We start from the raw sequence: 71,892 nt of genomic DNA, 5'->3' as shown, positions 1-71,892 counted from the left end.
CTCTAAACTGGTTCAAAGCTATTAGCACTCTAAGGATGATTCTTGAACGTGGCTACATGTACATTTTGATATGTTGCCGATATGTACATATTATAAGAACATATCGAGCTAGGTTTTCTCTTCCACTTGTTAAAAAAGCCTTTCTTACTTTTAAATTGTAAAAAAAAAAAAGGAAAATTTTAATGATTATTACGCATGGAACAGTTCCATCTAGTTAGATAAAAAATAAAATGAAAAACATCCACATGTCTTGAGAGTAGGGGTGCATTCTCAGACTGGAAAATCAAATGAATCTTCCATAGGATGTTTTCTTGGCTATAAATATTCAGAACAGTCAAACTAACAACAGATTAAATGTAGGGACTTGTTAAATATAATTTGAAGAGGTGTGACAGGAGGTTATTTCTCTTGCTAAATCATGCCATATTTCCCATAATGCCATTTTCTATATCACCTTTATAATATAAGAATATTAAAAATATAGAATATTAGAATAAGGATATTAATATAATATAAAGAAATATAAATATAATATAATATAAGGATATTAGAAAGCTTCATATCTTTGAACACCTGGGCATGCCATGCCACCCGGGCAGCGGGGAACCTACACACATTTAAGACAAAGGTAAGTGGAGGAGAGAGCAGGGAAACACCAACCTGAGGTGCTGCGTGGGGCATGGGAAGCTCTCCTAGGACCTCACGGTATAGTCTGCTTATGCAAGAACAGACTCACATGCCCATGTGGGGATGCAGGGAAGGCAGAAAGAAACCTGTTAACATTTCCAGCCTCTAACAGGTAGAAGGCTGGGAACCGAGGAAAGGCTGGGAATGGAGTTTTAGGTTAAGCAACCTTAATTTATTTATTTGTCGCTTTTTTCTTGTAAAATGTTAAAGATATTCTTAGGTGAGACACTTTTAAAAAAGATTTTATTTGTATGGAATTTTAATTGTGTGTGCCTCTATGCATCTGTCTGTGTGTGTATCTGTGTGTGTGTGTGTGTGTGTGTGTGTGTGTGTGTGAGTCTGTGTGCCTGTGTGTTGGGGGAGTGTCCGTGTCTGTGCATGAGTATGTGTGCGTGAGTGCGTGTGCGCACGCACGCACATGTGAGTCTGTGTGCCTGTGTGTTAGGGGGTGTCTGTGACTGTGTGTGAGTCTCTGTGTTTGTGTGTGTGTGTGTGTGTGTGTGTGTTTCTCTGTGTGTGTGTATGTTGGGGTGGGGGTGGGGGGTGTGTATGGTTCTCTGTGTGTGTCTGGGCAGGTGACTACACGTGACTTCAGAGACCAGAAGATGCCAGATGACCTGAAGCTGCAGTTACAGAGGGTTGTGAATCACTAAATGTGGGTTCTGGGAATCAAACTTGGGTCCTCTGAAAGCACAATCACTCTTAATGTCTGAATCATCTCTTCATTCTCAGTTATCAGGCATAATTGAGTTTGTGCCTGATAAACAAGGACACGGGAAATATGCTAGGTCTATATATCAATCTTGTAACCTAGGAAGTATATAATTGCTTAATTTTCACACTATCACAGGAAAAGAGAAAACTGTTATTTTACGCTTTAAACTCATGCTGTTTCTATTTAGATCTTGATATATATATATATATATATATATATATATATATATATATATATATATATATAATTTAATTTTAGCTCATTTAAAAGAAAGAACTTGAGGGCTGGGGATGTAAGAGGCACAAAACAGGCTACAAAATCATCTACCCAAATGTAGTCCTTCAAGGAGTTTGGTTTAGAGCTCAGTATACTTGACAATAAACTTTTAATTTGGAAATTAGATTCTCTCTGTAATCTTCCTTTCCTTTAAACAGCCAATTATTCACATGTACTTATGTGGGCACACACACACACAGACACACACACACACACACAAGCTGAGTCAGAATGAGCAGAGGAGAAAGAAGCCATTATTTAAACCTTGGCCTGAGTAAAAGAAGGTCATGTATGAATATCTAAATGCCAAGAAATTACTATTTTCCTGGGGAATGCAAATCTATTTTAAGTTATTACACCTGAAAATTTGGTTTATGCAGCAATATTTCAGGAAAGGGCAGCCAGATTTGTGATGACCTAAAATTCATTTAATTTACAAACAAATCCAGTTTCCTCTGTGTTACTCACTGGACCTATCTCATCCAACCAGGCAAAGTAAGTCTAGCTGACAACTCCCCCTCAGCAAATGCTTGCATCAGCCGACAGAGTCTCCCAGCTGTGGATCTGTAATTACTTTCTGAATTGTGAGGAACAGATTAAATGGCTACATAGGAATCTGAATATGACCATCTACAAATCTTTCGGCTAACTGATTACCATGAGTTATTAAATGAGTTTCCCATGCTCTAAGAGCATTTCCTGTGCTGGCGTATCCTTTGTGGCAATACATATTTTGCCTCTGACAAAGGATTCAAAAAGTAAAATATGAGCTTCAAACAAAATGGAGCCAAGGATGTAGTAGAAAGGATTTCAGGAAAGGTTTAGATGTATCCTGTAGATGAACATTAAAATATATTTTCAAAGGCAGAAAGGGCAGCTTTTTAACATTTACTTATAAATATTAGACTTCATTTACCAAAAGAAACAAAACTTCATAAAGTATGTTTATGGGGTTTGAGCTTTAATAACTTAGATTTCAACTGTGAGAAAGATAATCTACAAAGAACATGTACAGGGAATGTATTTTGCTGAGATGGACTTCTAATCTGTCATCCCCATGGCAACCATCTTTGTCATTTCTTACAGCATCTGGAGAAGGAGCATGGCACACACAAGCAGGATAGTGCAGTTGCTCTAAACGTTAATGAGTGTCCTCTTACCGATTTTTTACAGAATGCCATCAAGTCTACAGTCTTACTCATTAAGGTTACATACAATGAGTCCTCATAAAGTCCTACAGATATCCAGCTTTCTCAATGCCCTTTGGCAGGCTCCCACAGTACAATGTGTTGTGCTTGGGAAGTACATTGTAATCTCTTCTGTTCATCTTCTCAATACCCATGATGAATGGTGTCACCTCTGAACAGGGTAGTGATGGTTAATATGGAAGGCAGGGAAAGCTGCTGGCCTTTCACAGAGGCTCTACCACAGTCCAAGGCTGAGAGAACAAGTTGTCCTGTTGCAAATGTCAGGCAGACAGACTTGAGAAACTCCTAGTAGGACCCAAGGAAAGAGTTAGACCTGAGTACTAACAGTAGCGCGTTGGTGAGGATGGGGTCTGGGCACTGGGGTAGCAGTTTATATACTTTACAACAGTCAAGTGGAGCAAATATAATTACCTTCACTAAATAAGTAGAACTTAAATCTAAAAATGACAGTAAATTCCTATCCTTCACTGAATATTGTCAGAGTGGGAAGTAACAGAAGGTATCTGACTCTTGCTGGTATAATACAGGGACATAAGCAGCCATGGGGTTTGGTACTGTGGAGAGCGAATCCCTGTGGAAACAAGGTATGACTGTGTTTTAAAATAAAGAACGGTAACTGACAAATTTATGTATTAAGGATATATTAGCTTAATTCCTCCTTTACTAATACAAGTCCACTTTGGGATGAAATCTCTATTACTTAAGCCATCTTTGCAGGCAGGTCACCGCTGAAATGCCTGACAAAAGAGTGTTTGTGGGACTGCAAACTAGCTCAGTGAACAAAGTGCTTGCTGTGCAAGCATTGAAGACCTCACTTTGATTCCCAGGATCCATGTAAAAAGTCAGGTGTGCAGTACACACCTGTAAGCCCAGTGTGGCAGAGAGAGGCAGAGGGATCTCAGGGCTTACTGAGAGATCCTGTCCCAAAAACTAAAGTAGGCCATGAAGCCGATCTTTGGGTAAAAGTGTTTGCCACACAAATCTAACAACCTGAGCTTGATTCCCAGAGTCACATAACTAGCAGGATGTAAAGCTGATGTTGGTGCCCCTAGCACTCCAATGGTGACATGGGAGATGTAGTCCAGAGAATCATCTGGAAACTCAATGCAAGCTAGCCTTCGGTATACCGTGCAGCAGCAGAAACAGGAAATTTTACTTCAAAACAAATAGAATGAGGGAACCAACTAACACCCAAACTGGTCCCCATCCTCTATACCTGCACTGGGCCTGTACAAGCAGACATACCAACTCATATGATTAAATTGATTAATTGAAAAATAAGGTAGACAGGGAGTGAGGAGACCGCTGATGTCATGCCTCCATAGGCATGGGGACACAAATGCTCACACTCTTATAAATCTATTCACCATAAATATTATATATATCATACACACACAGGGAGGGAGAGAGGGAGGAGGACAGATTATTATGAAACTGTTTCATTTCTAGAATATTTTTCTAATGGAAAATCAAGTTATAAGTAAGTCACTCATAAAAATTTATTTTAAATCTTAATGCAGCTAGAATAGGAATTTATACAAATCATCTTGAAGAGAGCCATTATAAATCTTCAACAAACTGAGCTGAGCACCTACAATACAACAGATGTGGCATGTGTGCTGAGAAATTATAAATGATGTGGGGCTTATTCTTCTTGTAGAGTTCTGTAGCATATTAATTACTTTTCTCATTGCTACAACAACATGCCTAACAAAAGCAACTTAAAGAAGGAATTTATTTTAGTTACAGTTCAAAGACATAGCCCATCATGGTATCAGGAGAATGAAGCAGTTTGTTGAGTTACATATGTACTTAGAATGCAGAAAAGGAGCCGGGCAGTGGTGGTGCATGCCTTTAATCCCACCACTTGGGAGGCTGGAGCAGGCATATTTCTGAGTTTGAGGCCAGATTTCTGAGTTCGAGGCCAGCCTGGTCTACAGTGAGTTCTAGGACAGCCAGGACTACGCAGAGAAAAACCCTATCTCAGGAAAAAAAAAAAAAAAAAAAGAATGCACAAAATGATAGATGGTGGTGTTTAGGTTGCTTTTTCCTTAAAATTTTCTTTTTAAGTATTAAAAAGTTGTTTTTCATGTTTGTGTGGCCTGCCAGCTTTCTCCTTTGTTTTTAGTTTGGGACTTTGTTTATGAAATGATGCCATGCACAGTTAAGGTGGGTCCCTCAACATTAATTAATACAATCTAGAAAATCTCCCAGATATTCCCTCAGACTTGGGGACAACCCTAGGTGATTTTAGATTCCATCAAACAGACAATTGTCTTAGTCAATGTTCTATTGCTGTGAAGAGATACCATGATCATGGCAACTTCTATAAATGAAAGCATTTAACTGAAGCTTATAGTTTACAGTTTACCACATTGTCATCACAGCAGGGAGCATGGGGACATGCAGACATGTTACTAGAGAACAAGAGGAAGAGAGAGACATGGAAATTGGCTTGGGCTTTTGAAATCTTAAACCCAGACCCAGTGACACACTTCCTCCAACAAGGCCACACCTCCTAACCCTTTCAAATAGTGCCATTCCCTGGTAATCAAACATTCAAATCTAAGCTATGGGAGACATTCTTATCCAAACCACTACATTCCACTCCCTGGCCTTCATAGACTTGTAACTTTTTCCAAGTTGGAAGCTTTGGTGGGTAGTCTTTCCCTGAGGTCATCACTACCTTCATTCCACTTAGCACCAGCTTTTTCTAAAACTTTATATTTCCTTGAGCATAGATAGGACTTAGCTCCATTACATTTCCTGGTGCTTCTTTTCTCCTCAAACCGTACATTTTTCCTTATTCAGCTTGCTCCTTTTCATTGTAGCTCTGCATAGCTACACCAGTGTACACCAATAACCACATGACAAAGTCAATACTAAGCTGTCTTGAAATATCCTTTGCCAACACCATTAGTGCAGTACTCTTCAATTTAGCCTCATGCAGATTTTTTGCACAAAGTAAAAAAATCAGCTACACTCTTTGCTGAAAATAGCACAAGATTGGTCTCTAGGTTAGTCTCTAATTTTCTCCCCCTCTGAAATGTCTTGACTAGGCTGTCCTAATTCACACTGCTCTCAACACTACTGACTATGTTCCTACTAGTATGGCCCATTAGACCCTGCTTTCCTAGTCCAAAGTCCAACACACTCTGGCAATAAGCAGCAAGGGCAGGCCTGCCACAGCATACTCCATTCTTGTTACCAGCTTCTGTCTTAGTCACTGTTCTACTGCTGTAAAGAGACACCGTAACCACAGCAAGTCTTATAAAAGAGATCATTTATTTGAAGCCTCCTTACAGTTTCAGATGTTCAGTTCTTTGTCATCACAGCAGGCAGTCATAGTGCTGGAGAAGTAGCTGAGTTCTACATCTGGTTCCACAGAGTGCAGGGAGAGAGAGACACTGGGATTGGCTGGGGCTTTTGAAAGCACAAAGCCCAGCCTGTAGTGACACACTTCCTCCAACAAGGCTTCCCCATCCTTTCACGTAGTGCCACTCCCTGGTATTCAAGCATTCAAATCTATGAGCCTATGGGGGACATTCTTTTTTTTCATGAGATATTTGCTTTATTTACATTTCAAATGTTATCCCTTTTCCTGGTTTCCCCTCTGAAAACTCCCATCCCATCCCCCTCCCCCTGCTTACCAAACCCCTCCCACTTTCCTGACCTGGCATTCCCTTACACTGGGGCATTGATCCTTTATAGGACCAATGGACTCTCCTCTCATTGATTTCTGAAAAGGTCATCTTCTGCTCATATGTAGCTGGAGCCATGGGTCTCTCCATGTGTATTCTTTGGTTGGTGGATTAGTTCCTAGGTGCTCTGGGGGGTACTGGATGGTCCATGTTATTGTTCCCCCAATGGCCCTATAAGCCTCTTCATCTCCTTGGGTCCTTTCTCTAGCTCCTCTATTTTGATCCCCCTTCTAAGAAGGACCAAAGTATCCACACTTTGGTCTTCCTTCTTGAGCTTCATGTGGTCTGTGAATTGTATCTAGGGTATTCCAAACTTTTGGGCTAATATCCACTTAATAGCGAGTGCATGCCATGTGTGTTCTTTTGTGACTGGGTTACTTCACTCAGGATAATATTTTCCAGTTCCATCCATTTATCTAAGAATTTCATGAATTCATTGTTTTTAATAGTTGAGTAGTACTCCATTGTGGAAATGTACCACATTTTCTGTATCCATTCCTTTGTTGAGGGACATCTGGGTTCTTTCCAGCTTCTGGCTATTATAAATATGGCTGCTATGAACATAGTGGAGCATGTGTCCTTATTACATGTTGGAGCATTTCTGGGTATATGCCCAGGAGTGGAATAGCTGGGTCCTCAGGTAGTACTGTGTCTAATTTTCTGAGGAACCGCCAAACTGATTTCCAGAGTGGTTTTACCAGCTTGCAATCCATGGGAGACATTCTTAATTAAGCCACCATTAAAATATTATCTATTGCATCAGACAATATTTTCTTAAAAATACTTCTCAGGAAGGCAATATATGCTTCAAAGTTAACAAGGGTTGGGGATATACTTCAGTGGTAAAATGCTTGCCTGTGAACATGTACAGAGCCCTGGACTAGATGTATGGCATGAACAAAAGAAACAAAAAATGCTTATAAATTAGAATCCTTTCAAATGTAATTAAAGAATTATGAAACTATGTGCTTGGTTACAGCAACAAAAATTGACTTTTTCAAACTTCAGAAGAAAGGGAACTTGTTGGGAAGGTATACAGTAATCCACACACTGAATAGGAGGCTGGAAATTGAATTAGTGCAAAGTTGCACTGCAGAAATGATGTTTGGAATGTCTTCATGTGCATGACTGTCCATACTTAGACACTGCTAGAAGCTCTCCTGTGAACTGTTTGAAAACTTGCCCTCTACAAAAGCATCACTAAACTCAAATTCAAAACATCCAACTGCTTTTGTTCAGTGGAAGTCTTTAAGCTCCACCATTTCTAAGAATCACAGAGCATGGATTCCATCAAAATAGATTCTGGGTAGCCAAGAAAATACAAATGTTTATGCACATTGCTTGTGACACTTTAGCAAAGTTTTACTGTAATAAAAACAGATAATTCCAATGTAAGATTTTCTAACTATTTGCAAAGGTAACAGAAGGTCTGCTCAAGAACTACATTCATTGGAAGAAGGGATTGTGTGGTTCCTTGTCCCAGCTACATCTATAACACCTGCTGTACCTGAGGCTCAGGGATAATTGAGAAAGAGGGAGTGGAATGATTGGAAGATCCAGAGGAACAGGAAGTTTGTATGAGATTGAGTCTCCTAGAAACCCATGAATTTTCATATCAGTATGGGTGCCTAAGCAACACCTGGACAAAACCAACAGACATCCAAATATGGAAAAAGAAAATCTCAAGGCCACAACCTCAGAGCTATAGGCAACTAAGGACTGCTCAGAGTGGGAGAAAGTCTTCCCCTAGGAAGAGCACACCAATTTCTCATCCAATACCAAATGTTCAGGCCTGAAAATATACATACAACTAACATTACAGACTTAGCAGGATGTGCGCGTGCACACGTGCGTGCGTGCGTGTGTGTGTGTGTGTGTGTGTACAACTAAAGGAAAAAAGGCCAGGAATTTGAGGGAGGGCAAAATAAGATAGGTACATGGTAAGATAGGTACATGGTAAGATAGGTACATGGTAAGATAGGTACATGGTAAGATAGGTACATGGTAAGATAGGTACATGGTAAGATAGGCACATGGGAAGATAGGTACATGGTAAGATAGGCACATGGTAAGATAGGCACATGGGAAGAGCTGGAGGGAGGGAGGGACAGAAGGGAAACCAGAACCTGATGCTTTAATTAAGAACAGTTCCTCCATTGGCCAACTTATACACTATCCTAGGTACCTAGACACTGATTTGTTTCTTTTATCTTGAAGCAAGCAACTTCATCAAGATTTCGACTTACTGAGAAAGTTTCATTTTTAAATCAGAAATCTCCATGTATATAAAGGTATAGATACATTTTACATATGATGTGACAGTCTCAGAGAGGGTAACTAGAAGCAACTTAGTTATTATGGATTATAAACATATTTGGAACATTAATTTCTTCTGTCTTATTTACTCTATTTAATCAAAACTTAAGTAAAATAATTCAAAGATGCAATCTCCTGTAGGAGATGTTTGATGTTTATTTTTATGAGGAACAGCAATTTGAAAGACACAGATGGCTGATGAGAAAATTTACTACAAATGAAGCTGAATTCATTCATTATAATCCAGATTGTGTAACGCTATTCAAAGCTTTACATTTCACTTGGAAAGAAAACTAATTATTAAGACTGCTTTTTTTTACAAATTAGTCTTCTGGTCCATTTTTTTTTTTTAAATAGAATTGAGACTAGTGCCAAACCCAAACCTATTTGTTCTGACTTAGTTATGTCTGAGATTAAAACTTTTGTATCTGGGTTTCCATCCGTACTTTTAAACCCAAATGAATGTTTAAGATTATAAATTTTGAGAATAATAATTTCAGAGGAACACGATTGCTATCATGCCAAGCTCAGTATTTCAGTGTATACTCCTTGGCAATTTTAATTATTAAGGGAATTATCACATTATTTTCATTTCTCCACCACTTTCATTTTTATTTCTGCAAAGGATAAAGGTAAAATTTCCTTTCAGGTAATTATGAAGTCTGCAAGCTGTGTCCTTATTGGGCACACAGAGTGCTGGGAAAGGGGCCTTTGGTTACTGAGAATGATTACAGCGTGGTCCAGTGGTTTCACAAGCTTGGTCAAACTTCCAAGGCTCATCAGTAGAAAGGGAGATGGCACAAGAAAGGGTTTCTGTGTGGTTGTTCAGTTTAGCAGCTAGATGAGGCAAGCACAGTCCATGACGCAAGAGACCTGCCCTTGGCTAACTGCCATGATGAAGCAGCTTTGGAAAAGAGGAGCTCAAGTGGAGCTGAATGGAGAAAGGATGGAAACAGAGGTCTACTCCTAGGGTGGGGGTGCTGGATCTCAAACCTTTATATCTTTCTCATCGGTTAGGAAGAGCAGAGACCAGAAGGAACCTAGGAAAGTATTTACAGGTGCATATCCAGAGACCTAGGTAACGAGCTAGAAAAACAGGTCATCCAAAGGTACTAAGGCCAGCACTTCACATGACCTTTCACCAACTTAGCATTGACCAGCGCCAGCCAAGCCATCCCAGGCACCTTCACATTTTTCTTCATCACTATGTTGCTATTTATTTTGGTGATTAGCTAAAGTGTACTGGGCTCGCCTGCCCATATACAGCTTGTTCTAGGTCATGCTAATCAGTGGCCAGGACCAGATGTCTCAGCTGGTAACTCTGCTTTAAGGGCCCAACTCCAAATATAAGCAGTTTAACCCCTCAGGATTGGAAATGGGTCACCACAGCTGGAAAGTAAAACCAAGTCAGGCTAAGGTAACTGTTTTGAATCATGCAGAGCTGAACTAGAGACCAGGAGTCAGTATCTAGAGGGCAAAGGTAGGGTATGCAGGACTCAGCTCAGTCAGTAGTGTCTGCTTCAGCTGTACTGAAATCCTATCCCTGGGGTTCTGCCACTCCTTCCCATAGATTTCTAAAACTCCCTCAAGGCAAACAGTCACTGTAACAGAATGATCCCCAATATATGTCTCGAACCATGTATTAACTAGAAATGGCTTTTATCTTTATGTTGTAATAGACATTCACTCTCCCTTCTTCCCTCCATCTCCCTCCCCATTTCTCTCTGTCATGACCCCAAGTGAGCTGATATTTGAAGTACTTTCCACCACATTTCCCAAGCTTCTCTGATCCTCCTGCACTCACCTTTCTCGTCCTGGAATTGCAGGCAGGTACCACCACACTTAGTTTTGTGGTGAGGGTCAAACTTAGGGCCTCATGCACGCAGGTGAGAATTTTACCAGCTGAGCCACATCTCCAGCCCATCTAGGCTTACTCTGAAAGCTGGCCCTAAAATGGACTTTCTCCGTTGGTGGTGGGGTGTATTATGGGATAAAGACCCAAAGACCTCTCCCTCCCTCCTTCTGTTTTTCTGACTAGGCTTCTCTGCTCTTCTGCAAAGCGTGAGGCTGTGATTATAGACACTGAACTTGGTTCACTGTCTTTTGACCACCTCTACCTATGCTTTCTACCCTCAGCTCTAAGTCTCCTGCACGTTGAGCTTTCTGATCCATTAATCTCTACTATCTAGCAAATCATTTATATATAACCTAACTCCCTTCTCTCTTTGGAGAAAGAGTATTAATCCAAACTTTATATATTGACCTGGAACAGGAAGTTTCTAATAACTTGGCATTGATGGAAGACATTTCCTTCCTTCTTTTTTAATGAACAATTTTTAGATGAACACACTGGAGAGGTCTTCAGTTTACTTTGAAAACATCCTTCCTCCACTTTTAAGCATCCCTGCAAGGCCAGAATCAGCAGGCATTTGATAAACACTGTTCTTCTGGAGGATGGGGGATAGAGGGAGGATTGTAGGAAAGGGTGACCAGAAAGGGGCAGTGACTGGGATGTAAAGTGAATAAATAAAAACAATTTTGGGGGAGTGGGGAACCAGAAAAGGGGAAATCATTTGAAATGTAAATAAAAAATATATCGAATAAAATTAAAAAAATAAAAATAAATAAAAAAAACAATTAAATTTTAAAAAAGAACATGAAGTAATATCAAGAGAAGACCAACAGAGTCAACCAACCTGGACCCTTGTGGCCTCCCAGAGGCTGGATCACCAACTAAAGAGCCCACATGGGCTGGACCTAGGCCCTCCTCAGATGTGTAGCACATGTACAGCTTGGTCTTCATACAGCTCTCCCAACAACTGGAGCAGGGGGCTGTCCTTGATTCCACTGCCTGCCTGTCAAATCCTGTTCCCCTAACTGGGATGCCTGGTCTGGCCTCAGAAGGAGAGGATGTGCCAGGGTGGATTGGTATAGGGGTGGGGAGTCCCCCTTCTCTGAGGAGGGGAGGACTGTGTGAGGGGGCTGCAATCGAAATGTAAGTGAATAAATGAATAGAAAAAACAAGCAAACAAAACAAAAAAACAAAACAACCCACTGCTTGTCTCTGGAGGGCTCGCTTCTTCCTCAGCAGGTAGGCCTTTCTTTTGTGCTGCTGTATTATCTTATAAAGATATAATGCTCTGCAATTACTTATTTTCTTTGAGGCTGACCCCATCAGATTATGTAGATTGAATAGAAGACTATAGGAACTATAATAACAACTTGCTTTGGGGACTCTTAGGAGAATTCGAGGTAAATTAATTTCAAGTAAGTGCATGTAAGACACACTGTTTAGAAACCAGCAGGTCAACAGATATTACTGTTACAATTATTAATAATGCCTTGTACAGGATTTTTTCTTGAGAATCTCTGTAGGTGGTAGATATGCTATTCAAACACAGAATGCAAGAGATGACCTTGAGGCTTGAAGCAAAAGAACAAGTTCATTTCCAGACACTGGCCTGAGTGCTCATGAAGAAAACCAAGCATAAAGCTGGTAGTGCCCTTGACTTAAAAATTATACACAGACACAGGCACACGAACGGGGGTGGGGGACACAAGGTCACATACACATGTGTGAGCACATGCTTGCTAGGATTCAACACAGGTTGATGAAATCAGAAAATACTCATTCAATAAACAAGTTATCTATCTACTCACAATACCTAAATACTGGCAAAGACAGATTCATCATGCTTCAAAGTCCCTGCCATCAAAGACATTAGTACTTTAACTCTGAATTAACTACTCAAAAGGCCCAAGATGCTCTCCAAAGACATCCTGATTACCTTATTGTTTACACCCATGACAGATCATGACCCAATCTGTTTCCATTAAAGAGAAGGGTCACACTGGTCACACGGCAAGACTATCCACAGGCAACTCTATGTCTTCTCTACTTCTGCTCTTCTATCTCTTAAGCAATTTCTCATTACTACCATCCTTACTCCTTTCAAGTTCTACTCTGACAATGTAACTTGGGAAAACCTATCTGTACATTTTCTTACAAGAGATCGTGAACACCAAAAGTGGCATTTCAAAAATGGTCAGAATCATGTTATGCCCAGATTACTCTAGGCTTGAATTACAGGAAATTGCTCGTGTCTCTGACTACTCAGGCTCTGTGATGTGCAGAAATATCACTATGGAAACCAGGCTGTAGTAGGAGGTAGGGCCAGTGACTCAGCAGGTGGCACTTCTCCACATGGCAGTAGTATTAAATGCTGACAAGACACCAGGCAAACATACCAAGGTTTCATTCGTTACGCTGCAACAAATAAACCAACAGGTGATTTTGCTATTGTACAACCAGCTTTTAGATCAGCCAACGTATAAGTAAGAAAAGCTGAGAGAGCTGAGGCAGGCAGTGCAAAGGAAAGAAAAACTCACAACTGCAGTGTTTACTATTAAAACAGAGCCAGGACTTTTATTTACAGAGTTCCCAAATCAAAAGTAGCAAATAATTATATATCAAGCTTGGTAGGAAGACAAAACATTATTTCACAACCGCCACTACGTGTTTCTTCCTCTCTGACACAATTGGCACAGATCCAGGCTTGCTATGTTTACGACGATTCATTTCCCTAGAAATAAATAAAATATATAAAATATGAGCAAGTATATAATAAATTACCTCGGCCAAAAGAAATTAAATCATAAAGCGTTTTCTTTCACTAGAAGAACTATGTAAAAAAGAATTTCCTAATGAGAATAAGGAAAACATTACATTCAACTTTTGTTATTGGTTTCATATTAATGAACACTGTCTAAGGCCATGAGGCACCTGATCTTGTCTGATCTCAGAAGCTAAGCAGGGTTTAGGCTGGCTGGTACTTGGATGGGAGACCACCTGGGAATACACCTTAGTGCTGTATGCTTTTGAGCCAGATGTGGTGATACAGGCCTTTAATCCCAGCACTCAGGAGTCAGAGACAGGATGATCTCTGAGTAAGACCACCACACTGGAGACTGTCTCAAGAAAAAACAAAAACAAAAAAACAAACAACCAAGCCCCCCAAACCTAACATCCTTTACTAAGTTTAAAAATACCACAGACAGTTATTAAGAGACATAAATATGATTAAGTCCCAACAGTAACCCATAACAAAAGCCAAAAGCTCTAAACACTTCCACACTGCACTCATCAGGCTCCAGAGAGTGTATTCTATAGGAGAAAGGGTGAGGCCAGGGGAAGTTCTGCTTTGGATTCAAATTGTTAGTTCTTCAGCTACTCAGGCGTTGAGTGAGGAAGAAGGATCACTTGAGCCCAGAAGTTCAAAACTAGCTTAAAAATCAGAGTGATTCCCTTACCTCAAGAAACAAAACAAAACATTAGATTTCAAATAAACACATTAGAATTCTTTAAAGAAATGATGGTTAAATATGAGTTTTTAAAATTATTCTTTGCAGTCCAGACTGGCTCTGAACTCATGGTCCAGAGTACTGGGATTATAGGTTTATGCTACAATGCTCAGCTTCTTTGAATTCATTTAGAAAATACTCAGTATTTCATAATAACAGCTATATTACAACTGTTTTGTTTGGTTTTTGTTTTTTAAGACAGGGTTTCTCTGTGCATCTCTGGCTGTCCCGGCACGGCTCTGCTCACCAGGCTGGTCTTGAACTCACAGAGATCTGCTTGTCTCTTCCTCCCAAGTGCTGGAATTAAAGGCATATGCCACCACTGCCTGGCTACAACTGATTTTTTCGCATTATGTGTCAGTAAATTTAGCACTGGAGATATGGAGACAGGAGGTTCTCCCAAGTTCAATGGCCAACTAACTAGTCTAGCAAGTAGGTGATTTCCAGGACCAGTGAGAGATGTTCCCAAACGGTAAGGTGGAAGGGCATACAGCAGGGTACCTGACCTTGGCCTCTGGCCTGCACAGGTGCTCACATACATATGCACATTCACTTATGAGAGAGAGAGAGAGAGAGAGAGAGAGAGAGAGAGAGAGAGAGAGAGAGAGAGAGGGAGAGAGAGGGAGGGGGGGAGGAGGGGGAGGGAGGGGAGTCATGTTTGAAAGTGGAACATTTCATGAATTTGTTTCCCAGGGGCTATGCCTGCACTGTTCCAAAGTTACTATATCTGCTGCCCAAACAAGCACAACAAATACATTTTAAAATCATGTACATGTTTTAAAATATGAGTATTTCCCTCACCCATGCTGTCGACTGAGCCCAGGGGCTTGTGCCCCAGGTACTTCCTCTACAATGGATCTGTTTCTCCAACTGAGAAGTGGGTTTGGGGATTTTTTTTTTTTTTTTTTGATTATTCATTCATTTCATTTGTACTTTAAACAACCGTTCTCAAAAATAAATAATGAAACTTTCATAATCTTATGAGATTATGTCTCCCTCTTTTTGGGGAAAGTAAGGAAAGCCCAGAAAAGACGTTCATGCGTGTGTGCAGTACATCAGCTTATAGGCCACTCCTTTCCGAGAAAGTTTCGGCTTGATGATGGTGCAGCCAGATTTGAGAGATGGCAGACAGCTCAGAGTACTGAGGTAAGAAGAGTCAACTGTCTCAACACATACCTTCGGCGACGAGCTTCCTTCATCACGCGCTGCTCCTGAATCTGGCTGTAGATAGATTTCGGTAGATGTCGGTGGCGAGCAATCCGTTTTATATGCGGGTGGTATTGAAATTTTTCCTTTAACTTCTGGTTATAATCATTTGCTGCTTTTTCTCGTGATGTAAGCTAAAAAAAAATGCATTTTGGTATCTTTTATAGTTTTCTTGAGTGTAAAAATCTAGGAAGCACCTTTTCCCCCTTCTCCCCAAAACTCAACTTTTACTACACACAAACAAAATCACCAGTGAGCTTGTGGACCTTCACAAAGTCTTTAATACCACTCTGCAAGCACCTGCTGCTCTGAAGACAGCACAGCAACAATGTAAACAGAGGACAGAAGGTAAATAGCAGCAGGCTGGGGAGCTGCGGGGCAGGGCGGGGCAGGGCAGGGCGGGGCAGGGCAGGGCGGGGCTGGTGCAGCCCTCACAGGGTGAGCATACAGGGCACAAGTTACAGAAAAGACATCCAGTGCAGTCAATTCAGATTTTGGTAAAAATCTTAACTACATGAAAATAAAAAAAGTATGTAACCCCATAAGTAGGTTTTGTTTAACAATGCTAAGAATAAATGAAACAAATAGAACATTCTGTTATGAATGGAGACTGCGACATAGTGAACACTAATGACAACTGAACTGAACATAGAATTTCCTTTGAGTATTGTTTACTGCTCCTTGACTTTCCTGCCAGAAATCATTTCAAACCAACATCACTTTCTTAGTACTCGTTTCTCAAATAAACAAGCTGCACAGTCCACACGGTAAAGTGGGCATTTAGAAAATATCAACGACAAAAACCACAAGTCAAGCATTATCTTACGGCCCAGATGTAGCTGCAATTTCATGGAATCTATTTTAAATTTGGGTTTTGAGGTCTTTGGCATGAGATGATCTCCCGGCCCTGCAGCCTTGGGCATGGCCAGTCACTACTGCTGTAACCAACAGGAGAGGTGTCCATCCACACTTCACATTCTACTCTCTCCCCATCCAACCAAAGAAAACAAATGATGGAGCCCCCAGTGGCGTCAGTGTGCACTGTGTGTGCACAGACACAGTAGGCGCCCGTGAAGGACAAGGTCTACATAGGATCTTCCACCATTGCTCTCCGCCTCATTGCTGGAGACAGGTGTCCAATTCAACTAGCTGGCCAGCCACTCTAGCTAGCGAGCCCCAGGGACACTCCTATCTTCTTTATGACACTGAGACTGCAGGCCTACTGATACATCTGGCTTTTTAAAAACAAGAAAAGAGAAGGGGGAAGGGGGAAGGGGGAAGAGAGAAACCCTAAGGGAAGGGGAGGGGAGGAGGGGAGGTGGAGGGGAAGGGGAAGGGGAGGGAGGGGTTTTGCTTCCCAAGCACTCTACCAAATGGGCCAACTCCCTAGCCTTGAAGGTGTTGGTAGGAAAAAAAGGTACCAACAAGCCCTAGTTGAGCTGCTAACTTTCCATCACAAAGCTGTTAACCTGATTAATTAAGTACTTCAGAAAACTCTTAACAATGATATTCAATAAAATCGCAACCTGATTTTGTAGCAATGAAGGAAACCCAGGTCTTACCACACCCAATTTTTCAGAGGCATGAGCTTTCCACAGGCGGATATTCATCTCATCAGACCCACACATGATGTACTTGCTGTCGGAAGTCCACTTCACACAGATCACATGTTGCATGCGTTTCGTATGATACACTTCCCTGTATAAAAGGAATTAATCTTTAGGAGTTGTAGAAGAGATTTGCTTTAACTACTGCCTACTGACAAACAGAAAACCACTTTTGTGTCTGGAGGAAGTATAAAAGGACAAATTAATGTCAATTCATTGTATTTTCATGGAACTTAACTAATTTGGTTCTATTGTAAGTGCTTGGAAATTAAAACAAACAAACAAACAGATGGCCTAAAAGAATTTATAATTTAATAATAGAAATATAAAAATATAAATACACTAAGCAAAACCATACATTCAAAACTCCACAAAGCACTCTGGGAGGCAGAGGCAGGCGGATTTCTAAGTTCGAGGCCAGCCTGGTCTACAGGTGAGTTCCAGGACAGCCAGGGCTATACAGAGAAACCCTGTCTCGGAAAAAAAAACCAAAAACCTCCACAAAAATTGGCTTCTCCTCCTTTCTTCCTCCTCCTCTTTTGGTTTTGCGTTTTGTTTTGAAACAGGATTCCTATGTTGCTGTGGCTTATCTTACTTTGCAGACCAGGGTAGCCTTGAACTCAAAGATCAGCCTGCCTCTGCCTCCTCAGTGTGCAGGGATTACTGGAGTGTGCTACCACTCCCGGCTAGCTAGAAACAGCTTTTTCTTTTCTTTTCTTTAATATTTTTATTTTCTATATTCTTTGTTTATATTCCAAATGATTTCTCCTTTCCCGGATACCCCCTCCCCATATGTCCCATAAACCTTCTTCTCTCCATCCATTCTCCAATCACCTCCCTCCTTTTTTTCTCTGTCCTTATATTCCCCTCCAATGCTAGATCAATCCTTCCCAGGATCAGGACCTTCTCCATACTTCTTCATGGGAGTCATTTGTTATGCGATTTGTGCCTTGGGTATTCAGGGCTTCTGGGCTAATTAATATCCACTTATCAGAGATTGCATTCCATGTGTATTCTTTTGTGATTGGGTTACCTCACTTAGGATGATATTTTCCAGATCAAACCATTTGCCTAAAAATTTTGTGAATTCATTGTTTCTAATTGCTGAGCAGTATTCCATTGTGTAAATATACCACATTTTCTGTATCCATTCCTCCTTTGAGGGACATCTGGGTTCTTTCCAGCTTCTGGCTATTATAAATAAGGCTGCTATGAACATAATGGAGCATGTGTCTTTATTGCATGCCGGGGAATCCTTTGGGTATATGCCCAGGAGAGGTATAGCAGGGTCCTCCGGAAGTGTCATGTCCAGTTTTCTGAGGAACCGCCAGACTGATTTCCAAAGCGGTTGTACCATCTTACAATCCCACCAGCAGTGGAGGAGTGATCCTCTTTCTCCACATCCTCGCCAACACTGGCTGTCTCCTGAGTTTTTGACCTTAGCCATTCTGATTGGTGTAAGGTGAAATCTCAGGGTTGTTTTGATTTGCATTTCCCTAATGACTAATGATGCTGAACACTTCTTAAGGTGCCTCTCGGACATCCGAATTTCTTCAGGTGAAAATTCTTTGTTTAGATCTGTACCCCATTTTTTAATAGGGTTATTTGGTTCCCTGGGGTCTAACTTCTTGAGTTTTTGTATATATTGGATATTAGCCCTCTATCAGATGTAGGGTTGGTGAATATCCTTTCCCAATTTGATGGTTGCTGTTTTGTCCTTTTAACAGTGTCCTTTGCATTACAGAAACTTTGTAATTTTATGAGGTCCCAATTGTCAATTCTTGATCTTAGAGCATAAGCTATTGGTGATCTGTTCAGGAACTCCCCCGCCCCCCCCCCCCATGCCCATGTCCTCTAGGGTCTTCCCCAGTTTCTTTTCTATTAGTTTCAGTGTGTCAGGTTTTATGTGGAGGTCCTTGATCCACTTGGAGTGAAGTTTAGTGAAGCAGCTTTTTCTTACTATTTACTCATCCCCAATTTAATTTGGATCAGCAGCCACTCTCTCCTCAATGATATTTTATTGGAAAATAAAATGAACGCAATGGCCTGCACAAAGCAGCCTGGAGTACTCGGCCCCGCGCTCAGTTTTGCTTGGGCACACTGTTCCGAGCCTAACTGAAGTGTGAGTTTATTTACAGGTGTGAAAGTGCAGGGAGGGCTGCAAAGTGTCTGACAGGCTGAGGTAAGAATCACTTAATAAACGGCTATGTCAAGTCATCCCTATTTGGAAATGTTGTGAACCATGCTAAGTGAATGCACAGAAGAAACTATATTGGGAAGTGTTAAGAAGAGCATTTCAAACAAGGAAAAGGTCAAAGAAATTAAGATGAGACTTCTTAATTCCAAATATAGAAAAAATGAGTCCAGATGCAGATGGTATGACAGGAAGGACTCAGGTGCACAGTAAGGTAAGAACTACAGGACAACCACATCAGAGATAACCCACGTTCACAGACCAATCCTAAGTATACTCACAAACTGGCCTTGCTCATGGCTTCTAAGATATATATGAAACATTAAAACTTCAAGACTGTTATTTTTAAAGAGGGGAAAACGGTTAATAAAATTTAGCTTGGATGGGAGAGACCTTTTCTTCCCTACAATGTCCTGCGTTTTACATGCTGAGCTCTTACTATCGCTGCTTTCCTAAAAGCATTTGCCACACACATAACACTTTTCCCAAGGTGGCATGAGTTAGTTACGTCTGGAAATTCAATGACGCTTCAGTAACCATCAAACATTATTTGCTCAAGGAAATCAGTCAACTCTATGGCTAGGCATTTAAGCAACTCAAAATTCTTCTTAGTGGTGAACTATATAGTTCTTAATCTCTTTTGCAATATGCTAGATGTAGTAAGTTCACTAAAATTTGTATCAGGAGACACTTTCAAAAACTTAAAATAGTAAAAAATAATTTATTTTCTCATGTGAATGCCACTGTTTTTTTTTTTTATTGCTTAGTAAATACTGAATAAAATCTCACTAGAAACATACTTCCAAATACTATTTTCATTGAAATTTAAAAACATGTGGGTAAAAGAGTTTGCTGCCAATCTGGTGAATTGAGTTTAATCCCTGAAACGTGCATTGTGGAAAGGCCTGCACTGAGTCCCACAGTGGTTCTCACCTCCACATGCACAGCACACACAGCACAGCACACACAGCACAGCACAGCACACCAGGTGCACAAACATGTACACACACAATAAATAGATAAGTTTTTCCAACAACGATAACAAATTTACTTTTCAAGGGCCAGCACAATCTATATAGCCCACCCCCAAATTTACTCCGTGGGCTTGGGAGACAGCTTTCTTGCAGGCATGAAGCCCTAGGTTTCTCTGCAGCACTGCATAGAACCAGGCATGGTGGTACATGCCTGTAATCCCAGCACTTGGGAAGGAGGGGCAGGTCAGGAGCTCAATGTCATCTTGGTTAGCAAGTTGAAGGCCAGCCTGGAATACAAGATATTCTTCAAACAAAACAAAACTATACCTAAAACCAAAGACTGAACTTCAACCACTTTAAAGTCTTTCAAGTGTAAACACTTAAAATACAGGCATGCGAGGCACTGCCTAGGCTGGCCACACAGGTTCTGTCATGAGGGAAAGGAAGGGCGGACCAAGGGAAATGAACTGGAGCTGGCTCTCCAGCAGGTGGACGTGTATGAGCAGAAGTGCCACGCCTAAGACTGTATGTCCACACGACAACAGGACACAGTTCTCCAGCGATGCTGTGTAAGAACTCCTTTCCCCAACTGTGGAGCCAGCTGAGCTTTCCAGCCAGACCTGCATTAGAACCTTTGGAGTAACTCATCCTGAACGCAGCTGCTGGGCTCCTGAGCTATCCCTATGTACCTCAGGCCTTTACAAGCTAATACAATAGGCTTACGCATTGTATTAGTATGACCCTGTTACCTTTAGAAGAGTGGGTGCCAAATAAATGATGGGGTCTTTTGATTCTTTACACTTCTACAAGTAGAGACTCTCGTAGGAAACTATAAACTGTGCAAAGAATTGTGGGGCCATACAGGAGGCACCTAAGGACCAACATCACAGGTTTCCCAGGAGGAATGAGCAGTGATAACTGAACCCATTAGAACATTCTCATTAGTGTGCATCTGACTCATCACATCTGTGATGACAAACAGTGATGACAAGCGTCTGCTGGTAATGACGGGAGACAGACACAACTATCACAAGTTAGAACACGGAACTCTGGCTAAGCAGACTGACCACCTAGGAAGGAGAAGGAGTTCTCGGCTCTCGGCCTGGACAACAGAGACAAGAGACAAGAGACAGCAGAGAGAGCCTCAGGGAGGTGTTCGTCCCCTAGGTGAGCAGACGCTTGGTCGACACTTGCCCAACTCCTTAAACTCTAGACCCTGCTTGTTCTCCTAGTCCTGACCCTGTCTCACCAAAAAAAGTGTGAGTCAGGAACGGAACAAGAAAACAAATACTGTTCTTCCAGACGGTCCAAAAACGTTTGCTACAGGAGCGAGGCTAGTTTATCATTAGGAATAATGATCTAAATTCTCACTACTGCACTATAATGGTCTGATCTCTTCATCCTGTAGTAACTGCACCACCAAAGTGATTGTTCTTAAAGTTTTAAAAGGAGGTGAAAGATTCTAGAAATATTCTTCCAATCTCTGGAAAGCTCGTAGGCGCGGCAGCAGCATGCCCAGTGCGGACACCAGCTCCTTTCGCTCCTCCTCCTCCCCCCACACAGGCCCTGTCGTTTTATCCATGCGCACTTGCTCCTTCTCTTTCCCACAACCTACAATGACTCCCCAGGTTCTCTCACCTAATCACAATTTTGTCAAGTAAGCCAAGGCCACTTAACCAAGAAAGGGTATAAGCATGCACGCATGCATGCATGCATGCACTCACACACGCACGCACATGCATATTCTTTTTTTAAATATTTGATATGCATTATAAGTACTCATATATCTTTGAGTGATATTATCAATCTTTCAATAGTTTTTGTTTGTTTTATTGTGGTTTTAGAGGGTTGCCAAGGTTAGCCTTTTTATCAATTAGACACAAACTAGAGTCATCTGGGAAGAGGGACTCTCAACTGAGAAAATGCCTCCACCAGACTGAGCTAAAGGCAGGTGCGGGAGAGGGGGGGGGGGCATTTTCTTGACTAATGACTGATATATGAGGGCCCATGCCATTGTGGGTGGTGCCACCCTGGACAGGTGGTCCTGAGTGATTAAATAAAAAAGTTGGTTGAGCAAGCCACTGGGAAGTAAGCCAGTAGGTAGCACCCTCCATGGCCTCTGCTTCTGCTCCTACCTCCAGGTTCTTGCCTGGAGTGCCTGCCCTGACTCCCCTTCATAATGGACCAACTAGGATGTCTAAGCCAAATAAACTCTTTCATCCCCAAGCTGCTGCTGGTCATGGTGTTTCATCACAGCAAGAGAGCAAGCCAAAACAGCCTACAATCTTCCTGCTTCTATCTCCTGAGTGCCAAGAGTACATGCTACCAAGCTTAGTGATCAGAATTTTGAAGGAACAATTGCTTCAATTTCCTTTAGTTTATGTGTACATTTAGGAAGATATCTAAACATTACTAAGGAACAGGGAGAAAGTGTATGCAAGTGCTTTGTAAGCCACAGCACATGAATCAGGCTTTAAGGAGGAGTAAATGGTCTAAGGGAAGAACTCATCGGTAGAACATTCTCCTGAGGGCTCACGCTCTCCTCAGTATCACAAAGTCAGCCAGTAAAGTAAAACATAAAGTACAAAATTTCCCTGAAGTCTCTTAGAATGCCACAGCTTTCTATAAATTACCTCAGTACAAAGACCTGTTATGGTATACTACATGGATGCATACATGCTATTCTGCGTTACATAAAATAAGCGGTAGAGTTAGGTTGTAGAAAACAACATAAATCTTAAAGCAGGAACGACAGTAAACATGCTCACAGACGAGACATGTGACCGATGGCTCAGCCCTAATCTCCCAGCTCTCAGTTGAGCGCACAGTGGACTCACTACAGCAATGGCATCTTGCCCCCACTTTATTTACTTCTGCCGAGACTGCTTCTCCGCCTTCCATCTCCCGTAACAGCTACATCTGCTTTGGCAATGCTTTGGACTGCCCATGACCCTGACCATGGTCCAGGTTATGTGAAAACTTAAACAAAAAACTCAAACAAATAAAAAAATAATTGTCGTGCAGTTTTCAGAATATATTGCTGAGCTTTGCAAGAAAGCAGAGGTTGCCAGGTAGCACAGCCCCACTCATGAGTCCTAATGGGACTGGTATTAAAAATGCTGTACCCAAGCTTGGTCACCAAGAGACTTTCCAGAGGCACATGCCTGCTGTTGGTCTGGCCATTAATAAAATGACTCAAAACGCCAGGCTGTGGTGGCGCACGCCTTTAATTCCAACACTTGGGAGGCAGAGACAGGTGGATTTCTGAGTTCGAGGCCAGCCTGGTCTACAGAGTGAGTTCCAGTACAGCCAGGGCTACACAGAGAAACCCTGTCTCGAAAAAAAAAAAATTCAAAACTTTTAATTGGCATAATCAACATGGTTGTCAATAACTTTATCATGTGGATCAGTACCTACTGACTTAACTAGAAAGGAAGAAAAATGAGTTTAGCAATTTAAACTGCTTTTTCTTCTAATCTTTGGCTGGTTAACTGAGTTGGAATTGAATGTATAAAAAACAATATTAGGGAATATTATTTATTGCTTTAAAAATGCTTTCAGAAAAAAATTATCTAAGCTCTTCATCAAACTAAATTTTTATTAACTTGATTAATTATATAGAAATAATCTCCTAGTCAATAAAACAAACCACCTGATTTGCCCTAACTCAATACAGCAGAAGTCTACATTCCATGTCATAATACATGGGTCTATTATGTACACATAACCAACCACCTTCTAAGAAAAGATTCATGATTATCAGACTATATCACCCAAAAAGAAGTGGCTGGCTGGTGGGCACATACCTGCTTCGGCTCTTGTCCACAGGAAAGATTCTGATAGACTTATCAAAGCTAGCAGACACAAATTCCTTCCCAGTTGGAGAATAGTCCACATCAAGCACGGCAGACACGTGATCCATGTGCACCATAACAGGAGTGTCTAATGCACGCATATCAAAAGTGTACAAGCTGCAAAACATGGTTAAATATCAGACTTAAGTTTCTAGCCGTATGCAGTATCAAAAGATATTAGTAAAAATAAGAACATTAGCTAAATAATGAACCTCTTAATAAGCTCTCTGATTCTGAATACAGGTAAGGTAGGTAAGGTACAGAGAATTTTTATCATTTTGTAAGATCACAGAAAACCAAAAGCAAAAAAGAAAGAAACAAACAAACAAACAAACAAACAAATAATAACAACAAGCAAACAAAAAAGTCCCAGTGAGACGGCTCAGTGGGTAAAGTTCTGTGTGCACCTGGTGGACCTGAGTACAATCCTCAGGACGCACATAGGAGAGAACCAACTCCACACAAGCATTATGGGTTGTGCATGTGCACACACATACAAGCATGCATGCATACACAAACGCCCCTCCACTAAACAAACAAATGTGGAAGAGGCCAGAGAGCTGGTTTGCTCTGTGAGGACAGAAGCTGGCTGCCTGCATTCTGGAAGACAGCCCTCAGGAGAGCCTGATTATGTTGGCAAGTCCCAAACTACGGAAAAATAATTCTCTTTTTTTGCGGTTGGTCTTGTGTACCTGTGTATTCAGATGCTAAGTTCCATACCCCAAGACCTGGCTGCAGTCTGGACATGGACATTGTACTGACCAACATGCTGTAAAAAATGCTCCCCAATAAACTCTGATTGGACAGTGAAAGGCTGGAGCCTGGGCCTGGCAGGAGAGGAAGGTGGGACTTGAGGTGGAGTAGAGGGTCTCAGGTAGAGACCATGAGGACAAGAGAAGAGAAGTAGAGAAGACGGTTGCCATGAGGTAAGAGGAGCCATGATCACGTGACCCTGAGGGCACAATAACCAGACAAGCCTCAGAATTCAAGTAACACAGGGCTTACGGCTGGTATGGAGGTTAGAATACCTCAGAACCTGCTCAGCACAGTGCCAGCAGCTTGTAAAGAAAATACCAGGTTTCTGTTACTTTTATTTGGGAGCTAAACAGGACAGAGTGAGACAATACTCTTCTTTTAGCAAACTGTTTTTTTTCTGAACAATTGTTTTGTCATTCTAGGGAGGAAAAAAATACAAATCTGTTTAAATTCCAAGCAAATAAATTCATGTGGTCAGAAATGCCTAATGTTCTGAGTTATGGGAATTCTTCAGGCAATTCTTTATTCTAAACCTTTTCTTACAGACAATAAATCCATATCACTGAGCTAGTTTAAATGATTTGCCTACTTTCTATCAGAATAATCACCTGCTGTAGCTCTGAAGTTTTTTTTTTTTTGTTGTTTTGTTTTGTTTTTTTTTTTTGGTTTTTCGAGACAGGGTTTCTCTGTATAGTCCTGGCTGTTCTGGAACTCACTCTGTAGACCAGGCTGGCCTCAAACTGAGAAATCTGCCTGCCTCTGCCTCCCAAGTGCTGGAATTAAAGGCGTGTGCCACAACTGCCCAGCCCTAAATTTAAGTTTTAATTCAAAAGTATAATATTAAGAGAAACATGAAGATACAAAAGAGACAGCACAAAAGGACCCATGTTGTCTGGAAGAAACCGTGTGGCCCTCAGCCCTGTCCCCAGCTCTTTCTCAACTCCTCCTCCTTGTCCCAGCCTTGCCAGTGTGGGGCTACAGGTGTACACCATCATAGTCACCAAGAAAATTTCCAAAATAAGGACAACTGGGGAAAACTAGCAGCCCTTCTTTTAAGAGATATATTTAGTTTTAGGAACTGTATATGCATCTTGCCAAGGGAGGAGATCAGAAATTCCAAAGTGGCTCTGAAAAAGGATTATCTCGGCTAACAGCTAGCTCACTGTGTACTTTAGAGACCTCAGCAGCGAGGTCACCATCCTGTAGAGTTACTCTTGCCTTTTCCTGCCTTTAATGGTAACAGGACCATTTCATTTCAAAGCATCCATTACAGTGAGCGAAGGCTTCAATGCAGTTGGGTACTGCTAATTAAGGAATCACATCTGCCTCGTCTCAGTACAAGAAATCCTGAGGGAGAGCTTCAGTTCGGGAAGAAAGCACCCTGTAGTCCTGTGTCTAAGTAGCTGTCACTACCAGTGACACTTTCATATCTATGCACTGGACACTTATTTTTTACTTATGTGTGTGTCCTTATCTGTATGCACACTCATATGTGCAGGCGCCTTCAGGAGCCAGAAGAGGGCAGCGTATTCCTGAAACAGAAGTGACAGGCGGTTGGTTGTGTGGTGTCTAAGGCGGATTGAAACCAGAACTCCTGCAAGAGTATCAAGTCCTCTAAACTGCTGAGCCATCTCTCTAGCCTTTGGTGATCAAATGTTAAATAGAGAAAATCTAAAGGTCAAACCTACTAACAAGCTTGTACCTTCTCAAAAGCTATATTAAGAATGTGCTTAAAAATGATAAAATGCATTAAAAACATAGGACTGATACATAATTTTCACTAGATGAACCTCTCTGGCTGTCAGTCTTCCCTGATTACAACAGTGAAGAGACGATGAGACAGCAATGCTCAGTGCCAGCACGGGTAAAGCCCTATAGAAGGAATCATAAAATCTCAGGGTTCAAAACAAGGCTGCTAAGTCAATTCTTACAGGCACAGAAAATATCTGCAAATATTTAGCAAAAATCTGAACTGTCACTTTCTGTCTGCTTTAACGACAGCCAGCAGTCTACCTACACGCTCAGCACTTGAGGAGTCACAGTCCTCGTGAAGGAGACATCGTTTCTAACTAAACACACAGGGCAGGCATCACTTGCTCATATTTGTTTGTTCTCAAACAATGTCTTTCTATAGAACCTCAGCTGGCTGTGAACATGCCACATAATCCTGGGTAGCCTCAAACTCAATCCTCCTGCCTCAACTTCGAGAGTGCTAGGGAATGCACCTCCACACCTGCTGGTTTCATCATTGTTTAAGTGGCCTGCATAAGAGAGCATTCAGTTTCTTCTGTTTGGTCCAGGGAGCCATGATTTATTTACTCTAACTATCCAACTGAAGCATTACAAAATAAAAGCAGCCATAACCAGCAAGCAGGCACACAAGCACATCAGGAACTGTGCAAACCGGTTTACCATAGATGCTTTGTCTTAAGTTACTCTAAAATCTGAGAAAATATCTTTTCTAAAAATCTCTACTCCAACTTGGGAAATTCTTTTTAGCAAATGACTGCATATGAAAGCTTATTCACCAAGTGAAACACATTATATTAACAAGGCAATGTACCGGAGCCATTTTGTTAGGAGTAAGTTTCTAAAAGGAGAGACCTTACTTATAATCTTCATTTGCTGCAGTAAAATTGAAAGCTTCCATAGGGTTCCAACAGATTGTATTAGTTCTCATATCCAGGATAACCTAGGAAAGGAAGGTAACATTACCCCATTACTACAAAACTAATACATACAAAATGAATAGATTTCCTAATTTTTTCCTGATTTTAGCTAACACTTCTATATGCACACTGCAGAGCAGTGGAGGAAGGAACCAGTGACTGTCTTCTGAGAACAGACTGCAGTAAAAACAACAGCACAATACTTAACGCCTAGCCCTAACCTCACATGGCTAACACTTTAGTTAGAAACTGAAGCACACATTAAAAAAATTTTAAAGCTACAAATAATAAAGCAACAAAAGACAACATAATAGGTACAACGTTGACGATGAGCTTAGGGTCAAAGTTCAGAAGGAAGGTTTCACAAAGCAGGCTCTGAGAAGACCTTTGATAACCAGTAACGTGTAGTGTTTGTCAGTGCAGTGGGATTGGTACTGGGGAGGAGGAAGGAGAAACGCACAGGCACCGTGCCAAGCTCACTCTCTCTCAGGCACTTGCCCACTGACTACTTCTTCCATGATTTCAAAACCACTTTCTTGGTGAAGAGAACTACATAAGGTGAAGGGCAGCCTCCCAGGTTGTAATGATATGCTACGGCAGGGATAAAGCTGGCTGTGGTGCTGCACGCATTTATCCCAGCACTGGGAGCAGAGGCCAGCCTGGTCCACAGTGAGTTCTAGGACAGCCAGAGCTACTTAATGAGATTTTGTCTTGAAAATAAATAACATCATCAAAAAACAAGAAAAAAAACCCAATTAAGCACCGTCTCTCTGTTTAAAACAAATAAATGAATGCAATGCACTTGGGCTCGGATTCTGAGTGCACTCAATGCCAGGCTACAGTCATCTTCTCTACTCTACAGCTAATGTAACTCCCTAAGACACTGCGTATGCAGATGTGTGTACTCACCAAAGACTCTTGTTTAGAAAACTAGAACTTTTTGCCAGCATTCTGCTAAATTCTAAAATGTGCCCTATCTCACTTCTAGGAATGTACTGCAAGGTACTGGTTAATACCGCCATTTTTCAAAAGAAATAGACAGTACAAGTTCATATATCGCACAAATGAATAACTAAATTTATGCATTTTAAAAATTTATTTATTTTATTTATATGAGTACACTGTTGCTGTCTTCAGATACACCAAACCAGAGCATCAGATCCCATTACAGATGGTTGTGAGCCATCGTGTGTTTGCTGGGAATTGAACTCAGGACCTTTGGAAAAAGCATTAACTGCTGAGCCATCTCTCTAACCCAAATTTTTACTTTTAGTGAACTGGGAACACACTAATTTCATTCTTCCTAGTTTTAATATTTCCGAATTTTTCAACACATTACTAAATGTTTTGTTTTTTCTTATTCTTCTGACAGAGTCTTATAAAACCCAGGCTGGCCTGAGACTCAGTGTGTTTCCAGAATGAACTTGAATTCCTGATTATCTTGCCTTCACCTAGCAAATGACTGAACCACTACATCTAGAAAAAAAAAAAAAAAGGAATAATTTTCTTTTTTATGTGACCTGTGCCAATGGACTCATGGTGCATTAATGATAGCTAGTCCTTCTTCTGCTCTAGCAATACTACAAATGCTTGGCATCAACTTTATACTCTGCTTAAAACAGAAGTCCATTCTATATGCAAACAGTGGTTCTCTTTCTTGAAGGTCAGCATAAGGAAGTACTAGCTTTGAAATCTAAGTCCTGAAATGACCACAGTGAATAAAATGACTACTAAAAAGCCTCTCATCCACAAGTTAGTGTTTGTCTAAGCAAAAACCCAAACTAGTATCAGTATATAATTAAATTAGTTCATTATGTGAATGAGTTCTAAAACGGTTTGGAATAAAATGGATATGTCATATGATAATCAAGGCCCCGCCTCCAAGTACCTTTTACTTCAAAAGTTTCTATTTGCTAAGTATTAACTAGATGCCTATAATGTACCAGCATTATGGAAGTCACAAAGAACAGAGTCTAAAATCAATGGAGAGTTGACTGGTAACCATCTGGGGTTAGAGAACAGTTATATGAAGAAAAACAGAACTATGAAATATTGATTCCATTTTTTTTCAGTCACTTGATATACAGAATGCCTTAATTATATAAAACAAAGACAAGACTGAAACCCACCTTTTTCAAAGGAGTAGCTTGCCGCATATCATACAGCACTATATTCCTATCAGAAGCACAACTTCCCAAGAGGAATGTCTAAAATTAATTGAAACAATCACCAATTAAAAGCCAGGGTTGGGAGCAAATGATGTCTATTCAAAGTACAAATTAATTATCTTTAATATCTATGTTAAACCCTTAAGCTGTTACGTTCAGTCCCACTTTATGAGAATATAATGCATCACCCATAATCTCAGCGATCTAAAGTATATTCATGGTTAAATCTCCAGTAATAACAGTGTGTCCTATTTATAGAAGAACACCATTTTCTTACCTGCTCTTCGTGCTCTTCGATTTAAGACTGAGTAACTGCTTTTAACTATTATAAATAACAATTCGGTAAAAATTTAACTCTTCATTTAAACTCTTCTTTTGAATTGTTTCCTTAACATAAAATTTCAGGAGTAGCATTAGTGAATCAAAAGTGTAAACAATTTTGACTTTTGACATTTAAGGCTGGTTACTTTTTGAAAGTATAACAATATCACTGTAATGTGAGAATGTAGCTTTTATTATAATTGGATGAGATCAGGCAGTTGTTTAAATGCTCTATATGACAATATTTCCTTAACACTCAATTTCCTACAACTTTACAGGCGTAGTTCTCTCCTTCTACCACATGGGTTCTGGAATCAAACTCGGGCTTCAGGGTGGTGGCTGTAGGCCAGTGTTTACCTACTGAACCGTCCCCCCATCTCCTAAGCCCTCATTTTACAGCTACAAATCCCCTCTAGGATCCACTTATTTCATGTGAATGACTGTTTTGTCAGCATGTGTACTTGTGCACTACACGTGTGCCTGGTGCTGCTGGACTCAGAAGAGGGTGCTGGGTCCCTTGGAACTGAAAATTACAGACAGCTGTGAGCCACCATGTAGGGGCTGGGCACCAACTCAAGTCTTCTACAAGGACACCAAGTATTCTTAACCATCGAGTCATTGCTTCAGTCCCCCTACGGACTCCCTTATTTTCTGAGACAGTCTCTCACTCACCCTGCAGCTCACCATTTGGCTAGGAGGCTGACTGGTGAATCTCTGGGATCCCTGGCGCCACCCCTAATGTAGGTTACAGGCATGCCATCACCGTCAGCTTCTACATGGGTGCCGGGATCCAAAATCAGTCTGTATGCTTACACAGCAGGCACTTTTACCCACTAACGTCTCTCCAACTCGGGATCCCACTCTCTGTTACACTATTTTTCCTTATTCATGGTTCCGGGTACCATAATTCTTGGCTTCTGCCTAATGTTACTTCCTATTGCAAACAAAACAGGAAGAGTTATTTACTAAACTAGCTAACTCCTACTGTGTGCCACAGTTTAAATATCAGAAACTAATGTTTATGAATGAATGAATGAATGAATGAATAGCTTCAAAGATCTCCTTTAGTTGCCCTGTAACCTAACCTTTACTGGCTTTTCATAATGTTACCTTTGGTAAGATCAGGGTCAATTTCTAAAACAAAGACTCTGATCTGACATTAGCAAAAAGTTCTACATAGACTGAACTTAAACTTTCATACTGCAAAATAAGGCAATCCTCAGTATTAACTTCTGGCTTTTCCAGAATTTTAGGCCTTAACATTTTAACAGAAAATTAATTATTCATGAATAGAGGAAATGACCAACTCTATCTGCTCTCAGCAACCGCCCTGGCCTTCCCATTAGCTTTAACTCAGGGTGAGAGGCAGGCAAATCATTTGCTTTTATCACCAAGTCAATTCATAAGATTAAAAAAAAAAAAAAAGCCAGCGGACACATAGAGCTATTAAATGGCAAGTGTGAAAACCACGGCCGAAAGGCCATGAACAGTAATTATGATTTTAAGGTTAGTCATTAGCTCTTCTAACGTGTTCATCACAATAGGAAAGTAAATATTTGTCTGTCCCTTCGAAAAGTACAAGTCACTGTCTGTCTGGTTTACGGCTGTTTGATGACAAATTGCCATCTTGTACTTAAGTAACCCTTGTTTAAAATGTTCATATATATCATCACAATTTATGCTCATAATACACCTATAAAGTACAACCAGAGATATACTCAATCTTATTTTAAAATAACTAGAATTGTGACTTGGATGAGGCAGGTGGTGAGGCTCGCTTAACATATTGTTTGTATCTGTAGCCTGTTTTCATCTCGCGTCCATGGCCATGCATTGTAAAGCCGGCTTACCTCTCAAGGCCAACCTCGTGTCCACAGCCAAAGCAACACGAGGAAGTGAAGAGGCTCAGACAGAAATCCTAGACTAGGGATCAACAAACTTTTTCCATAACAAGCCAGAAAGTATTTTAGGTTTTATGGGCTATGTGATTCCCAGAGCAATTATTCAATTTTTCCACTGTGGTATAAAAGCAGCTGCAGACAGTACAGGAAGAGGGTCTGCTTGTGTTCTAGAAAGGCTTTATGACATAAACCTTATAACAGGTCCCTGCTCTAGACCTGTATGCAGCCTCATGCTAAAATGTGAACACAGACACATGCTAGGGCAGGGTAGCCTTGTCTGCTTGCCTCTTGGCAACACTGCAAGGCCAAGTTCACACCATCCCGCAGCACATCACGCCCACAGCATCCATGAACAGCCAGTACACTCTGAGATCTGGCTTAAGTCTTCCTCCCGCTCTTACCATGTTGGGTCTCTAAGTATGACATTTGCATTTCAGGATTTTCTCTTACAGAAATTAATATGGTAACTTCCTATTATTACTGAGGCAAAAGAAAAAGCATCTTGACTGAGTCTTCTGGCCAATGAGGATCGTTTATTGTTATGTATTCAGAAAAAGATCAGAGAAAGATCTGGAGCCCAAGCACACCCCCCTGACACTGGAGCTCCAGTTCAGCCCCCCCCTTAAGTTCACATACAAATATAGAATGCAATAGCAGACTCCAAGTCTGCACTTAGACTAGGCAGAAACTAGGAAGAATCTCAGATTATAAAGAAAAAAGAAAACCCAGTAACTGTGATTATCATACAGCTCACAAGTGGTCATGCATATTATTACAAACATGGACCAGTTTGTTCAATGCTCACGCTCGAGGCTTTAGGAAAAGGAACATCTTCCTCAAAGCACAGTAGTACATCTGATGGAATAGGAACATGGGGCACATATGAGGAAAACTAATGAGAGGCTTAGGCAAAAGATCACATGCTCAAGACCAGCCTGCGCCATCCTAGGCCTGTCTCAAAAACGAACCCAAAAAGAGGCAAGAACTTATTTGGAGTCTGCTCTGATGAGTAGCTGAAATTTCACATAACACATATTAGTCTGGAAATCTTACTAAATGCTAGAAAACCATTAAAATATAGAAAATGTTTCCTCAACAGAGATAAATTTCATGTCAAACAATAAGCAGAGCATATTATTAAAACGTACATTACCTCAATAGGGTTAAATTTAACACTATTTATGCTGTCAAATCCCCAGTTCATTGAGCACACAGGGCTGGTTCTTTGTTCATCCCAAATGTCTACTTGTTGTCCACAAGTGGCAAAGACTGGGTCTTTCCAGTGATGATCAATGCCAGTATACACTGTCTTTAAAAGCAAAGAAGGGTGTTACAGAGGGTCATTAAATCAGCATATTAAAAAAAAATTTTTTTAAAGAAATTCTTGTTACAAAGAAACTTCTTTCCTCTTCTCCCACCACCCTTTGCCACAAATTGAGCAACGGAGTTGCCTACATTTAGAAAGTCACAGGGTTGGCAAGGGATCATCCTATCTCCCCTGAGGGTAAGTCAAAGAAATTCTTTGAAGCCTTTCCTTAAAGGGCAAAAGAGTATGGTAAAATGCTAATAAGGCATGTTATAAAAATGAAATCAAGTTTGCTTTGGAATTATTAGTCTGTTACCACCTGGACATTTTTCTATCTTGTACACGTATCCCACCTCCATCTGTCTTTAAGAATATTGAGAATTTGTTGAAACCTGAAACATCACCTACATATACACTACTGTAATAATAAATTAAAAGGTGGCTTTCAAATGCACACATCTAAAGATTAAACCTGACTTGAGAATTGTGTCTGCTTAGTGTACGACCATGAGCATTCATCATGTGAACCACGTAAGGCAAATGTTCTAAGTCACTCTGAGCCCCAGCCGACTTGGAGAACAACTTGTTGGAAATGTAAGATTATACAAGAAGCACACACTACTCCATGTTTCTTTGAGAAGTTCCTAGCTTTGTATAAGATCTATGATAATATAAACCAGAGAGAAACTAAGCCATTATTTTCCAAACATTTATCTTACAATTTCTTTCTTCTGTGGTCTTCCTTTAAGAAATATTTCATTGCAGCCCCTATATGACATGTAAGGCCTAATACAGCCAGTATTTATTAGCTACAGAGAAATCAGACTCTATTACAAAGAAAATGAAAGAGCTGCTCATAATCCTTAGCTTCAAAGAGCTTTAATTATATAAAATGTTACTTTTAAATCTTGTTTTAGCAGGTCAATTATTCACATAAACCCTCTCAGCTGTTATTTTTCCCCCTTATGGAATTACAAAGAGAGAGAGAGAGAGAACGAGAGAGAGAGAGAGAGAGAGAGAGAGAGAGAGAGAGAGAGAGAGAGAGAGAGAGAATTTTCATAGGCCGAGCACCATTCAATGAGTTTTGTACCTTTCCTAACACTGTGTACAACGGCTCCTCCTCCTCTCCGTAGCCTGGTCCATCCATTTTCCACTGCTTTACAGTTTTGTCATCTCCAACCTAGGCACAATTATTTTATGATGATTCTAATGACCAATAATTATAATTGCCAAGTATCTCATTTCAAACAGTAACATATATCATTCTTTCATTTTCACATTTATTGATGCATTTATTTTCTACTTTAGCATAACAAAAATTTGTAATAAATATATAAAGCACAAAAGACCTACTTTTGTACCAACCAACCAAACAAACAAACAAACAAAAGACCCCAGTATGAGTAAAGCATAAGGGTAAGAACAGATCAAAGTTAGGTCACATAAGAATAGTATTTCAAATCAGAACAAAAACCGTATTATTATACTATGGGTATTGGAATATAAGACTAATCATTTGCAAAGGTCTGACCCTGGCATGGTGGCACACTCCTATAATTCCAGTACTCAGGAGGTTAAGGGGAGAGAATGGTGAGTTTAAGCCAGTATAGTGAGCTAGAGGACAACTCACTATCCTATCTCTCAACAAACAAAACTAAACAAAAACTAAACCAAGCAGCGAGGAGCACTGGGGTGGTTGGAGAGCTAACTCAAGGTTAAGAAGGACACTTGGTGCTCCTGCAGAGGCCTAGCGCTGGGTTTCCAGCCATCAGGCAGCTCACAACTGCCTCAAGCTCTAAAGGGTCAGATGCTTTCTTGCAGTCTCACCTGCAGGCATGTGGTCCGTGTACATATACTCAAGACACACACACAGACATAAAATAGTTTTGTTTTTAAATCTCTTTTACCAATGTGGTGGCACATGCTTTTTAATCTCAGCTGTAAGGAGGCAGAGGCAGAGGCAAGTGGATCTCTGTGAGTTTGAGGCCAGTCAGGTCTACATAGTGAGTTTCAGACAAGCCACAGCTATATGGTAAGACCCTGTCTCAACACAAAACACAAAAGCAGGGGCTGGGGAGACTGCTCCCCAGTTAAAGCGTTTCCCCACAAGCAAGAAGAGCAAGGCCTAGAACCAATACAGACGCTGTGTAGGCACGGCAGCTTGCTATTAATTTCTGCCTTAGAACTCAGTCAGGATCCCAAGAGCAAGACTGCTAGGAGGACTAACCCTCCAGTTAGAGCTATGAGAAAGTCTTAGTATCTGAGACTGATACTGAGGCCTCTACACACATGATAATTCATACGAACACACATACATGCACACGCCACATACATAACAAGATGAACAAAGCAAGCTGAGCCAATGATCCAATACACAATTCCAGATCATTTCAAATGCAAAAGAGGAAGGAAGATGAAAACGCTCACGAGAAGGCACTGTTGTATAACCTTAGAGTAGACGGAGCCCTTTTCTGCTGAAACCCAACTACTCACTTAGTAGCTTTCAAACCCAGTTACAGACCACTGGAGAAGCTCTCAACATGCCACAAGATCATTTTCTTCTCACTGTGCTAAAGTTAGAGATACTGAAACAACAGTGATAACTGGTGTTACCTCAGCCCAAATCAAAGTGAGTCAAAACACTGTGGTAATTTAGACGTGGATATTTAGCAGCCATGTTTAAGACAGGCGAACACCACAGATGTGGTATGACATAGCATTTAGCAGCCTTGTCTGAAGACCTCGGAACCAGAAGCGCTCTGAACGCTGCAGTTCTCACACCCAGGTACCTAAGGAACTCTTCGGGAAGGAGACTCAGGGCCAAACTTTTCAGACCCATTAACTGAAGATAATTAAATGATAGTTTTATATCTTTGTGTGTGAAGCAGTTTTATAGTCTTCCACTTCTTGCATCATGCTTCTGGCTCGAGAATGTTCTGATTTCAGATTTTTATTCGTGATGCTCAAACTGCACCATATTCCAGGCTTTAGTTTAAAATGTACATTTCTATTAATGCATCACACACAATTACCTCTTCTGCCTATCTCAAAGTTTATATTCTCAGCGTCTTAGTCTCTTCCCCTGTAGTTCCCAATCTAGGAGTAAAGTGTTTGACCTTTCATCATCTATATAAAAGTGAGATGCTCAAGTGTTCTTTTTGTGGCTGGCTTATATCACACACCATAACATCCATCTACACTGCTGCAAAAGACAGGATTTCCCCCTTTTCTAATGGTTGAATACATCTATACACCAAATTTTTCTACATTTATTCATTTTTTTTTTTTTTTTGGTTTTGTCTGTTTGTTTGAGACAGGGTTTCTCTGTGTAGCCCTGGCTGTCCTGGAACTCACTGTGTAGACCAGGCAGGCTAGCCTCGAACTCAGAAATCTGCCTGCCTCTGCCTCCCAGAGTGCTGGGATTACAGGCGTGCGCCACCACCGCCCGGCCATTTATTCATATGTTGATGGATACTTAAGAAGGTTTTATCCATTTTGAATGCTTTAAAATATAACCACACACTCCCAAAAAATTATTCAGTAGGGTTGGGAATGAAGTTTAATGATAGAGCCTTGTCTAGCATGCAGTCTGTGTGATTCCCAGCTCCATAAAAAAGGGCAAAAACATATTGTAAATATTCTGGCTGGGATAGTATTATTGTATCAATTGAAATATCCAGAGAATGCCAACTGAAGAACAGATGCCTTAGCTGCCGGCAGCTCTAGCCTGCCACCCAATTCCTTTCACCATATATGGCATAGCCACCGCGTCACACAGTTCTAACTGCTCTGTGACTACTGTGCTCCTTGTTACGGAGAGGCATTCTCAGTGCCACATCCGTGACATCACTTATTTTTTATAATTTCCTCACACTGATGTTGCATTATAATCTCAATCATTAATTCTATAGTGATGATGCCAGGGTAAGTTCTGACTTTTCTTCTATGTCCCAGAACTTCACCTCTAAAGGATAGTCAGCTCCACACAAATAACCTGTGGTGAGTCCAGTTCATCACACCAGACCCTTCCTCTCCTCTAGCATGCTGGTAACTGCTGACTTCCCCTTTTCCATGGCGGCACGACTGTCTTCCAGGGACCCCTCAGTCATATGACGGGCTCATCAAGCCTCCAAAGCACTCTTCAACCCGACCACTATTTTCTATAGGTTTTATTTACCAGGTAGCCTCCAATTACTGCTTATGGAAACAATGAGATCCGCCTACAAGCCTAGCATTTATTGATTTCAAAGCAATCATCTCGAACCACAGCAGGGAATCTGCTGTTCATCTGTTGTAAAACCTTCAATGAACTTGAACTAGTATTGATATATCAATGTTCATAGCAGCATTACTCATAATAGCAAAAGGGTAGAAACAAACTAAAAGTTCATTGATAAATGAATGGGTTAAGAAATGTGGTATAAATATTTCAATGTTAATATTATACGACTTTAAAAAAAACTTTTCTAAAATATGCTACCTCACAGATAACCTTAACTTCATCACGCTAACTGATTAAGGCCTAGGCAATCGCACATACAAAAATCATATGATTTTACTTTTGTGGAGCACTTAGAATAACCAAATTCTGGGAAGCAAAAGTAGAAGAGCTGATAGTACTGGGGGTAAGAGAAGAGTACAGGAGCTGCTGCTAATGAATATGTGAGGTAAATTCTGAACGTGGGTGAGGACGACGGTGTCGGTAGCACAATGATATAAACATAGCAAATGTCACTCAACTGTACACTGAGTCCTTGCTGACAGAGTACAGATTATTTATCTTAGCACTAAACATTCTCACAGAAAGTCCATCATTCTACCATTGCCTTAATTCCCGTTAATCACACCTCTCGGTGCTCAGGAGAGTAGCTGCATGGCATTGAGTACTTACTTATAAAAAGTCAAAAAATAGTAAGTATGAGTAAGGCTGGATTCCTTAAAAAAAAAAAATAAATAAAATAAAAAATAAATAAATAAATAAATAAAAAACCCTAGGACTTTCTCAGGTTTAATGAATTCTCTAGTACTAATGAGCTCCAAAGGCCCTTGGAATGAATAAATGAACTGGAAAATAATTTATGCAATAAGCTCTTTCCTGTGAAGTTGAAGAGACTTAGTGAGTCAATAGTACACTTACAGTAAAAAAAGAAGTCCCACAAAAGCGAGTGCATATTCCCCGTACAAAACCTTCATGTGCTTGTATCGTCCGGATACATGTTCGTTTAGTCAGGTTCCAAATTTTAACCTAAAACAGAAAATTCAGAGAACTCTAAATGCAAAATATTTTAGAAATAATTTAGAAAAGGCTATGAATCACTCTACTAAGCACTAAAATCAAAGTTCTCTGGATTATAATAATGTACTGCATATGGACAAATGTATCAACAAGAGAAAATTCAACCTGTCAAATACGCTGCTGATTCTACAGTGTTTCAAAGTCTTTCTCCTTACCAGATTAGGAAATTAAGTGTTTGATCATCAGTAACAACTGTAAAAAATTCAAATACCTTTATTACAAACATGATTAAATTTATATACTGTCAAATGAACCTTACACCACTGAACTGACACCACTTTAAGATGTGATGGAAAACTACTAAATCACTTTAAGAATTAAACCAAAGTCAGACTGAGATAGTCAAAAGGAAGGTTTGTACTAGAGAGTGCCAGTTTAAGACAACAAGGTTTACGCAGCAGGCACTTGCCTCTCCGTCGCACGCCCCAGAAAGGACAGTGGCCAGGCTCTTCGGGTGTTTTGCCAGGCAGTTGACTCCATCACGGTGACCATCCAGGGAAGCGAGGAATGGTTTTGCAAATACTCGCTCCAACTTGGTAGCATTTAAAGCTCTTACGTACTCTCTCGGGACTTCGAAAGGATGTAAGGTAGGATCATAGTTCCTTGGAACTGAAATCAGAACAATCTCGCTGAATCAAATAATTCACGGTTACTATTTTCTGTGGAAAGCCCCAGCTAATCACATAATCTATTGGGCAAAAGCCTTTAATTAGGAATACTGTTTTCTGTCTAGTACTATGAAAGATACAAAAGTATACTTTGAAAAGGCTTAGGAACCTTTTCAAAACTATGGGAAAATCATGAAATACACAGTCCTGTCTGGGTAGATTACACACACAGTTTCTTTCTACATGTCCTACTGTATTCAGGTGGCTATGTGACTGTTCTCACAGGTATGGGTTCCCACACATTTGCAGTTGGCTATGTGACCTTTCTCATGGGTAGGGGTTCCCACGCATTTGCTGGCTGCACTCCTATGTCTAGCACAGCATCTGGAACAAAGCCAAGAACTACAAGGAACTTGTGCTTAACTAAACACCAGGCTGCTTGTGCTAGGTGCCCATGGTGCTAAGCACTGCCCTGACAGACAGACACAACATTGTTATGTTAACCAAAGAACACAACTGCTATTTATCCAACACTTTACCTTTGTTCCCTTACTTGAAAAGCGTTGACATAGAGTTCACAGACTTCCACACACTATTCCAGATACTTTCTCAATTCACATTATCTCCAAAGCACCCCACAGGCCACATCTATTCCTATCTTCTACCCTATTGTTATGAAACTGAAGTACAGGGGACAAGTAACCTGCCTATGAAACGTGTTTTTTCTTACCTAATCTGCCAAACAAGTTGTTTTACTCTAAGCCCATGTCTAAGCAAATTCAACATGTAACAGTACATACACTTTCCCTTCCCCATCATCCTGCTCTCTTTGCATTCTGAATCCATACTAAAGGTATACCACAGGAGGAGGGTGACACCATAAGACCAGTATTATCAACTAACCTAGACCCCTGAGATCTCTCAGACACTGAGCCACCAACCAGGCAGCATACACCAGCTGATATGAGGTCCCCAACACATGTACAGCAGAGGACTGCTGGGTCTGGACTCAGTCAGAGAAGATGTACTTAACCCTGTAGAGACTGGAGGCTCCAGGGAGTGGGGAGGTCTGGTGGGGTGGGGGGTGGAGCAGGGACATCCTGTTGGAGAGGGGGCAGGAAGTGGGATGTGGAATGTGGAATAGTTAAAGGGTGGACTGGGAGAGGAATAAAGTCTGGACTGTTAAAAAAAAAAGATTAAAGAATAAAAACCAAAACCAAAACCAACCCTGTCTCAAAAAACAAAAGGGGGAAAGAATTTGGAACAGATTATATACTTTATTTTCTTTTAAAAGTTAAAAGAGGTGGGGTGGGGGTGTGTGTGTGTATGGTGCACGCCTTTAATCCCAGCACTTGGGAGGCAGAGGCAGGCGGGTTTCTGAGTTCAAGGCCAGCCTGGTCTACAGTGTGAGTTCCAGGACAGCCAGGGCTACACAGAGAAACCCTGTCTCGAGAAAAAAAAAAAAGTTAAAAGAGAAAGCATGTTATTTAATATTTATAACTACAGAAAAAGCTTAAGAATTTCAGAATATTCATAGTGGGCCCATTCTAAGAACTTTGCCATAATTAAGTCAAGATGCCTCTGCAAAAACAATTGTTTGTACAGTCTTTCCTTTCGTTCTCTCATCATTATACCACACCACAAATGCGAGCCGGGACATACCTCACTATCCTATAGGCAGAGCCAGCCCTCCTTCGTCAGCACCGCTCTTCACAGGACACACAGCACACAGCTGAAAGGAGGCTCTAAGTTCACTAAATATCACACACGGAAATTAGAGGCCTTGTCTGTCTGTAAACAGGGTCCACTATGTAGCTCCGGAATTCACTATGCAAACCGGATCTCACTATGCAGACCAAGCTAGGCTGGAACTCAGAGATCTGTCTGCCTCTGTCTCTGGAGGGCTGGGATTAAAGCCTTGAACCACCAAGCTTGGTTCAGTTTTTGTTTTTTGTTTTTTAAGATAGAAAATACTCACTGATGTCCTAACTGTACCCCGTATTGTAATGTAGCGTCTAAGCACCTCCTTGTAGAGTTACAGAACTAAGTTCAAGCTCCCTTCTAATCTTCTATAATTCAGTCTCACTGTCTCATCAGCTTCAGGGACTTCCTGGAGCTCAGCTCAGCACCTGCACTCCCCGGCACCTAAACCACCTTGTGCTTTCCTTCTATACACCAGCCTTTCTATCAGGACTCAACTTCCACCTAATCTACCCAAACCTCACGCCCCCTTTAAAATATTCACTGTCCTCTAAATCATAATCACTACATCCACTTCCAACTTCATTCATCTAGTCACAGAGAAATAACTAACACTAATGCAGCACCTGCCATACATCATAAGCACTGGAGACCATAGTTTAAAATTCATATAAAACTACATTTATTTGTGTAAGGTGCTCTTACACACTAACTAGACACATCAGAATTATCAAGGATATTTCAAAAATAAAGCTTCACCAGTACTTACCCAGTATTTAAATCCTGCATAAAATTTTACAAGGAAGTAACACTAAATAAAAATATAACAGATGTGTTTCTTGCTTTATATTTTATAGCATTCCAAAAAAAATCTATTTTTCTGTTTTGCTATTACATTTCTATTATAAAAATTAAAAATACGGAGATACCGTTGAAAAAAGATGTTACTAATAAATAGGGCTGCATCTCCTAGCATAAAATTCTGTGTCCAGATTGTCACCCACTCATTCCTTCATCCAGACACTTACAAAGTAGCTATTTATGGGAGTTATTGTCTAAATATAGGAATATGATTCTTCCCCCTCTTTGCAAGCTCAGTCTGATGGGAAAGTCTTCTAATCAACATATAATCATGACATATATGATAAGCACTGACAGATTTGTTTCCAGGCAATGTTTACTGAACATTGAAACACAGGATGGAGGGCCCCTGCAGGGATAGTATATAAAGATTATGGTCAAGAGAAACTTTCCCATAGGTACAGTTCTAAGACAAAGCCTAAAATGCACCCACATTGGCAAGGGTAATGTAAGCCATTGTTTTAGTCAGAGTTTTACTGTTGTGAGCAGACACCATGACCAAGGCAACTCTTACAAGGACAACATTTAATTGGGGCTGGCTTACAGGTTTAGAGATCTGGTCCATTATCATCAAGGCAGGAACATGGCAACATCAAGGCAGACAAGGTACAGGAGGAGCTGAGAGTTCTACATCTTCATTTGAAGGCTGCTAGCAGAATACTCCCTCCCAGGCAGCTAGGACTAGGATATTAAAGCTGACACCCACAGTGACACACCTACTCCAGCAGGGCCACAGCTTCTAATAGAGCCACTCCCTGGGCCAAGCATGTTTAAACCATGACGCTTTCTACCATCGATGCACTGACTGGTGAAAGTGGAAGGAAAAAAAAAACAACAATGAGGCTCAAGGACTCAATATCAAACCGCAGTGACAAATCTATTTTTCATTTAAGAAATATTACCATGTTAAAACAGTTTGGGAGCAGGGCCCACACCACACCTTAGCAATGCTGGGGGAGGGGGAGAACCTCCAGTAACCAAGAGTTACTATCACTCTCATTTACTCTAAGGGTTAGGGTTAAGGCATATTTCTATGCCTTAGTTATATCTACTCTTGTCTTCAATTACAATGGTCTCCTCATACAAGATTGGTCTCCTGTCATTTCTGTTACCTAAAAATAATTTATAAAGGGTCAGCATGCTAACGGGAAACAGATCAGTAAAGATAAATAAAACTCACCAACTTCATCTTAACCATTCTCTCCTCAAATTCTCAAGAGTAGTTACGAGAAAACAAGCTACTTTAAATTTCTTCTCAACTTTTTCCCTTTCCACACCTAGAAGTAGACTGAAGTAGCAAAGTGCCAAAACGTTTTTTTAAAAAACTTTGAGCCGGGCAGTTGTGGCGCACGCCTTTAATCCCAGCACTTGGGAGGCAGAGGCAGGCGGATTTCTGAGTTCGAGTCCAGCCTGGTCTACAGAATGTGTTCCAGGACAGCTAAGGCTACACAGAGAAACCCTGTCTCGAAAAACTAAAAAATAAAAAGTTAAAAATTAAAAAAAAAAAACAAAAAACGTTGAATGCTTGACTCATGAGTAAACTCCACTCTCCAACTGCTAAAAACCTGAACACAGAACGGCTGACAGGAGAAAACTGGAAGCACTCTTCTACGTAACTACTTCCCACTGGAGGAAAATTCTCACAAAGAACTTAGAGGGATATGTCATCTGCCACTCTGTTCCTCAAGCCGGGTGAGGACATAGTCGCCTAGGCGGAAAGGGAAATCGAGACCAGAGCGCTGGCTTTCCGTCCAGTTTACTGCTCGAAAGCTGGCCAGACCCAAGGAATCCGGGACGACGCTCCTTCCTCGGTCCCAGTGCCTCTCACCTCTTTGTAAGTCCAGCTTGGTTTCCCGGACATAGTTGTCAGGGTTCCGGCTCAGCATTTTCACCTTCATCTTGGCGGCTCGGGGTCCCGGACTCCACGAGCCTTAAGCCGGGATCGACTTAGCCCGGCCTCCACGCACACGGCTTTTGCCTTCCGCAGGCTTCTTCCTGTCACGTGGCTCCGCAGTGTAGCAGCCGGAAGGCTCGGCTGGACCCCGCGGCGTTCCGTAGTCGCTTAGGCCAGGAGCTGGAGGGGGCGGTCCTTCAGCTGTCGCTCGCCTCGCGTCCGAGGGCTTGCGCGCGCAGCTGTGGGCGGGGCCAACCCTGCTGGGCGGGGTTGGGCAGGAAAGTCTCTGCTCTTTCTCCTTCACGCGCTTTCTCGCGTCCTGTGGTTCCAGGTCCCGGGCCGCGACTGTCGCCACGGTGGCGGCCACTACATCACGCCCCACGTCGGCGGCGCTGGACGCCGTAGTGTCGACGAGCCCGGAGCCCATGACAGGCCAGGGCCAGTCGGCGGCCGGGTCGGCGGCGTGGAGCGTAGTGTTCCGCCACGTCCGGTACGAGAACCTGGTGGCTGGCGTGAGTGGCGGGGTCTTGTCCAACCTGGCGCTGCACCCGCTCGACCTCGTGAAGATCCGCTTCGCTGGTAAGAGCCTGCCCACGCCACGGGCGACTTCCCTTGCTGCCAGCCCCAGCGAAGCACTAAACACCCAAAGGAGACCTTGGTCTCCCCAGACTCAGTTCTACCTGGGGGAGAGCCCCGAAGATGATGCAGTGTGCCCTGCGTTATCTGGAGCTAGGACTTAGGAAGGGGGCCCCGGCTTTCCCAGTGTCCCCTAATCCTAAAGGATAGGGAAAGTGAGTGAAGTTTGAGAGAAAGGAGGTTGTCACATTTGACCCTCATGTTCACGTGTCGTTCACTCTTAGGGGTAATTTGAAGTCTTAGGGCAGCCACGTGTTTGGCTGTATAAAGTCAAAGGAAAGTGCAAGTGTTTGAGCTGGAGCATTGGCCCGTTCGGAGGATAAGGTCTTAATTTGTGATTAAAATATTCTCTAATGTATCTTTAGTTTGGAGTATTTATAATATGCATTGTCTGGTGAAGGAAGGAGGAGCTTCTACAATGTAAATAACTGTATTTAGGTGAATTAAGTATATGGAAATTACCACAGCATTTTAGGAATTAATACCAAGTTGCATTACAAAGATGATCCTTGGTAACTATTTAGAAATCATTTCTGTTATTTATTACAAGCTAAATTTTTCCATGAAAATCAAATCTTAAGAAATGGCTTTAGTAGAGCATTCTAATTTTATTCAGTTTACTTGAGTTATGTGTCTTACTATTTGAACAGTGGAGTCGTACTAAGAAGTACCAACAGTTTCTTACCGTTAGGAAACTTAAAAATGTAATTAGCCTAAGTTATATAAAAGGATCCTACACAACATGAAATCAAGTGCTAAGTAGAATAAATTCAAATACAAAATAAGAGTACAAATACACTATATAAAAAGACGATGTAAGGAGAGCTGGGGCTGGAGAGAAGGCTTAACATGCTCCCAGGACCCACACGGAGTTCTCAGCACCCACTTTGAGCAGGTGGCTCACAACTGCTCAAACAACATTGATAACTTTCATTGAACATGTACTTAATACATGGGAATAAATAAGGGGTATTTATTCCCTTTACACAGATGATAATGGTAGGGGTTGAGAAAGTTGTCCAAATCACAAGATGGTAAATAGCAATCTGAGGTTTGAGGTCAGCAGTTTCACTCTGAAACTGCCCTGCACTTAACCCACTCCCCGTATGGTAGGGGTTAAGAAAGTTGTCCAAATCACAAGATGGTAAATAGCAATCTGAGGTTTGAGGTCAGCAGTTTCACTCTGAAACTGCCCTGCACTTACCCACTCCCCGTAGCACCTCTATGAATCCCTGCTAACAGTGGCTTGAAAGTGAGTAGTTAGTCTTGGACTAGGTTGAAGAAAGGGAATTCTTGGTACCTGAGAAGATTCATTGTCTTAACGTGAGAAGAGTATTGGAAACTTGTAGGGTAGATAAGGTGGTTAGTAACAGAATAAGGGATTAAGGTTAGATAGTAATCCCTAATTGGGAAACTTGTAGGGTAGATAAGGCGGTTAGTAACAGAATAAGGGATTAAGGTTAGATAGTAATCCCTAATTGAAGTCCTTCCTACAGCAGAGCAAGCCTGTGTAGTAAGTAGGAAAGTCTACAGTTTTATTGAATGGTGAAAGGAAGGAGAAACTGAGGAAGATAAACAATGAAAAGTTGAGTCTTTTTTTTTTTTTTTTTTTGGTAAGGGTTTCTATTGCTGTGATAAAACACAGTGACAAAAGCAACCTGGGAAGGAAAGGGTTCATTCCTTACAGCTTTATCGCCCATCATCCAGGGAAGTCAGGGCAGAAACTCAAGGCAGCAACCTGGAGGAGGAGCTGATACTCAGACCATGGAGGAAGGACCCTGCTTACTGGCTTGCTCATCATGGCTTGCTCACCTGTTATCTTGTATAGCTAAGACTGCAGAAGGGGTAGAATTAAGGGGTGGTATTCCCACCTCCACACTGTGGGCGGGGCTCATTCCCATTATTAGTCAGGAAAATGTTACAGACTTGCCTACAGGCCATCTGGATGAAGGCACTTTCTCAATTGAGGTTCCTCTTCCCAAATAACTCTAGCTGTGCTGAGCTGACATAAAACTAGCCAATACAGTGATCCATAGGCACCGTACTGAATAATGCATACGTTTTGTGCTTCCATATAATTAAGCCCACTTATTAAAATTGCTGTCTAGCATTGGTGAGGAAGGCTAATCCTGAATGCATGTGCTATAAAACCAAACAGTTCATTGACTCCCAAGTAAACTGGAGCTCCAGTGTTGACAGTTTTTTTTTAAAAAAAAAAAAAAAGTAGAAATGTGGGAAAGGTGAAGGAACTCATTAAGCTTTGTATGGGAAGGGAGGTACCCACTGGGAGTTGGTCCTGAGAAAATTTATAGGGATGCAGAATGTGGCCTGGCAAAGCAGTGGTCCTCTTCGATGAAACACAAAGTGGCTGGGCCAATGCTTTTGAAAGAGGTTGGGCTGGACACTGAATGAACTCAGGGTAGGAATGCCGCCTTAGGTCTTAGGTCAAGGCACCTGTAGGTCTTAAGCTCAAAACCTAGTATCACAAAAATAGTAGAAGCAAACCATCCTCATGAAGCACAAGTGAAGGGGATTTATTAAGTAAGTAAGAAGCAAACTCTTCAGGTGTGACCAAGAAGAGGGAAACTAAGAGCCAACACGAGAGCCAGTTTGTCCTAGGATGGTGGGACTACATAGTTTTTAAAGCCAGAGTACTTGTTGCTGTTCTTCAAAAGAATTTAAAACGTACTGTCTTCTGTCTTGGCTCCTCCAGTATACCAATTTTCTCGTTCAGTTACTGCCTCCTTGCATCTCAGTGTTGCCACTGGCCATCACGGCTATGTGAGGTCAGTTAGACTGGAAACTCACTGTGTACAACTTCCATGGGACAGCCGGAAGGTTCATTCAGGTCATCAGCTCTCTGAAGTTTTCTCTGCCTTTAAATTCATTCTGCCTGAGGATACCACAATTTCCTTTTTGGTTTTTTTTTGTTTTGTTTTGTTTTTTGTTTTTGTATTTTGGCAAACATGTATGTATATAAGGAAATGTTTTGCCTTGATAGTAGGGCAATTGTTATATTTCCCTTTTTTTTAAGCCCAGACCTAGCCAAGGCTGGTCCTTGGCATTTTTTAAGTTAGAAAAAGAAAGGAGCAATTTCCTTTGTCAAAATATGTATGTTATTATTTTAGTATTTTCTCCCCAAGAACCTTTGTAGTTTGAGCTGCAACAAATACCACTACAAACAGTTTGGCTTAACAACAAAAGGATTATTTTTCTCTTAGGGATTTGGGAACTGGAAGGATCCCAAGGATCAAGATGCTAGTCAGGTTGGTTTCTAGTGAGAGCCCTCTCCTTGGTTTGCAAATAGCCCCTCAATCTTAATTCTTTGCTTAAAGACTTTGTGTTCTGTATAGTCCTGTTCAGAACTACAGCTTTACCTGAACTCTGGAGAGAATACAGTTCACTCTGCACAGCTCTCATCCCCACCCTTCCTTCCAAACTAGTATTCCTTCCTCCACCAGCACAGCATTTGTGCCCCCCTAATCTCCAGTTTTCTTCCCAAAAGATATCCTATCTAGCTATAAACCTTTTCTACCTTCTGAAGACCAGTGTCTAATCATTCTTACCTATTGTTCACACAGTTATTACTAAGATTAACTTCCTAAAACAGTAAGGCAAAAGCATTGGGTTATGGCTGGGAAAAGCAGGGGTGTTTTGCCTTTTGTCTCACAATTGAATTGTGAGCTTATTATTGAGAGAAAACTGGAAAGCTGCCCAGAACAAGGAAATCTGTACAGAATGAGAGGCACAAAACCCAAGGGACACGTCAGAAGCGTGTGTGCTGCAAAATGCCTCACCTGGGCAAATGGCCTGCTCTCTGAAGGTTTGTTCTTTGTGTAAACCTACAAAATTTAGGATGCTATACCCACTTTACAAAGGAGGACGCTGGAGCTCAGGGAGGGTAAGATCATGTAATTAATAAAGGAAATTTGATATCCAACTCACGCCTCTCCTGAAGCCCAGTGCACTTTAATCTCATTTTGAGGTGTAATGTTGACAGGTTAATGACGAAAGAAACTGACTGTTCCACCTTTGCACAGCACTGGTAAACAGTGATGATTCTTCTTTGCCGGACTTCATTCAATAGAGTAGAAGGTGGGGGACAGAAAACTGGGCATGCTTACATGTAAAGGACTATAATTTGTGTGAACTTTTTTGGAAGGTACTTTTCACTGTATTTTAAAATTATATTTATACCCTTTAACCCATATCACTTCCTTTCTAATGGCTGATAAAGAAGTAATAAGAATCTATACAAATCAGATATATTTTAGAGAATGTTTTACTAATAAAAAGATGAGCAGACCAGACAGAGGGAACAGGGCATACAAAAGAGGGTAATGGGAGAGAAGACTGAAATAGAACAGTATAAAGGCCGAGTGGTAGTGCCACACATCTTTAATCGCAGGACTCAAGAGGCAGAGGCAGAGGCAGGCAGATCTCTGTGGGTTTGAGGCCAGCCTTATCTATAGAGTAAGTTTCAGGACAGCCAGGGCTACACAGAGAAGCCCTTTCTGGGAAAAAAAAATGCTGTGATGAGATCCTTTTTATGTGCTAAACCTAAAATATGGATTTAAAAGATGAGAACAGCTGCAGTGTGAGAGAGGAGAGTGAGTGCAGAGTGATGGACAGCTGGGAGGGGGACAGCAGCCACAGTCTCTCAGCATCTCTCAAAGTCTGGAGTACAGAAGAAAGGATGCAAAACTATAGAAAGTAAGCTTGGTATTTTGTATCGTGGAACTTTATAATGTAGAATGTGGTTTTGTAATCTGGTATCTTACGCATGATATGGAATGTTCCCTATTACTGAGATACTTAATGTCCTACTTCCAGGATTAAGTGACTTCTGAAATCCACAAAGCAGTTGTTAAGACTGCATTGTTCCATAATACTTTCCTACAACATGTTCACAGACCTGTTAAATAGCCTTCATTTCCTCAAATTATCTTATTTCAGATGTATTTTTTATTTCCTACAGAAGCAAGATAAAAATAAATGCCAAATATAGCCAGGCATAGTGGCAGTCTATACTTCAAAATATTACTACTGGTGAAAAACAGATAGCAACATTTTCTGAGATGTAGGCAAGTCCAAGAGAGCTTATGTGGCACAATAAAATGTTATAAAGGACTTTAATAAAAAGGAAAGGACGTAGTGGCCCAAGCTTCGCTGTAGACAGTGGTGCTGTCTTGTCCAGCTGTATGGAGCCCTGGAATGAGAGCAGTGTGGGAAGGACGAGAAAGCCAGCTCAGCCTTAGAGAACAGTGTTCACACGCAGTACTTGGCTACTTTATATTCTGCCTGAGGTGTGTATGTGTTAGTAGAGAAAGAATGTCCAGGAGTAGGCGGCCCTTCCTCAGCTCCCTTCTCTGCTGCCCTCAGACCATGCTGGCATTCTTGATAGAGTTGGAGCAGCTGACAAGAATTTGTTTGTTTTTAAAGTAATGTTTTTATTTTATTTTATTTTGTTGTATATGCACGAGTGTTTTGCCTGAATGAATGCATATGTACCAGTTGCATGGCTGGTACTTACAGAGGTCACAATAGGATGTCAGAGCCTGGGATTAGAGTTACAGGTGGTTGTGAACCACCATGTGTGTGCTGAGAATCACACCCAGGTCCTCTACAAGAGCAAAGAGTGTTTATTCGAAACCACTGAACAATTTCCCTACACCCTAAGTCATAGTTTTAAACATTTGAGTTTATAATCCTGAGTATCTGTAACAAGCATACAAGTGTTTGGGGCTATTTAAAGGCTACTTCCTAAAATACTAGAGGTTTTAGTATACTCTGGCTGAATACTTTGGTAAATTGACAGATGTACTAATTAAAAAATACCAGATATCCTAAAAAACAATGTCATGTACCCAAGATTTTCTTGGCGAACGTGTTTCCTTCATGGATCTGATTGTGTCTGTGTCTGTGGCTCACGGGCGACATCCCTGCTCACCTGTGTGCTCTTCAATGCAGTGAGTGATGGACTGGAAGTAAGGCCGAAATATAAAGGAATTCTACATTGCTTGGCAACCATTTGGAAGGTCGATGGACTGCGAGGACTTTATCAAGGAGTAACTCCGAATGTGTGGGGTGCTGGTTTATCCTGGGGACTCTACTTTTTCTTGTGAGTAGATCTGGGGGATTTTACAATATTGAAGAGGATCCCCGTTTAAATGATTTCTGCTTATCACCTTTTTTACAAGGTTAACTGATGAGTCATCTAATCAATGTTTTTGGATTGGAAGGATGGGAAAGCATAGTAGCTTGTTAGTTCCTGACTGCCAGCTGTTATCAGAGACATTTGACCCAGAACAGAGTTCTAATAGGAACAAGATAACAGGGTAAGAGAGGAGATTTGCAGAAACCATTGCTTTGGGCTGAATTCAGGAAAATTGAGGTGTTGCGCTGAGCTCTGTGGTGCTGACCCACTGAAGAGCTCTGCTTTAGTTAAAGCCAGTGCTAACTCCATACCTCATGGTAACACGTAACATCTATTTTAGTTAAAGCGAGTGTTAACTCTGTGTAACTCATAGTGGCGCTGTACAACTTCAGGAATTCCAAGGGACCATATTAGTATTCTTGAGCACTTTTTAAATAGCCAAAATAGATTAGAAAAAGGGGACTAAACCAGTTGTTTGTTAGTGGTTTTGTAAGTGTTACCGCAGGAACCTGAAACTGTTTTAAGATAAATCTCACAATTTCAGTCTGTACATTCAATCCTATAAAATGAACTATTCTTGTCATATATAAGAGATTAGTTACAGAATATTCCCAAAGTAGAAAATGTCTGTAGAATTGAAGTATCATAGCATAGTTATATATTTATCCTCAGCTAGAATAACAGAAATCCCAGATTGTTTGAGGCAGCTTGGAGAAGTGCATTTGATCCATAATAAAGTTTAAGTCGGGAGGAGATAGAGGGGGAGCACCTGTAAGCACACACATCAGAGATCCCTGTTGGGAGGAGAAAGCAAGGCCCTGACTCCTACAAGAGTTTGAGGTACACTCCTCATCGCTTTTTTTTTTTTAAACCCACCCCAACATCTTCTTAGCTTAATGACCTGTTAGACATCATCACTATTTGGAATAACTCCGACTGCATTCCCCTCAAAGGACCCGCTGCAAGCGCCTGATCAGGCAGGCACATTCACCTTACTGAGTATGAAAGAACACAGTCCAAAGCATCATGACCCTGTAGTCGGAGCACACGCTGCTGAGCATACTTCTGGCTGGACACTGTCTTAATCCTGTTCTAGTGCTGTGAAGAGACCAAGTCAGCTCTTACAAAGGGAAGCACTTAACCTATACAAAACTCAAAGTGTGTGTGTGTGTGTGTGTGTGTGTGTGTGTGTGTGTGTGTGTGTGTGTGAGAGAGAGAGAGAGAGACAGAGAGATGGAGAGACAGAGAGAATGAATGAGAATATATCCCCAAGAGGACATGCTGTATGGCAAGAATTCCTTAAGATAGAACAGTTTCCTTTATGTTAAAATATTATGGGTAATGTTTGAAGAGTTTCTTCAAACAAAGACTTTGAAGGGGAAAGTGGGTATTGGGGCCTCGTGACACACCTTGAATCTCAGCACCGGATAGATAGTGCAGAGAGATGTGGATCTCAGTGTCTTCGTTTATTCACAGTGAGTATGAGGCCAGCCTGGGTCATAGACAACCTGCCTAAACACAAAGTAGCAACTGCAGAGTGCCTCAGCTGTTCTTCTAGACAATCGGAGCATGCTTTCCCACACCGCGTTAAACTGCTCACAGCAACCTGTGACTCCAGCTCCAGCTTCTGTGGGTACACAGATAAACACATACACTTAGTAAAAATTGTATTTACAAAACAAATAACAAAAGCAGACCTGGGTTGTTTCCTACTCAGAAACATCTAGTGGCTGTGTTTTTGTCAAACGAAACCCAAATCTCAAGCTGCCTGTCCTGTGGCTGCTTTTCCTTCACTGTGTTGTCCACTCTTCCTCTCCTCACCATGTGTATCTCTCTCCCTGTTGGACCTGAACCTGTCTCAATGCTCTGGTCAGTCCACTTCTGCACAGGGACTTCTGGATCTCCCTCTCTCGGGCAGTTTCTGAGTGCCTTAGGACACCGTTACCTATGAGTTACTGTTAGAATGCCAGGATCCCTACTAATCTATTAAGGGGTCTGCCGCTGCGTCCTGTCACCCAACAAGAAGCCGACGGCCGTCCTGAATGTGTGTCTGTCTGGGGGCCTTGACTTTGCTTCTTCCTGGTGTCCACATCAACACAACATCTCTTCCTTCTTCCTGGTGACCACGTCGACACAACATCTCCTCCTCCTGGTGTTCACATCGACACAACATCTCCTCCTCCTTCTCCTGGTGTTTTTCTGCTGCTATTAATTGTTGAAGTGTCAGGAGCCAGCTCGGGGAGGCTAAGGCTACCGGTTGCCACAGGTTTTTACATGGCCTACAACAGCTGAGCTCTGAGAGGCAAGGTCCCAAGAGACGTCATCTCAGGATTGCTTCTTTAAGCTCTTAGGCTTTTTCCTGTCACTGTTACATAGTCTGATGATTCCTGGGCATTGGCCGACCCTATTGGACAGATTGTCTGGAGATCCACAAAGATGTACCATCATGTAGTAATGCTGTATTGACAAACTGATGTTTTCATAATTCCTGATAATGATTTTATAGAATTCCTGATTTGTTTCACATAATTTTAGAAAGTTTTAATAGACTTTTTTTGTTGTTGTTTTGCCAGAAAGATATAATGAAGTTAGAATCAAGAATAAAATGTACCCACCCCTCATAGAAAATAGTAAAATAGAAAATAGTACACCGTGATAAAGCTTGGCTAGTGAAACTGTGGCTCTGAACTTAGAATGAATGAGGTTAAAGAACCTTTGTCTAAGAAGATATAAGAAGGGCAGAGAAGCCGGGTGGTGGTGGCGCACGCCTGTAATCCCAGCATTCTGGGAGGCAGAGGCAGGCGGATTTCTGAGTTCGAGGCCAGCCTGGTCTACAGAGTGAGTTCCAGGATAGCCAGGGCTATACAGAGAAACCCTGTCTCGAAAAAAACCAAATCCAAAAAAACCAAAAAAAAAAAAAAAAAAAAAAAGAAGGGCAGAGAAGGAAGAAAGTGTGGCATCTGGGGCTCTGCCCCATCCACCCACCAAATGTATGTATGTATGTATGTGTGTGTGTATGTATGTATGTGTATATATATATGTATGTGTGAATGTATATGTGTATATATGTATGTGTAACTATATATGTGTGTGTGTATGTATATATGTATGTGTATGTATGTATGAGGCAGGTAGTTTGGGCCTGACTCTGTGTGTGTGTGTGAGAGAGAGAGAGAGAGAGAGAGTCTGCATATTACTTGTATAAAAGATTTTAATTCTTTTCTTTTCTCTCTGGTCCACAAAGAGTTAATGAGTTATGAGCCTCTCACCTGGACAGAGAGAGGTCCTTGAGCTGGAGAGAAAGGAAACCAGTGCTGATTAACACAAAATAATAAGAAGGGGTTACAGAAAAGAAAAAAAACAGTGCTTATAAAGCACAACTAATAGTAAGATTATAAGGCCAGGGATCATCAGTCTTTGACTGTCATTCAACGCAGTGTCCCACCCAGTACAGTTCCCCTACAGCTGGAGCAGGCCCCTGGCCCCAAAGAGTAACTAGAAGACTTCACATGCATATTCCAGGCATGCTCTCTTATGGGGAGGGTGGTATAACCCCACTATTGCTGGCATAGCCTTTCTTAAGTGGTTTCATTACACATTGACTTTTGCTTTGGATATTATGCTTTTTAAATATATGTTGCTTTATGGCTTATATGTTTAATATTTGTAGTTACAATGCCATCAAGTCGTATAAGACAGAAGGAAGAGCTGAACAGTTAGAGCCATTAGAATACCTCGTCTCAGCTGCTGAAGCTGGTAAGGCAATACACAGCGTCATTTCCAGACTTGATCCCTTGGGCGGGCATGGGTACCCTGACTGGGATTGGTGCTTGGACGGGAATCGGTGCTCGGGTGGGGATGGATCGGATCGGTGCTTGCTTGAGCGTTCTGGAGTACAAGTCTTGTTCCTGCTAGGCCCAGACTGACCTTGGGACATTTTGCCTCCAGGCTTGATTTTTCTTTTCTTTAAAAAAAAAAAAAAAGAGTCTCCCAATTCCCTGTTAAACCTCAGAGGTTTAAATGTGCTCATCTAATCAAAGGAAGTTAGAAATCTCTAGACCAAAGCTGGTTTGGGTGGGGCTGGAGAGGTGACTTAGCACTTAAAAGCACTGGCTGATCTTCACTGGGTGCAGGTTAGATTCCTGGCACCCATGTGGTGGCTCAGCCATCTGTAGGAGCAGTTCCAAGGGATTCCAAGGTAGAGTCATATGTAAGGTACCCAGGCTGGCCTCTGAGCACTATATACACACACGGTGCACATGCATGTATGCAGGAAAAGCACTCCCATACATGAAGAAATTTTTCAAAGATTATTCTTAAGAGATGATTTAATTACGGTGTTTTCATAGTCTGTAACTTAGTAACTTCATGCTCTCCTCCGTGTGTGCCCTCAGGGAAAAACAGAGAAACTGAATTTTCATAAAACCTGTTGTGATCCATTGTGTACCTTGGTTTGTTCATGTTATCAGTTCTTTTAAAACAAGAACTGTCTTGATTTTCAAATACTTAGCCACATGCAGAGACCCCAGTCATGATAGAATTTGATATTTATTTACTAAAAAATTTCTCGGAAGCTCAACAAATGAAAATTTTAAATTTTTTGAAAGATTTATTTATTTATTATATGTAAATACACTGTAGCTGTCTTCAGACACTCCAGAAGAGGGTGTCAGATCTCATTACGAATGGTTGTGAGCTAACATGTGGTTGCTGGGATTTGAACTCCAGACCTTCAGAAGAGCAGTCGGTGCTCTTAACTGCTGAGCCATTTCTCCAGCCCCAAATGAAAAATGTATTTTTTGGGTAGGGCAGGAGGTTGGTTTTGGTTTGTTTGTTTGTTTGTTTGTTTTTTAAGATACAATCACATATAAGATGCCCAGACTGGTCATGCAGTGATCTTCCTGACACTGCCTCCCAGCTCCTGGAGTGTACCACGTGTCTCACCAGATGAGATTGTTAGCAAAATGATCACTTCTGTAAAGATTATTAAATGTGCAAGCCTTATTAGACTTTGAAAGGCTGTGAGGAGGGTTGTGATAGATCTTGGTGGGACACGTACGTACATCTTGAGGACCCACACTCCTGGGTCTTCCTCCTCCCCGCAGCTTAGCATAGCCCTTCTGTTTAGTGTGTGACTCCTATGACCTAGTCTCTGCCAGGCTGCATGGCTTAAGAGTCTGGAGAGCTTTGCTCTGTCCTTACAAAAAAGCTATCTCATATTTTATCTCTCAATTTACCCCTCACTGACCACAGGAGGAACTTTTTTGACCATCAAAAAGGAAGTTTTCTTGTGACTCTTGGCAGCGCCTCAAGGCCACACCTCCCTATTCAGATAAGGCCTCTTTGTGCCTCGTTCTCTTTATACCTGTGCTCAGCTGATTGGAATATCATTGCCCCCATTTTATTAATTAGATTTAATGTCCTACTTATGCCTAGTGATTTTGTTGTTGTTGTTGTTGTTGTTTTATTTTTGTTTTTATGACAGAGATTCACTCTAGCTTGGGCTGTCATAAAACTCTGTAGATCAGGCTGGCCTTCAACTCATAGAGATCTCTACCTGTCTCTGCCTCCTAAGTTCTGGGATTAAAAATGTGCACCAGCACACCTGGCTATACCCCAGTTCTTGATCAAGTGGGCCTTCCTTGCGCTCATGTGCACACTTTTGAAAAAATGTTTTTTTATCTAATGAACTATTCTTAATGGGTATTGCATGAAACAGTACGTTTTTGCTAATTAATCTTTAAATATGATTTTAGGAGCCATGACTCTCTGCATTACAAACCCATTATGGGTGACGAAGACTCGCCTTATGTTACAATATGGTGGTGTTGTTAACCCCTCACAGAGACAGTATAAAGGAATGTTTGATGCACTTGTGAAAATATATAAACATGAAGGTGTGCGTGGATTGTACAAGGTAACAAATTATCATGATATATTTTGAATACTGGAAATTGCAATTAATGCTAGCTTTTGTTTTTACTTTTGCTTTGTTTGTGAGACAAAGTCTTGCTAGATAGCCTAAGCTAGTCTTCAACTCTCAATCTTCCTATCCCAGACGATAAACATGTTCACCATGCTGGTTTCTTGTCTTTAAACCATCCCCTTTGTTTCACTCTAAATGACCTGTATTTGGTCCTAAAAAGAAGCAAACATATGCAGGAGTAATCGGGTGAAGCAGAAATCGTGTTTATATATTGAAATTGTACTTTAAGCTGTGCTTCTTAATTACCGTAAGCTGTGTCTTCATTGGTGTAAACCTCTGTCAGGTATCTTTTTAGCAAGCCATGCAATTAGACCACCCATTTCTTGTTGTAGCCCTTGGAAGTTGTCTCTGATAATATGTCATATATGAGTCTTAACAGGATCTTACTTTTATTGACTGTAAATATACCATGAATTTAAAAATAGTAACCAAAAGAAAAATTCAGCATCTTGCCAGGTGATTGTTTTTTTCCGTGCTAGGAACTGAATGCAGTGTTTTTAAATTTTCTTCTTAGTGGCAACAAGATCTGTTTCCAATTTTGTACCTTTTTTCTCTTGCCTTAATTTTTCTTGCTGTTAGTTGCCTTTGCATGGCTATGGCCACAGTGTGTGAGAGAAACAACTAGAAAAGGGAGAGCTTCCACTGTGGGGAGGGCAGGCAGAGCAGGGCAGCTCTATGCTTAGGAAAGAAAGGAAGTCCTGCTGCCCACTGCTTTCTTCCCTTCCACCTGACCTCTCCAGTCTCCAGCTCCCGGGATGAGTCTGGGGCGTGTGTGTCCCCCTGTGCACATCCACGGGGATCTCACAAGTCATGCTCACAGGGAAGATTTAACTGCCACAGTCCTTTTCTGTCGCTTTTGTTTATCCTCATTAAAATATGTACATTGTTAAAAATTAATTACTAATTACATAAGTATACATATATAAATATAAAATTTAGGCTGAAGTAATTGTATTAAATTTTATGCATATAAACTCGAGGTTATAGATCTATGGGCAATTTTATTTGCAATTATATTATTCAGTTCTGTATTTCCTTTCATCATTTCTTACCCTGTTCTTTTAGAATACCTATGTGCAACCTTTGAAATATTATTAGCTTTATTTTCTTTACTAAATTTAACCTCTTGTTTAAATACCAATTCTTGGTAGTGTGGATCTTTTATTGTGTTCATAATGTATACTATTTAAAAGAAAAACAACCTATGGAAATTTAAGCAGCTTAAAAAGGAGAAGGCAGTACTGTTTTTAAGACCTATGTCATGTATATATATACATATGTGTGTTTGTGTACACATATATGTGTGTGTATATATATCTCACACGTGTGTTAAGTGTATGTTTATAATATATTTAATATATAGTAATATAAACATAATATATGTTAAATATGACTTATTAAAATATAGATTAAAATGTGATTTAGGTAAAACTTAGGTGAATTTACATGAAGCAATGTGAAAATATTTTAAGTACATCTGTCATTGAAAGCTGTTTAATTTTGCTTCTCTTCATCTTCATCTTCTCCTTCAGGGATTTGTCCCTGGGCTCTTTGGAACATCACATGGTGCCCTTCAGTTTATGGCATATGAGGTGCTAAAGTTGAAGTACAACAAACACATCAATAGATTACCGGAAGCCCAGCTGGTAAGATAATTATTTTAAAGTAACATCATAAAGTAACTTTTGCAGGCACTAAATAGGTAGAGGTTTTTATGATGTGTTTACTTTGACAATATTGCTATCATAATAAATATTCTGTCACTAATTTAAATATTTAATAAGCTGATCGCACAGATGTTAAACCCCATATTAAATAGACCTCATGTTAAAGAGGGAATGACATTTTGTTGTTGTTATTTTGGTTTTGGTTTTGGTTTTTTCAAGACAAAGTTTGACTGTGTAGCCCTGGCTGTCCTGGAATTCACTCTGTAGACCAGGGTGGCCTCGAACTCAGAAATCTGCCTGCCTCTGCCTCCCAGAGTGCTGGGATTACAGGCGTGCGCCACCACTGCCCAGCACAAATGGCATTTTTTTAGATTTTTTTTTTTTAATGTACTTTTTGCTTTTAAAGAGATCCTACATATGTTCTCATTTTAGAGCACAGCAGAATACATCTCTGTTGCAGCACTATCCAAAATATTTGCCGTAGCAGCAACATACCCGTATCAGGTTGTGAGAGCCCGCCTTCAGGATCAGCATGTGTCTTACGGCGGTGTAATAGATGTGATCACAAAGACGTGGAGGTGAGATTGTGCATGGGGAACATCAGAACCGCACCAGAGTTCTCTTGCATGCCCAGACTATTTACTCCATACCAGTTTCTAGGACTGGCCAGTGTGCTGTGGAAAGGATGAGTGTAGCTCTCCTTGCTTTCCTGTGTACTGTATCCGTCATGGTAAAACAATGACTCTGAAGCCTTGTTTCCTCATTTATAAAATGAGACTGTTTGGGCTCATAGAGTTGTTACTAAAAAAAAAAAATATGAAACAGAAGTAAGTGCTTTGAAAAGATACCAGCACAGAATTTAAGTCTCAAAATATTTGATTGACATTGGGTCTCAGGGGTCAGAAAGCTAGTATCTACTACTGGTGCTGTAACTTTTACAAGTATTTATCTCTGTGAGTAGAAGAGATTATGTATGAGAATAATTAAATTATTATAGGTAGACTTCCCTTGCATTTCCCTTTAATTCTAAAAGTCCTGAAGAGACTGTGTTTGAATTTAGTTGACTTTAATTTAGTTCACTGTTTGAAGCAGGAGCAGGGCTGACTCTGACTTGCCTGCCTTGGGATCCCCTTCCCCTAACTGGGCTGTCTTTCTGGGGCTGTCTCAACAGGAGATGAGCCTAGTCTTACTGCAGCTTGCTTGATATGCCACGGTTAGTTGGTATCATGGGAGGCCTGCCCTTTTCTGAAGAGAAATAGAGGAGGAGTGGATGTGGAGGGAGGGGAGATGTGGGGTAAGAATTAGGAGGAGGGAGGGGAGACTGCGGTGGAAATATGAAATTAATTCTTTTTTAAAAAGGGATTCTGGAAATCTGTACGTTAACTTACTAGGTCTTACTCCCTATTTTAGCTATTGTGGAAATAACATTTTTATATGAGCTATATTTAGTTTTGTGTACCACTTATATCAATTATGAGATCATGGACATACTGATTGCAAACAGGCATGTTTGTTTGAGATAGCCTTTGGAATACAGCTCTCGTAGCATGGTGCTTAGTGTCTAGTTCAGGCTGACTTCGAAGACTTCAGACTTGTAACAGTCCCTCCTGCCTCATCTCCCTCCTGAGTACTAGGATTATAGCCTGAGCCACCACACCTGGCTGCCATGAGAGACGGTCAAGTTAGGTTAAACCTTCAGCTCCGTCATCACTTAAAAACATTTGAATGCATCTAAAACTGCAGTGCTGTACAGTTGTGTTTTGAAGTGTCCTCGCCCCTATAAAGATCTATAAAACAACTCATAAGTGATATTCCTTCAAGGTATACAGATGGCTTAAGTCCACCTGTGAGTGAGGCGAGGCTTGACTCTTCTTCTGCGCTAGTGACGTGTTGGTGTAGTCACACTGCCTGCTTGGGAGAGTAAGTGTGTATCTCTTCTCCTTTAAAGGAAAGAAGGCATCGGTGGATTTTACAAAGGAATTGCTCCCAACCTGATTAGAGTGACTCCAGCCTGCTGCATCACCTTTGTGGTTTATGAAAATGTCTCTCACTTTTTATATGACCTTAGAGAAAAGAAAGTGAGCTAAAGGAAGATCACAGTGTGTGTGCTTGAGGCAGCAGCAGACTCCTTCGTGTTTGAAGCACAAAGCTCAGAGAATACTGCACAGCAGCATAGCTGGATTCTCATGTCAAAGGACCGCTAAGTCATCTTGATGTGTTCTGCTCTTTGTTTCTCCGTGTGTGTGTGGGTGGAGCTGGGCTGCCCCTCCCTGGAGACTGATAGTCACTGTGAAATGTGCAAGATCTTCCATTTTGTTGTTCAGGGAGAAGCTAATTTGCAATATTTGTAAATAATTTGATGAATGTTCTTTTTTTCTGAATTACTTTGCCTGGATTGACTTTAAAACTGACCATGTGCAATAGCAAGGAACTGGCTTCTTACAAGAATGACTATATTTCAAGGGTAAATTAAATGTGGAGCACTTATAAAGTGTTATCCAAGTCTAGCTCATTTTGAATGGGAATATTTTTGTTAGAAAAGTCTATTATAAATGTGCTTTAATTTTAATCCAACTGGAACACACTAAGTACAGAAATTGGAGAAGTCATGTATTTCTCTGAGAAATATCTAGTACCTTTTGCTGTTCCATTGCTTAATTATTTACAGTGAGATTCTGACAGAGCTTGTATTTTAGCCATAACCACTGAGTGTGTGGCTAGGGTGTATAAAAATCTGACCTCCAGCATCCGGGGAAGCCTTTATTTAGCACGTGTGTGTACAAATCACCATCAGAAATGCGGCTCTTGTTTCACGGAGATGGAATATTTGCTGTGAGTTTGTTGAAAAACTGAGTAGAAATAAGCATTGTATTTTCCCTTAATTTTTAGATTTATGGCACCAGATTCCAAATAATTGATTTGTCTACATTGGTCATTCAAATTCAGGTTGAAATACAGATTACATTTATCTGTGGCTGTTGCTGATTTGATTCCTATGCCATTGTAGATCTCCAGGTCAAAGGCCTGCCCCAGAGGATGCTGGGACTAGTGCTGACTCTCCGATGTGCAGCTGCCAGCACTTCTGCGCTATACTCTATTTCTTGTAAATAAATCATTATGATCAAAGCTGTATTTAAAGGGTTCTTTGAAAATAAGCCTATTTTTTTATATTTGAAAATGAAATTGTTTTTAAAATAAAAAAATGAAAAGATAATTTATATTTATAAAAATGGTGTTTGCTATAATATCCTTTACCTTTATGTTTATTCAGCTGGATTGATACATTCTTAAATCCTGATACACTGTAACAAAAAGCAAGTTTTTCAGCATTTACAAATTCCCAACATGTAACTTTTTGAAATTCGGGGATAATGAATCAATATTCCCAGGAATTCTTGGAAATTTCAAAATTACTATTTTAAACACAGTCATGACTATATCTACACTTTGAGTATCTCAAATTTTTGTTACAGAATAAAATATACTGAATTTAGTGTAAGTTAGTTATTTACCCTAGTAATTAAATATTTAGTTTACAAAGAATTACAGCCTACAGGAATATTTAAACAATGAGAAATGTAATTTGTAATTCAGATTTCCCAGGTAAATAACTTTAGAATGTTTTATAAATTATGCACTTCATAGTTCAGGATTATACCATAACTTGCATGGGGTTCACCCTGATACTTACGTCTGTATAAAAAAAGCAAGCTATAGTTGATATTAAAGTTTTAGAAGTAGAACAACCATTTGAGTTCTATCTGCCTCAAATTAACAAGTCAATTCTCATCCTCTGAGCGATTATAAGCTTGCATGATAAATGTGTTACTACAGCTTTCTATTGACACGTGAGCATCAAGGCAGGTAATCCAGTGCCCGCCCTGTAAGAGCTCTGTCACTCATTCAGTCACCAGCTTGGAGATGCTTCCTCTGCATTGGGAATACTGCTGGGCTCTGAAGGCAGAGCAGGCAGCAAGCTAATGGGACTCGTGATACAGGACACAATATGCATAATGTAGTTGTGGGTATTGAGTGCTGTGAAACAAAAGCAACGGTGAGAGTAATGTTGCCATGTTAGGTAGGAGTATGAGAAACACCCAGGCCCTGAGGCAGGAATTAAGCAGGCTAGAGGAGAGCAGATTGAAGATGGGGCCAGTGCAGTTGGTTGAGATTACAGGTTGGAGAATCAGACTCACTTCAGAATGTAGTTTTCTGGTTTTCTGTTTGACCTAAGACAAACATTTCACTCCTGTCTTAAGCACCTTTATTTGTAAAATGGTATTAGATCAGTCCTAGTGATTCCCAAAGAGGACATTCTTAGTGAAGTGACAGAATAAATGCTTTAAGAAATCTGGTGGCACATTCTTTTAATCCCAACACTTGGGAAGTAGAGGCAGGTAGATCTCTAAGTCTGAGGTCAGCCTGGTCTACATAGAGAGGAATCCAACTGGGGAGGTAGAGGCAGGTTGATCTCTTAAGTCTGAGGCCAGCCTGGTCTACATAGAGAGGAATAGATAGAACAGCCTTAGCCTGACAGTGCAGAGTATGAGGAATGGATTGATCCATAGATTTTCCAGCCTAGAGATCTCTTGTTTTGAGACCAGGTTGATCTCAAACACAGAGATGCCCTACCTCTGCTAAGGTTAAAGGTGTATGCTACCATGCTGGAAGCAAGCAGTCGTTGGCTTAGGGAACCTAGTTGTATGGGGGAAAGGGTGCCAAGGTATTACTAGCAAGGGCAGTTTTCCAAAGAGTGGAGATGTGGAGAATAAGTACCCATGGCCTCCAAAAGTGGATCTGCATATGTCACCAGCTGCAAATGAACAATTTAAGTACATAGCTTACTTTGATGGATTAAATGAATCCAAATAAAGAGTGTAATGCGGTAGCTGGGCTAATTAGCATTAACTGTACTGTAGACTGGTAAGACATGTAGGCCAGGAGCTCTTTCTGGATTGTGGGAACAAGACCACAGTTGGGATGCTTTGATGAGTAGCTATCTAGTCAAGAGCTAGTGACCTCAGCCTGGTGGATGGAATCGGAGACGGTGACTTACACCTTGCAAGGAACTGGAGCAGTATTTCAGAAGGGCGGTGGGCTGAACTAGAAGGAAGCTGATTTGGAGAGAAGTATGGCAGGTGATAGCAGAGGTGGCCTGTTCTGAGTAGCGAATTAGCAGTATAATTGGAAGAGCAAGCTGAAAGATGAGACCAGAACCTGAGAACTCTTGGAGCTTTACTGGAAACGTGGGGTTTTAATGGTTAAAAGAGAACACAGTGGGTAGACCAGAGAGCTGTGTCTACATCTTAGGAGAAGCAGGAAGACACCTCAGGAGCAACTCAAAAGGAGAGTCATCAACCCTGTAGATATTTCAGTAGGATGAAGGTTGATGCCACTGATAACTTTAATCTATCTGAATTACAGATAGGATAGGTGACAAACAGCTGAAGGAGCATCATTCCTCTTTCTTGGAGTTTGGCAGGTAAACATGAAGAACTATAGCTTGAAAAATAACCGAGACTAAGAGAAAGTGCAAGTTGGGGAGGTTGGCCAAAGGAAAGCCAGAGCGTGATGGGAGGCACCTCTGAAGATAAAGGGCCAGCCAGCACACAGGCAGGTGTGTGAATGGAGAGTGATCCACTGCTAGCTGGCATGCCTCATGAAGGCTGTTCTACTTGGGTATATGCTTTGGTGGCCTGATTAGTTAAGTTTTTTGCTTTAAGGTGTGTGTGTGTGTGTGTGTGTGTGTGTGTGTGTGTGTGTGTGTGTGTGTGTGTGTTGTTTTACCTTAAGATACGTGTTTGTAGCTGGGCAGTGGTGGCGCACGCCTTTATTCCCAGCCCTTGGGAGGCAGAGGCAGGCGGATTTCTGAGTTCGAGGTCAGCCTGGTCTACAGAGTGAGTTCCAGGACAGCCAGGGCTACATAGAGAAACCCTGTCTCGAAAAAACAAAAAGAAAACAAAAAGCAAGATATGTGTTTGTGTGTTGTTATTGTTTGTTAATTTTGTTTCCACCATATCAAAAATAAAGAAAAAAAGAAAAAACAACTAAAGAGTATGTTTGAGTTTAGGAGTAATCAGAGTTAGTTTTCCTTGGGATACAGGCACTATTTTCAATATAAAATAAAATTTGCCTGGGCGGTGGTGGCGCACGCCTGTAATCCTAGCACTCTGGGAGGCAGAGGCAGGTGGATTTCTGAGTTCGAGGTCAGCCTGGTCTACAGAGTGAGTTCCAGGACAGCCAGGGCTACATAGAGAAACCCTGTCTCGAAAAAACAAAAAGAAAACAAAAAGCAAGATATGTGTTTGTGTGTTGTTATTGTTTGTTAATTTTGTTTCCACCATATCAAAAATAAAAAAAGAAAAAACAACTAAAGAGTATGTTTGAGTTTAGGAGTAATCAGAGTTAGTTTTCCTTGGGATACAGGCACTATTTTCAATATAAAATAAAATTCTGTCTGGGCGGTGGTGGCCCACGCCTGTAATCCTAGCACTCTGGGAGGCAGAGGCAGGTGGATTTCTGAGTTCGAGGCCAGCTTGGTCTACATAGTGAGTTCCAGGACAGCCAGGGCTACACAGAGAAACTCTATCTTGAAAAAGCCAAATCCAAAAAAACCAAATAAATAAATAAATAAATAAATAAATAAAAATAAAATTCTGAAGATAACAGCATGTATTTACTTTGGCAGCAAAGTCAAGCACCTGGAGAATGACACGGATGTAAAATGATTTGCCTAACCTTTGTGCTGCTTTCTGAAGACATGTTAGGTAACATGTACGAGCCGTGCAAGGTTTGGGGTTACTTAAAGTCTTGCATTTCTGAAGAATTAAACAAAAAGCAGACTCTGGATGTACCTCTAATAAATATATACCTATTATTAGCTTCCATTTCCCTTCCTTCTTGAAGAAGTAGCCAAAAGTTCTTAGGGAAACCTACCCACTCTCTCCACTCAGCTTTGTGATTTATGGGCACCAGCCTCACCTGCCCTGGAGCTGGGCCCTGATTGGCAGCACCCATCTGGATATACATCTTTGTATAGTCATAAATGGCTTGAAACCAACACAGATAAGCAGTCCAGAGTAGCTAAAAAAAAGTTTCTTTTCTTAGTATCCTGGCATAGATTCTCTCCTTGTTTCACCCATGTAACCATGCATGTAACTCAGTCCTCCTGAAAGCCAATTTAGACTCCTGATTGAACAACGTAAGTGTCCGAAATGGAGTCAGCATCAAGAATGTAACAAATTTATAAAGTGAAACCACATTCTAAGTCCATTATATGGGATTCTGGGTCAGCTCTTACCCTTCCCAACATGGAGTTTTTATGTAGGTGAACAATAAATGTATTTTAAAAATAAATCTCAATTTGGCCCTTCAATTACTTACGGTAACTAAAGCTTTCTAGGTAATACAGACTCCAAAGCTGATGCTAAATCTGTCCAACTGTCATGGTGGGCCTACGCTTCTCTGAATATTGTTACAGCTTGTATGACGAGTATCCACTTGGGGACCTTAGTGTGATGACATAATTTCTCCTGCATCACTCTAATAGCTGAGGGAAAGAGTTGGTCCCACCCATAGTATGTTTGTCCTCATTCTTAAGATGGTGCACAGTAACAGACATAGGTGAGAGACACAAATGTCTTCACAAAGAGATCCATCCACATCCTTGAACAACCTCTGCTTGTTTCCTTTCAACATCCAGCCATTAGCACTGTCTTTAAGACAGTGGTAGCAGTCTTTACTTATGACTGCTGTTCACTCCAGGTAGTGAGTACTACTGCATCAAGTTGCACCCAGTTAGAGAACTTTCCCTTCAGTCATCCTTTGGGGCTATGGTGCTACAGCCTTGGTTGCAGTCAGCATATCTTTTGTGGCCAATATGAAGACTTACCTATAAACTAGGTTCATTTTTTTCTTTTCCAATCAACTTCAGCAACACAACAGGAGTTTGTCTTGAAGCAGTCTGAGCCACCTGCCCGTGAATCTTATTTGTAGCTCTGGACTTCCATGCTGTGTTTCTTAAAGCTTTCACGATCTTCCTACACACAGCCTAAGAGATAGGGCCACACTGAGGTCATAGTGACAGATTCAGGCCACATGGGTCACATGATGTTTCTACCAGAGCTCACAACAGTAAGCCAGAGCTGTTTTGTTTTTGTTTTTGTTTTGTTTTTTAAGAAACAGTCTGGCCTCTCTTTAGGGGATGTTATGAGCCAGGAATCCACACTTAGAGATCTCTTAATTCATAAAGTACTTTAAAAGAGTAATAGTCTAATGTTAGCATTTTTCTTCATTTGTTAACTATGAAAATGCAATACAGTTACAGTCCACATGACTGTGGACTTTTTGTTACATTTATTTATTTACGTACTTTGTGTGTATTTATGTGGGAGCACATATGTGCCATGGTGAGTGTGTAAAGATCAGAGGACAACTTTTAGTAGTTTGTTCTCCAGGACTGTGTGGGTCCTAGAGACTGAACTCACTTCATCAGGCTTGGTGGCAAACACCTTTATATACTTTATATACTCCTCATTGGACTATATATACTTTTTAAAAAAGTGATTCCTTCATTCCTAAATGGTTTGGTTACTTCTACTTTGAACTATACTACCTCCTTTATCTCATTTTTGTGTATATTGTATTAGTCAGGGTTCTCTAGAGTCACAGAATTTATTAAATGACTTTATATATTCACATTCATATATATATATGTATATATATATATGAATATTAGAAGGTATTAGAATGACTTACAGGCTGCAGTCTAACTCAACAATGGGCAGCTGTGAATGGAAAGTCCAAGAATCGAGTAGTTGCTCAGTCCCATGAGGCTGAGTGTTTCAGCTGCTCTTCTGTATAAGCAGGAATGCTGAAGGAGGCTCCAGCCAATGTGCTCGTAAGTAAGTGCAAGCAGGCAGAGCAAGAACAACCCCTTCCCTCTCCCATCATCCTTATGTAGCCTTCTGGCAGAGGTATGGCCAAGGATAGAGGTGTGCCTCAAGATCATACACAAGGTGTGTGTCAATTCAGATCAAAACCGTCTGTCATCCAGCCTCAAGATCTGGATCAAAAGCTTGTGTCTTCCAGCCTCAAGATCCAGTCCACAGGTATGCCCTCAAGTTGACTACCAAGAATAGCTAGCACATGGCTATTCCTTTCTATGAAATGGTAAGTAGTTTGTGGCCAGAGCCATATGTTTTTAAATGCCAGGACAGGGAAGCAGGAGTGGGTGGGTTGGTGGGGAGGGGAACAGGGGAGAGGGGGAATGAGTTAGGGGGTTTTTGTAGGGGAAACCAGGAAAGGGGATAACAATTTGAAATGTAAATAAAGGAAATATCTAATAAAAATGTTTTAAAAAAATCCTAAAAGGGGCTGGAGAGATGGCTCAGCAGTCAAGAGCACTGACTGCTCTTCCAGAGGTCCTGAGTTCAATTCCCAACAACCACATGGTGGCTCACAACCATCTGTAATGGGATACTCTAATGGCCGAGAAGCACCTAAAGAAATGTTTACCATCCTTAGTCAACAGGGAAATGCAAATCAAAACAACTCTGATATTCTACTTCACACCAGTCAGAATGGCTAAGAATAAAAACTCAGGTGACAGTAGATGCAGGTGAGGCTATGGAGAATGAGGAATACTCCTCCATTGCTGGTGGAATTGCAAGCTGGTTCAACCACTCTGGAAATCAGTCTGGCAGTTCCTCAGAAAATTGGACATAGTACTACCTGAAGACCCACCTATGCCACTCCTGGGCATATATCCAGAAGAAACTCTTACATGTAATAAAGACATGTGCTCCACTATGTTCATAGCAGCCTTATTTATAATAGCCAGAAGCTGGAAAGAACCCAGATGTCCCTCAACAGAGGAATGGATACAGAAAATGTAGTACATTTACAGAATGAATTACTTACTACTCAGCTATTAAAAACAATGACTTCATGAAATTCACAGATTAATGGATAGAACTTGAAAATATCTCCTGAGTGAGATAATTCAGTTACAAAAGAACAAACATGGTTTGTACTCACTGATAAGTGGATATTAGCCCAGAAGTTCGGAATACCCAAGATTCAATTCACAGACCATATGAAACCCAAGAAAAAGGAAGACCAAAGTGTGTATGCTTCAGTGCCTCTTAGAAGGGTGAACAAAATACTCACAGGAGGAAATATGGAGACAAAGTGTGGGGCAGAGACTGAAGGAAAGGCCATCCAGAGAGTGCTGCACCTGGGGATCCATCCTATATACAGTCACCAAGCCTGGCCGCTAGTGTGGATGCCAAGAAATGCTTGCTGCCAGGCAGTGGTGGCGCACGCCTGTAATCCCAGCAGTTGGGAGGCAGAGGCAGGCGGATTTCTGAGTTTGAGGCCAGCCTGGTCTACAGAGTGAGTTCTAGGACAGCCAGGGCTACACAGAGAAACCCTGTCTTGAAAAAACCAAAACCAAAAAAAAAAAAAAAAAAAAAAAAAAAAAGAAAAGAAGATAAAAAGATAAAAAGAAAGAAAAGAAAAAAAGAGAAATGCTTGCTGACAGGAGCCTGATATGGCTGTCTCCTGAGAGGTTCTGCCGGAGCCTGACAAATACAGAGGTGGATGCTTGCAGCCAACCATTGGACTGAGCATGGGGTTCCTGATAGAAGAGTTTGAGAAGGGACTGAAGGAACTGAGGGGTTTGCAGCCCATGGAGGGAGCAACAGTATTAACAGGCCAGACCTTCCCGGAGCACCCCGGGACTGGACCACCAACCAAAGACTACACATGGAGGGACCCATGGTGCTGGCTGCATATGTGGCAGAGCATGGCCTTGTTGGACATCAGGGGGAGGAGAGGCCCTTGGGCCTGCAGGTGCTCGATGCCCAGTGTAGGGGAATACAAGGGTAGGGAGGCAGGAGTGGGTGGGTGGGGAGCACCCTCATAGAGGCAGGCAGGAGTAGGAGGGATTGGATAGGGGGTTTCTGAAGGGGAGACCTGGAAAGGGGAAAACATTTGAAATGTAAACAAAGAAAATATCCAAATAAAAGAAAAAAGAAAAAATTCTAAAATACTGTTATATTCCTGTCACATAAACACCCTTATGTCTTCATATCCCTCGGGATGCAAAACCATGTTATACATGTGCTAAAATTTCATAAATTGCCAAATGAATGCATAAAATTTAGATTTATGTTTAACTTCGCATATGTTACGTACTAGGAATTCAATTTCAGTGGCAAAATCTTCAGTTTAAAAATAACGAAGTTGCCAGGCGTGGTGGTACACACCTTCAGTCTCAGCAGTTGGGAAGTATAGGTTGACAGATCTCTGATTTATAGGCACGCCTCGTCTACAGTGCAGATTTCAGGACATCCAGGGCTACACAAACAAACGAACAAATACTGAGATTTTGAAGCATTTTATTTAACAGATATAAAATAATTCTATACAGCTCTTACAAAGACATAACTTCTATGTGTTTCAAAATATTGACAGTAGGAAATACTAAAGACCATAATGACATTCCAATATATAGGCTCAAAAAGTCATCAATAAAAACAAAAATCCTGAAGCCATCTTTGGCTGAAATAAAATGGTTAAAGCTAGATTTTAAAGTGTGAGATCACACTTTGGTCTGTAAACATCTTTAACTTTGCTTTTTCATTCAGCTGAGCATGTAAAGTGATTTCTTTAATGTCATTTAAGTGCACCATTCAAAGGCTTGACCTAAAAAGTAAAGGAGTCAGGGGATGGAAACTTGAGAGGCTTTATTTTGGTAGTTCTTCAATGATGATGCGGGACACAGAATTCCATCCGGTAGAAGCGTCTCCTTTGGGGTAATCTGAACAGGTACCAACCCAGATGGCCACATCTACCAATCCAGCACCAATCCCTTCGCAGAGTCCTTCCACTGCAAAACAGAGCCAGTCACAACTCAGGATCAAAAAGCAAAATCATAGCCCTTTCGCTGCAAAACAGTCACAGTTTTAATTCTGTTTAATATAAAGCTAATTAAAAATTCTAGTACCTGATGATTTCATAATAAAGGTCTCCTTTTCCTTAGTTGAAATATAGACATTTTTGAAGGCATTTACATGATCACAAACCAAAATGTGTTCTAGTTACTTAAAACCAAAGAACAATTTACCCAAACATATGGGAAGCCTACACTTTCAACTTTCAAGACTTCCCAACTTTGGAAGAGTCCTGAACCAGAGCCTGGCTCAAGATATGTAAGTCCTTTTAAAGAGAGTCTTTTTCAACATGGATCCCTAGATCTGATGTTATTCAAATCCAAGATAGGACTTTTATATGAGAATAAGAAACTCTGGCTTAATCTTATACCTCCCTTCAATCTGTGAATCCACTTTATATAGATTTTTATTTTTGGCAAAAAATTACATCTATGTATGTATGTATGTATGTATGCATCTATCTATCATCTATGTAGTGTGTATATGTATACATGCATACCATCTTGTACATGTGGAAATTAGAGGACAGCTGGTAACAGGAGTTGGTCCTCTTCTTCCACCATGTGGGTCCCAGGGACCAAACACAGGTCATCAGACTCTGGGTCGGGGCGGGGGGGTGCCTTCTACCTACTAAGCCACCGCACTGACCTTTTAATAGACTGATTATATTAAAGAGAACCGCTGCTTTTTGTTCTGTTCTGGTTTGATGCTGTATCCTACATGTGCCCTCTGGGCTCTCACATTCTAACATACATCTTACATTCCAACTTACCAAAGTTCTTCACCCACATCTAAAGAAAGATTTCACTGTTGCTCACTGAAACAGGCAGAGAGACGCATTACCTTTGATGCCTGTGCTAAGTGAGAAAGGAAACCGGAGTTGGCAGATTCTTGAAGAGAATGGCGCTTGGCATAAAGTAGTGCTGTGGCTGTTTATCTTCCCTACCTTGTTGAGATGGATGTGCTAATGTGCCCACCAGATTTCCACCTTAGTTGAAGTGAATGCGCTCACCTGAGCCCCAGGAATATAGAACTGAAACACTCCGCCCTCCCTGGCTATGACATCCACTAGTTCAGACCTCTTCTACAGTTGGGAGGTGAGTGGTGAGTCCACAGTCCCATTAGAACTGTCTAATAGTCCACACCATGCTAGCTGAAAATAATGCCAGCAATACTTAAGCTGCCCCAAGGCCCTGACCTCTAATAGAAATGTGTCCACTTAACCCTGAAGCCAACAGACTCTTTCAGGTGTGGGTCTCACTGCAAGGGCAAAGGATTAGATGGTGATCTTTAATGATCAAATCCCCATTAACTGAGTCTCCCAGGAGGAGCAGTACCCAGGGCAGGTATTTTTCAAGTTTCCCACATGAGCCCATTTTGTTGCCAAGGCTGAGAACCAAAGCCACGGCTGTACAGAATTCCTGGCTGTCTTGCCATGTCTAACTTATCATTGGTTTTTCAATTTTGGGACATATCATCACAACTAGGGTTTTTGTTGTTATTTGCTTTGTTTTATTTTGTTTTTAAGATAACAGGTTCTGGAACCTTACACCAGAGATTTCTGAGACACTTGGTGAGAGATGGCACCCTAGCATCTATACCCTTTGAAAAAAAGATTTGAAAAATAATGTGAATTGCAGTCCAGGGTGGAGAGTCAAATAGTATGGGCCAGCTAGAGGTTCATTTAAACAGGCTAGTTACCCAGTACGACAGTGGACCTCAAACAGCCTCTTAGAGGCCCCTCAGCAGCACCACTATTATACATACCAGAGGAAGTGCGATGAATATTGATAGTTGAATTTAACTCTGGGCTTCCCTGGTCCAGATAGATGATGGCTTCGATGGGGAGAGGTCCTGAGCATTCAGCTCCGTTAAACGTAAAATACCAGCGCTGGCAGCATGCATTCCT

At 41.1% G+C, this 71,892-nt stretch overlaps 3 protein-coding genes across 5 annotated transcripts in view; 1 reads left to right on the top strand and 2 right to left on the bottom strand.

The window, feature by feature from the left end:
* Positions 1 to 13,302: 13,302 nt before the first annotated feature.
* Positions 13,303 to 43,701, bottom strand: Dcaf13 (DDB1 and CUL4 associated factor 13). The gene is made up of 11 exons (XM_052160944.1): positions 43,515 to 43,701; positions 38,926 to 39,125; positions 38,358 to 38,465; positions 34,311 to 34,400; positions 33,068 to 33,223; positions 29,654 to 29,731; positions 27,465 to 27,547; positions 24,052 to 24,216; positions 17,033 to 17,168; positions 15,441 to 15,604; positions 13,303 to 13,486 (listed from the first exon to the last, which is right to left on the bottom strand). The coding sequence occupies exons 1-11, from the start codon at positions 43,582 to 43,584 to the stop codon at positions 13,399 to 13,401; spliced, it is 1,338 nt and encodes a 445-aa protein (XP_052016904.1). The 5' UTR covers positions 43,585 to 43,701; the 3' UTR covers positions 13,303 to 13,398.
* A 130-nt stretch (positions 43,702 to 43,831) lies between these two features.
* On the top strand, positions 43,832 to 61,240 carry Slc25a32 (solute carrier family 25 member 32). Its single transcript, XM_052161167.1, has 7 exons — positions 43,832 to 44,159; positions 50,187 to 50,337; positions 54,044 to 54,129; positions 56,130 to 56,290; positions 57,892 to 58,005; positions 58,459 to 58,604; positions 59,975 to 61,240. The coding sequence occupies exons 1-7, from the start codon at positions 44,006 to 44,008 to the stop codon at positions 60,111 to 60,113; spliced, it is 951 nt and encodes a 316-aa protein (XP_052017127.1). The 5' UTR covers positions 43,832 to 44,005; the 3' UTR covers positions 60,114 to 61,240.
* Positions 61,241 to 69,631: 8,391 nt separating this feature from the next.
* Positions 69,632 to 71,892, bottom strand: part of Cthrc1 (collagen triple helix repeat containing 1) — a 9,453-nt gene continuing 7,192 nt past the window's right edge. For 2 of the 3 annotated variants that reach the window (XM_052161389.1, XM_052161391.1), the window contains 2 exons: positions 71,751 to 71,892; positions 69,632 to 69,919 (listed from right to left, as the gene is read on the bottom strand). The exon at positions 71,751 to 71,892 is cut by the window's right edge and continues 75 nt beyond it. In XM_052161389.1, the coding sequence (XP_052017349.1) occupies positions 69,777 to 69,919; positions 71,751 to 71,892 (285 nt within the window). In that variant the 3' untranslated portion in view covers positions 69,632 to 69,776. The remainder of the gene's footprint in view (positions 69,920 to 71,750) is intronic. The other variant, XM_052161390.1, reaches the window with a different exon arrangement.

This window comes from Apodemus sylvaticus, chromosome 17, assembly GCF_947179515.1.
Source record: "Apodemus sylvaticus chromosome 17, mApoSyl1.1, whole genome shotgun sequence".
In the NCBI taxonomy this organism is placed as follows: Eukaryota; Metazoa; Chordata; class Mammalia; order Rodentia; family Muridae; genus Apodemus; species Apodemus sylvaticus.
This window is presented reverse-complemented; position numbering and strand designations above follow the sequence as displayed.

Bases quoted from the DNA above. Each gene is read 5' to 3' on its own strand.
- Dcaf13 (XM_052160944.1), bottom strand. From the start codon at position 43,584: ATGAAGGTGAAAATGCTGAGCCGGAACCCTGACAACTATGTCCGGGAA. The intron at 39,126-43,514 runs GTGAGAGGCACT...TTCTGATTTCAG, and splicing joins CAAGCTGGACTTACAAAGAG to TTCCAAGGAACTATGATCCT. The intron at 38,466-38,925 runs GCAAGTGCCTGC...TTTCTGTTTTAG, and splicing joins CTGGGGCGTGCGACGGAGAG to GTTAAAATTTGGAACCTGAC.
- Slc25a32 (XM_052161167.1), top strand. From the start codon at position 44,006: ATGACAGGCCAGGGCCAGTCGGCGGCCGGGTCGGCGGCGTGGAGCGTA. The intron at 56,291-57,891 runs GTAACAAATTAT...CTTCTCCTTCAG, and splicing joins GTGTGCGTGGATTGTACAAG to GGATTTGTCCCTGGGCTCTT. The intron at 58,006-58,458 runs GTAAGATAATTA...TTCTCATTTTAG, and splicing joins GATTACCGGAAGCCCAGCTG to AGCACAGCAGAATACATCTC.